This window comes from Microchirus variegatus (assembly GCF_963457635.1).
Source record: "Microchirus variegatus genome assembly, chromosome: 3".
Taxonomy (NCBI): domain Eukaryota; kingdom Metazoa; phylum Chordata; class Actinopteri; order Pleuronectiformes; family Soleidae; genus Microchirus; species Microchirus variegatus.
This window is the reverse complement of record NC_139804.1, coordinates 37,627,944-37,700,032: the sequence shown is the minus strand read 5'-3', so window position 1 is coordinate 37,700,032 and position 72,089 is coordinate 37,627,944. Positions and strand designations below refer to the sequence as shown.

Genomic DNA, 72,089 nt, shown 5'->3' with positions numbered 1-72,089 from the left:
ACAAAAAAAGTCATAGGTTAGTATGTCGTCCAAAATTTGACAAAAAAAATTTTTTTTTAAATCCAAAATTTGACAAAAAAAAGTCATAGGTTAGTATGTCGTCCAAAATTTGACAAAAAGGTTAAAAAAAAAAAATGTGTCCAAAATTTGATTTAAAAGTTTTTTTTAAAGTCCAACATTTGAGAAAAAAGGGTCATATGTTAGTATCTCATCGAAAATTTGACAAAAAAAGTAAAAAAATGAAAATTGGTCGAAAATTTGACAAAAAGTCATAGGTTAGTATGTCGTCCAAAATTTGACAAAAAGGTGTTTTTTTTAAATCCAAAATTTGACAAAAAAAGTCGGAGGTTATGATGTCGTCCAAAATTTGACAAAAAAAGTAAAAAAAATAAACATTGATCCAAAATTTGACAAAAAGTCATAGGTTAGTATGTCGTCCAAAATTTGACAGAAAGGTAAAAAAAAATATTTGTCGAAAATTTGATTTAAAAGTTTTTTTTTTAAATCCAAAATTTGACAAAGAAAAAGTCATAGGTTAGTATGTCGTCCAAAATTTGACAGAAAGGTAAAAAAAAATATTTGTCGAAAATTTGATTTAAAAGTTTTTTTTTTAAATCCAAAATTTGACAAAGAAAAAGTCATAGGTTAGTATGTCGTCCAAAATTTTTGCCAAAAATTTGTCGAAAATTTGACAAAAAGTCATAGGTTAGTATGTTGTCCAAAATTTGACAAAAAGGTTTTTTTTTTTAAATCCAAAATTTGACAAAAAAAGTCATAGGTTAGTATGTCGTCCAAAATTTTTGCCAAAAATTGGTCGAAAATTTGACAAAAAGTCATAGGTTAGTATGTTGTCCAAAATTTGACAGAAAGGTAAAAAAAAATATTTCTCGAAAATTTGATTTAAAAGTTCTTTTTTTAATCCAAAATTTGACAAAAAAAAAGGCATAGGTTAGTATGTCTTCCAAAATTTGACAAAAAGGTTTTTTTTTATCCAAAATTTGACAAAAAAAGTCATAGGTTAGTATGTCGTCCAAAATTAAACAGAAAGGTAAAAAAACATATTTGTCGAAAATTTGATTTAAAAGTTTTTTTTTTTATCCAAAATTTGACAAAAAAAAGGCATAGGTTAGTATGTCGTCCAAAATTTGACAAAAAAAAAAAAAATTTTATCCAAAATTTGACAAAAATAAGTCATAGGTTAGTATGTCGTCCAAAATTAGACAGAAAGGTAAAAAAAAATATTTGTCGAAAATTTGATTTAAAAGTATTTTTTTTAAATCCAAAATTTGACAAAAAAAAAGGCATAGGTTAGTATGTCGTCCAAAATTTTTGCCAAACATTGGTCGAAATTTTGACAAAAAGTCATAGGTTAGTATGTCGTCCAAAATTTGACAAAAAGGTTTTTTTTTTAAATCCAAAATTTGACAAAAAAAAAGCATAGGTTAGTATGTCGTCCAAAATTTTTGCCAAAAATTGGTCGAAAATTTGACAAAAAGTCATAGGTTAGTATGTCGTCCAAAATTTGACAAAAAGGTTTTTTTTTTTATAATCCAAAATTTGACAAAAAAAGTCATAGGTTAGTATGTCGTCCAAAATTTTTGCAAAAAATTGGTCGAAAATTTGACAAAAAGTCATAGGTTAGTATGTCGTCCAAAATTTGACAAAAAGGTTTTTTTTTTAAATCCAAAATTTGACAAAAAAAGTCATAGGTTAGTATGTCGTCCAAAATTAGACAGAAAGGTAAAAAAAATATTTGTCGAAAATTTGATTCAGAAGTTTTTTTTTTAAATCCAAAATTTGACAAAAAAAAAAGGCATAGGTTAGTATGTCGTCCAAAATTTTTGCCAAACATAGGTCGAAAATTTGACAAAAAGTAATAGGTTAGTATGTCGTCCAAAATTTGACAAAAAGGTTGTTTTTTTTAAATCCAAAATTTGACAAAAAAATTCATAGGTTAGTATGTCGTCCAAAATTAGACAGAAAGGTAAAAAAAAATATTTGTCAAAAATTTGATTCAAAAGTTTTTTTTTTAAATCCAAAATTTGACAAAAAAAAAGGCATAGGTTAGTATGTCGTCCAAAATTTGACAAAAAGGTTGTTTTTTTTAATCCAAAATTTGACAAAAAAAGTCATAGGTTAGTATGTCGTCCAAAATTAGACAGAAAGGTAAAAAAAAATATTTGTCAAAAATTTGATTTAAAAGTTTTTTTTTTAAATCCAAAGTTTGACAAAAAAAAGTCATAGGTTAGTATGTCGTCCAACATTTGACAGAAATGTTTTTTTTTTTAATCCAAAATTTGACAAAAAAAAGTCATAGGTTAGTATGTCGTCCAAAATTTTTGCCAAAAATTGGTCGAAAATTTGACAAAAAGTCATAGGTTAGTATGTCGTCCAAAATTTGACAAAAAGCTTTTTTTTTTTAAATCCAAAATTTGACAAAAAAAGTCATAGGTTAGTATGTCGTCCAAAATCAGACAGAAAGGTAAAAAAAAATATTTTGTCGAAAATTTGATTTAAAAGTTGTTTTTTTAAATCCAAAGTTTGACAAAAAAAAAGGCATAGGTTCGTATGTCGTCCAAAATTTGACAGAAAGGTTTTTTTTTAATCCAAAATTTGACAAAAAGGTTTTTTTTTTTAAATCCAAAATTTGACAAAAAAAAGTGATAGGTTAGTATGTCGTCCAAAATTAGACAGGAAGGTAAAAAAAAATATTTGTCGAAAATTTGATTTAAAAGTTTGTTTTTTTTATCCAAAATTTGACAAAAAAAAAGCATAGGTTAGTATGTCGTCCAAAATTTTTGCCAAAAATTGGTCGAAAATTTGACAAAAAGTCATAGGTTAGTATGTCGTCCAAAATTTGACAAAAAGGTTTTTTTTTTATAATCCAAAATTTGACAAAAAAAGTCATAGGTTAGTATGTCGTCCAAAATTTTTGCAAAAAATTGGTCGAAAATTTGACAAAAAGTCATAGGTTAGTATGTCGTCCAAAATTTGACAAAAAGGTTTTTTTTTTAAATCCAAAATTTGACAAAAAAAGTCATAGGTTAGTATGTCGTCCAAAATTAGACAGAAAGGTAAAAAAAATATTTGTCGAAAATTTGATTCAGAAGTTTTTTTTTTAAATCCAAAATTTGACAAAAAAAAAGGCATAGGTTAGTATGTCGTCCAAAATTTTTGCCAAACATAGGTCGAAAATTTGACAAAAAGTAATAGGTTAGTATGTCGTCCAAAATTTGACAAAAAGGTTGTTTTTTTTAAATCCAAAATTTGACAAAAAAAGTCATAGGTTAGTATGTCGTCCAAAATTAGACAGAAAGGTAAAAAAAAATATTTGTCGAAAATTTGATTTAAAAGTTTGTTTTTTTTTATCCAAAATTTGACAAAAAAAAAGGCATAGGTTAGTATGTTGTCCAAAATTTTTGCCAAAAATTGGTCAGAAATTTGACAAAAAGTCATAGGTTAGTATGTCGTCCAAAATTTGACAAAAAGGTTTTTTTTTTAAATTCCAAAATTTGACAAAAAAAGTCATAGGTTAGTATGTCGTCCAAAATTAGACAGAAAGGTAAAAAAAAATATTTGTCGAAAATTTGATTCAAAAGTTTTTTTTTTTAATCCAAAATTTGACAAAAAAAAAGGCATAGGTTAGTATGTCGTCCAAAATTTGACAGAAAGGTTTTTTTTTGTATCCAAAATTTGACAAAAAAAAGTCATAGGTTATTATGTCGTCCAAAATTTTTGCCAAAAATTGGTCGAATATTTGACAAAAAGTCATAGGTTAGTATGTCGTCCAAAATTTGACAAAAAGGTTTTTTTTTTAAATCCAAAATTTGACAAAAAAAGTCATAGGTTAGTATGTCGTCCAAAATTAGACAGAAAGGTAAAAAAAAATATTTGTCGAAAATTTGATTCAAAAGTTTTTTTTTTAAATCCAAAATTTGACAAAAAAAAAGGCATAGGTTAGTATGTCGTCCAAAATTTGACAGAAAGGTTTTTTTTTTAATCCAAAATTTGACAAAAAAAAGTCATAGGTTAGTATGTCGTCCAAAATTTTTGCCAAAAATTGGTCGAAAATTTGACAAAAAGTCATAGGTTAGTATGTCGTCCAAAATTTGACAAAAAGGTTTTTTTTTCTAATCCAAAATTTGACAAAAAAAGTCATAGGTTAGTATGTCGTCCAAAATTTTTGCCAAAAATTGGTCGAAAATTTGACAAAAAGTCATAGGTTAGTATGTCGTCCAAAATTTGACAGAAAGGTTTTTTTTTTAATCCAAAATTTGACAAAAAAAAGTCATAGGTTAGTATGTTGTCCAAAATGTTTGCCAAAAATTGGTCGAAAATTTGACAAAAAGTCATAGGTTAGTATGTCGTCCAAAATTTGACAAAAAGGTTTTTTTTTTTAATCCAAAATTTGACAAAAAAAGTCATAGGTTAGTATGTCGTCCAAAATTTGACAAAAAGGTTTTTTTTTTAATCCAAAATTTGACAAAAAAAAGTCATAGGTTAGTATGTCGTCCAAAATTTTTGCCAAACATTGGTCGAAAATTTGACAAAAAGTAATAGGTTAGTATGTCGTCCAAAATTTGACAAAAAGGTTTTTTTTTTTAATCCAAAATTTGACAAAAAAAGTCATAGGTTAGTATGTCGTCCAAAATTAGACAGAAAGGTAAAAAAAAAAAATTTGTCAAAAATTTGATTTAAAAGTTTGGTTTTTTTATCCAAAATTTGACAAAAAAAAAGCATAGGTTAGTATGTCGTCCAAAATTTTTGCCAAAAATTGGTCGAAAATTTGACAAAAAGTCATAGGTTAGTGTGTCGTCCAAAATTTGACAAAAAGGTTTTTTTTTTATAATCCAAAATTTGACAAAAAAAGTCATAGGTTAGTATGTCGTCCAAAATTTTTGCAAAAAATTGGTCGAAAATTTGACAAAAAGTCATAGGTTAGTATGTCGTCCAAAATTTGACAAAACGGTTTTTTTTTTAAATCCAAAATTTGACAAAAAAAGTCATAGGTTAGTATGTCGTCCAAAATTAGACAGAAAGGTAAAAAAAATATTTGTCGAAAATTTGATTCAGAAGTTTTTTTTTTAAATCCAAAATTTGACAAAAAAAAAAGGCATAGGTTAGTATGTCGTCCAAAATTTTTGCCAAACATAGGTCGAAAATTTGACAAAAAGTAATAGGTTAGTATGTCGTCCAAAATTTGACAAAAAGGTTGTTTTTTTTAAATCCAAAATTTGACAAAAAAAGTCATAGGTTAGTATGTCGTCCAAAATTAGACAGAAAGGTAAAAAAAAATATTTGTCGAAAATTTGATTTAAAAGTTTGTTTTTTTTTATCCAAAATTTGACAAAAAAAAAGGCATAGGTTAGTATGTTGTCCAAAATTTTTGCCAAAAATTGGTCAGAAATTTGACAAAAAGTCATAGGTTAGTATGTCGTCCAAAATTTGACAAAAAGGTTTTTTTTTTAAATTCCAAAATTTGACAAAAAAAGTCATAGGTTAGTATGTCGTCCAAAATTAGACAGAAAGGTAAAAAAAAATATTTGTCGAAAATTTGATTCAAAAGTTTTTTTTTTTAATCCAAAATTTGACAAAAAAAAAGGCATAGGTTAGTATGTCGTCCAAAATTTGACAGAAAGGTTTTTTTTTGTATCCAAAATTTGACAAAAAAAAGTCATAGGTTATTATGTCGTCCAAAATTTTTGCCAAAAATTGGTCGAAAATTTGACAAAAAGTCATAGGTTAGTATGTCGTCCAAAATTTGACAAAAAGGTTTTTTTTTTAAATCCAAAATTTGACAAAAAAAGTCATAGGTTAGTATGTCGTCCAAAATTAGACAGAAAGGTAAAAAAAAATATTTGTCGAAAATTTGATTCAAAAGTTTTTTTTTTAAATCCAAAATTTGACAAAAAAAAAGGCATAGGTTAGTATGTCGTCCAAAATTTGACAGAAAGGTTTTTTTTTTAATCCAAAATTTGACAAAAAAAAGTCATAGGTTAGTATGTCGTCCAAAATTTTGCCAAAAATTGGTCGAAAATTTGACAAAAAGTCATAGGTTAGTATGTCGTCCAAAATTTGACAAAAAGGTTTTTTTTTTAATCCAAAATTTGACAAAAAAAAGTCATAGGTTAGTATGTCGTCCAAAATTTTTGCCAAAAATTGGTCGAAAATTTGACAAAAAGTCATAGGTTAGTATGTCGTCCAAAATTTGACAGAAAGGTTTTTTTTTTAATCCAAAATTTGACAAAAAAAAGTCATAGGTTAGTATGTTGTCCAAAATGTTTGCCAAAAATTGGTCGAAAATTTGACAAAAAGTCATAGGTTAGTATGTCGTCCAAAATTTGACAAAAAGGTTTTTTTTTTTAATCCAAAATTTGACAAAAAAAGTCATAGGTTAGTATGTCGTCCAAAATTAGACAGAAAGGTAAAAAAAAATATTTGTCAAAAATTTGATTTAAAAGTTTTTTTTTTAAATCCAAAGTTTGACAAAAAAAAGTCATAGGTTAGTATGTCGTCCAACATTTGACAAAAATGTTTTTTTTTTAATCCAAAGTTTGACAAAAAAAAGTCATAGGTTTGTATGTCGTCCAAAATTTGCCAAAAATTGGTCGAAAATTTGACAAAAAGTCATAGGTTAGTATGTCGTCCAAAATTTGACAAAAAGCTTTTTTTTTTTAAATCCAAAATTTGACAAAAAAAAGTCATAGGTTAGTATGTTGTCCAAAATGTTTGCCAAAAATTGGTCGAAAATTTGACAAAAAGTCATAGGTTAGTATGTCGTCCAAAATTTGACAAAAAGGTTGTTTTTTTTAATCCAAAATTTGACAAAAAAAGTCATAGGTTAGTATGTCGTCCAAAATTAGACAGAAAGGTAAAAAAAAATATTTGTCAAAAATTTGATTTAAAAGTTTTTTTTTTAAATCCAAAGTTTGACAAAAAAAAGTCATAGGTTAGTATGTCGTCCAACATTTGACAAAAATGTTTTTTTTTAAATCCAAAATTTGTCAAAAAAAAGTCATAGGTTTGTATGTCGTCCAAAATTTGACAAAAATTGGTCGAAAATTTGACAAAAAGTCATAGGTTAGTATGTCGTCCAAAATTAGACAGAAAGGTTTTTTTTTTAATCCAACATTTGACAAAAAAAAGTCATAGGTTAGTATGTCGTCCAAAATTAGACAGAAAGGTAAAAAAAAAATATTTGTCAAAAATTTGATTTAAAAGTTTTTTTTTTAAATCCAAAGTTTGACAAAAAAAAGTCATAGGTTAGTATGTCATCCAACATTTGACAAAAATGTTTTTTTTTTAATCCAAAATTTGACAAAAAAAGGTCATAGGTTAGTATGTCGTCCAAAATTTTTGCCAAAAATTGGTCGAAAATTTGACAAAAAGTCATAGGTTAGTATGTCGTCCAAAATTTGACAAAAAGCTTTTTTTTTTTAAATCCAAAATTTGACAAAAAAAGTCATAGGTTAGTATGTCGTCCAAAATTAGACAGAAAGGTAAAAAAAAATATTTTGTCGAAAATTTGATTCAAGTTTTTTTTTTAAATCCAAAATTTGACAAAAAAAAAGACATAGGTTCGTATGTCGTCCAAAATTTGACAGAAAGGTTTTTTTTTTAATCCAAAATTTGACAAAAAAAAGTCATAGGTTAGTATGTCGTCCAAAATTAGACAGAAAGGTAAAAAAAAATATTTGTCAAAAATTTGATTTAAAAGGTTTTTTTTTAAATCCAAAGTTTGACAAAAAAAAGTCATAGGTTAGTATGTCATCCAACATTTGACAAAAATGTTTTTTTTTAAATCCAAAATTTGTCAAAAAAAAGTCATAGGTTTGTATGTCGTCCAAAATTTGACAAAAATTGGTCGAAAATTTGACAAAAAGTCATAGGTTAGTATGTCGTCCAAAATTTGACAAAAAGGCTTTTTTTTTTTAAATCCAAAATTTGCCAAAAAAAGTCATAGGTTAGTATGTCGTCCAAAATTAGACAGAAAGGTTGTTTTTTTTAATCCAAAATTTGACAAAAAAAGTCATAGGTTAGTATGTCGTCCAAAATTAGACAGAAAGGTAAAAAAAAAATATTTGTCAAAAATTTGATTTAAAAGTTTTTTTTTTTAATCCAAAGTTTGACAAAAAAAAGTCATAGGTTAGTATGTCGTCCAACATTTGACAAAAATGTTTTTTTTTTAATCCAAAATTTGACAAAAAAAAGTCATAGGTTAGTATGTCGTCCAAAATTTTTGCCAAAAATTGGTCGAAAATTTGACAAAAAGTCATAGGTTAGTATGTCGTCCAAAATTTGACAAAAAGGTTTTTTTTTTTAATCCAAAATTTGACAAAAAAAGTCATAGGTTAGTATGTCGTCCAAAATTAGACAGAAAGGTAAAAAAAAATATTTGTCAAAAATTTGATTTAAAAGTTTTTTTTTTAAATCCAAAGCTTGACAAAAAAAAGTCATAGGTTAGTATGTCGTCCAACATTTGACAGAAATGTTTTTTTTTAAATCCAAAATTTGTCAAAAAAAAGTCATAGTATGTCGTCCAAAATTTGACAAAAATTTGTCGAAAATTTGACAAAAAGTCATAGGTTAGTATGTCGTCCAAAATTAGACAGAAAGGTTTTTTTTTTAAATCCAAAATTTGACAAAAAAAGTCATAGGTTAGTATGTCGTCCAAAATTAGACAGAAAGGTAAAAAAAAAATATTTGTCAAAAATTTGATTTAAAAGTTGTTTTTTTAAATCCAAAGTTTGACAAAAAAAAGTCATAGGTTAGTATGTCGTCCAACATTTGACAAAAATGTTTTTTTTTTAAATCCAAAATTTGACAAAAAAAAGTCATAGGTTTGTATGTCGTCCAAAATTTGACAAAAAGGTTTTTTTTTAAATCTGAAATTTGACAAAAAGTTTTTTTTTTAAATACAAAATTTGACAAAAAACGTCATAGGTTATGATGTCTTCTAAAATTTGACAAAAAAAAGTAAAAATAATAAAGTAAAATAATAATAATATAATAAATAAATAAATAAATAAATATATTTATATACGTATATATCTGTATGCATACATACACACAGATATATACGTATATAAATATACACGTATATATCTGTATGTATACATACATACAGATATATACATATATATATATATATGTACCGTACGTATACTGATAAGACTTTGTCTAAATGAATGGAAGTCAATGCAGAGTCCTGAGAAGAATAGCTGCACAAACCTGTGTGTGTGTGTGTGTCACATGAACCTCCACCACTGCAGAGAGGAATGACCGAGAGTTACCTCCCAACCCCCCCTCACACACACACACACAAACACACACACACACACAGCCCTTGAAAGAGGAGATTTACTTTGGGAACACACATGGAGGAGGAGGAGGTTCTGTCTCGCCCTGTTTCCCATGGTAACAGGCATGGGGTGATTCTGCCGACCCAGGAGATTGGACATCGTTCAGATGCCACAGAACGAGCACAGAGAATTTGGCAATGACCTAAATCACATTGTAAAGCTGCAGAGGGAAAAAAAAAACTCCTCCTCCTCTCAGTGTGGAATGTGGAGAAACACGCTGAGCGAGCGAGTCAAAGACCATTCACACGAATCTCATTCCAATAATGAAGCGACCGAATCAATCAACACCTGATACTCACTAACCAGACACCAGCTCATTAGTATGTGACACTGATCCAGTGGTAATTATTCAGGAATGCTGAGTCATCTGTTGTTTTCTCATGTTAAATATTTTTTAGTAGCTATCACCTTCTACATTATGAAAATATTTAACCTATTTATTCAATGTCCCCATTGAAAATGAGTGGAACCTTCATCTGAACCGTGAGCACAAATGCTGACTCACTGTTTCCCGACTATGGTTTTTATATTTCCGCAGTTATTCGATTAATTTTATCTATTGAAGAAGAAATCTGCCTTTGATCTGAACTTCTGTTTCCACGATTTCAACAATTCTGCTACCGTTCAAAGTTATTTTTCTGATATTCATACATTAGGAAATATTTCACTATTTTCTACAATTTCTCCTGTAGAAAAACTCTCGCCTGATCAAAGGCAGAAGAGAGTTCACATTGGCGCTGCGTTCAGGGAGCATGGTAAAAAAAAACAATTCAGTAGTGATGTTAACGTGCAACGACGTTTGTGTGGAAAGCCAATGGGGTCACAATTCAAATTTCAATTGCTGCATCAAGCATAATTAGCATAATTCCGACCAACGAAAGCGATCGATCATCTGTTATTGTTTTTCTGTTTCTGTGGTTACTTGGTGGCCGTTTTCCACATTTTTCATCAGAACAGTTAACGACTGACAAACTTCCCGCAGTGAAAATGAGTGGAACTCTCGTCTTGACTTTGATCAGAAATGCTGAGTCACCAAATCCCAGCGACTGCTTTCACCTCCTGCTACGATTTTCAGCCGATTTGAACAATTTCCATCAAAATGTTGTTCTGAGGTGAAGAGACAACTGGTTTTCACAGAGCCCAGATTCATTTCTGACCTTTGTGCTTCTACCTGTGACTTATTCTTACAAAGTGTGGGTGTAGAAAACAAAGCAGCAGCTCTGCTTGTGTTTCCTCGTCTTTTCTTATTAATCAGCCCAGTGTTTTTGTCACATGTCTGGTCTTTACTCTGAGGTCCGGCCTCCTCAAGGCACTGAAATCGGATTGTAAGAAGGCGGAGAGAAATGATGTCAAATCACCAGAGGCAACATTCGACTGGTGGAAGTGGAGAAAACTGTTAATCCTGCTGTTCTTCAGGAAACTGTGAAGCAGAAGGTGACTCTTCATGTGACGTGTACATTATCGACAACTCTTTTATTTTATTTGTTGTCATCCACAGACAGGAACCTCTGTTTTTTGTTTTTTTAAAGGCTCTGTTTTTCGTAAAAACGGACCTGAAAAAATCTCTCATAAAAAGAAGACCCCAAAAAAATTGTTGTAAAAACAGATCAAAAAATAGACCCCAACATAATTTTTCCCCCCAAAAAAATCTTGTAGAACTTCAAAAAGTAGAGCAATGTTTTTTTTCTGAAAATCAGACCTGAGAAAAAATCTTCGAAAAAAAAATTTTTTCTGAAAATTTAAACACTTTTTTACTTAAAAACTTCGAAAAATAGACATGTTCTTTTTTTCAGAATTTATTTTTTTTTATTTTTTTTTCCAAAAATAGACCCCAATTTTTTTTTTTTCAGAAAATCAGATCTAAAAGATTTTTTTGGGGGAAATTTTCCTTAAAAACAGACCCGAAAAAAATCTTCTAAAAATAGACCAAATTTTTTTTCCAGAAAATCAGACCCAAAAAAATATTGTAAAAATAGACCAAAGAATGTTTTCTTTAGAAAATCAGACCCGAAAAAAAATCGAATAATACATCCCAACATTTATTTTCAGAAAATCACACCTGATTTTTCTTTTCTTTTCTTTTTTTTTTTTTAAATAGACCCCCAACACTTTTTTTCTTAAAAACTTTGAAAAAATAGAAATGTTATTTTTTTCAGAAAATCAGTCCCAAAATTTTTTTTTTTTCGAAAAATAGACTAAAAAAATTAGGGGGAAAATAGACCCCAACACCTTTTCCTTAAAACAGACCCAAACAAATCTTCGAAAAATAGACCAAAAAATGTTTTCTTCAGAAAAAAAAAATCTTAGAAAAATAAACCCCAACTTTTTTTTTTCAAAAACACCCCATCATGACCTCTGACAAAAATTGTTTTCTACTGGTTACATAATCATAATCGTCTACAAAATATATAACAATATAAAACATGACAGCGGTTCTGTACACACATGAATTCTGTGAATTTCTCTGTGACTGTGAATTTCTCTGTGACTGTGAATTTCTCTGTGAGATGAATAAAGTATCTATCTATCTATCTATCTATCTATCTATCTATGAAATTCAAGTCTTAACATTTTCGACAAACAAAATCTCTAAAAGACTTTTATTTTGTAGCAGCTGCTCAGCACCAAACCACAGATTCAATGGGTAAAAATAGATTTAAAAAGAAAAAAGACCTCAGTCTTTATTTGTATTTGTTATTTGGTGGAAAGTAAGTCTGTATAATGTTCAAATCATAGTTTGTTTGCACTGCCCCCTTGTGGCCTCCATACTCCATCACCACCACCAACAGTGTCAACCATGACATGTTAAAATTGGTCAAGATTAAAGCAACGTTTTCTTTCCAGATAAATCAATACTTTATGACAAAATAAGATCTTGAATTAATCAGCAGCGCAGTAATTCATTCAAGTTTTTTATGTCTTTTCATTATTTACAAAACATAAACCCAAAAATGTTCACTCACAAAATTCTGAGGGACAGAATAATAACCAAAAACTTAAAAAACATAATATATTCTGACCAAACACAGGTCAACAGTGTTTGGAATTATCTTTAATATCTGACTTTTGACATGACTTTCTGTAGATTTCAACATGGATTAAGCGGTGATTCTCTGCTCTATCCGTCTGTTTTCATTGCGTTCTGCACGGTTGGTGTAGTGGTTAGCACTCTTGCCTTTGCAGCAAGAAGACCCTGGTTCCTGGGTTCGAGCCCCGTTTGGAACAACTTCTGAACAAGGGCCTTTCTGCAAGGAATTTGCATGTTCTCCCCGTGTGTGCGTGGGTTTTCTCTGGGTTCTCCGGCTTCCTCCCACAGTCCAAAAACATGTGGGATGTGGATGGATGGATGGATGGAATAAATACAATACAGAAACATAAGCAAAAATAAGATGATAAAATATCTCTAGAAAATATAAAAACAGGTAAATTCAGTGTCTCATTCTGGGTCAAAGGCCAAAGAGTAAAAGTGGGTTTTAAGATATGGTTTTGAACAATTAAATATTGACATTTCTTTTATTTCTTTAAATAGTTTTGAACAAAATCTGTGCCAAAGTTTTGAAGGTGAATGAGAAAAGAGTTCATGACCTTTGGTAACTGTGGTCAGTGAATACATTTTGGATGAAAAGTGATTTCACTTCACCAGTGCTTGTTTGCAGGTGGGAATTAGGACCTGAACCATGAATGGAACGTGGTGAGAAGTCGTCCGTAACCATGGCCTCAACTCAACAGGAAGTTGGCCATTTTGAATTTTTGAGATTTGTACCCATACGTAAATAATACATGAAAAATACGATTGATCGAATAAAAGTCTGACAGTTGGCAGAGATCGTGAGGTCAGAGAACTGCTGCACTCCCAGACTGGTGGACACTTACATGGGGACGTGAGGGCCCCATCATGACCTTATCATGACCTTATCATGACCCTATCATGACCCTATCGTGACCTTATCATGACCTTATCATGACCCTATCGTGACCCTATCGTGACCCTATCGTGACCCTATCATGACCCTATCGTGACCCTATCATGACCTTATCATGACCTTATCATGACCCTATCATGACCCTATCATGACCTTATCATGACCTTATCATGACCCTATCATGACCTTATCATGACCTTATCATGACCCTATCATGACCTTATCATGACCCTATCATGACCCTATCGTGACCCTATCGTGACCTTATCATGACCCTATCATGACCCTATCATGACCTTATCATGACCCTATCATGACCCTATCGTGACCTTATCATGACCCTATCATGACCCTATCATGACACTATCATGACACTATCATGACCCTATCATGACCTTATCATGACCCTATCGTGACCCTATCATGACCTTATCATAACCCTATCATGACCCTATCATGACCCTATCATGACCCTATCATGACCTTATCATAACCCTATCATGACCTTATCATGACCCTATCATGACCTTATCATGACCCTATCATGACCCTATCATGACCCTATCATGACCCTATCATGACAGTCCGAGTTAACAGTAGAATTGAAAAGCATCTGCTGTCAGTTCACTGGGTTCAGAGTCTCTAAAGTGTGAGAAAGTGGAGTTGGTTTTGGCAGAAATCATGAACACAGGCGTGAGCTCAGTTTGACTCTGTTGTAAAAAGACTGGGATGGAATTTCACTTTCCAGTTTGTTTAAAAACGCACGTCGTGTTTTCAGTCTGAGAGCTGGAGACGTACAGTGAGATATCACAGTTTTTATATTTCATTCGTGTCATCTGAGACGGTCAGAGACAGCGAGCGTCCTCTGGTTTTTATAAACACCTGAGGACAAAGAAGACATTTTCACAGGGTCAATTTAACACGAGTGGAACTGTTCAGATGTTTAAAATGTGGGGAAAAGTATGTTAAACTTTTATCTTCTTTAAGTTCTTCTCATTATTATCTGCCATCGATCCATGTCAAAGCATTCACCTCCTGAAATTATATTTATGTACAAAACACACTGTCATATCATGTAAGTCGTCAAATTCTTTTATATATAATTTTTCATATTGATGAATGAGGATGTCACTAAAAAATGAACACATTTTCAAGAAATTCCTGTTTTATAATGAGCAAAACTGTAGATTATGGATTACCCTCTAAAAAAATGTGTAAAAACAGCCCCCGAAAAAAAATCTTATAAGAACAGACCAGGGAAAAAATCTCGTAAGAACAGGCCTAGGAAAAGAAATTCGTAAAAACAGACCAGAAAAAAAAATATTGTAAAAACACCTCCGAAATTTTTTTTTCTTAAAAACAGCCCCCGAAAAATATCTCGTAAGGACAGACCTGAAAAAAAATCCCATAAAAACAGACCCGGAATAATAATCTTGTAAGAACAGACCAGAAAGAAAATCTTGTAAAAACAGCCTCCGAAAAAAATATTTCGTAAAAAAACAGCCCCCGAAAAAATATCTCGTAAGAACAGACCAGAAAAAAAATATTGTAAAAACAGAACCAACATTTTTTTTCGTAAAAACAGCCCCCGAAAAAATATCTCCTAAGGACAGACCCGAAAAAAAAAAAAAATAGAACTGAACAAAATCCTGGAAAACAAGAACCAAATTTTTTTTTCGTAAAGACAGACCCCGAAAAAAAAAAATCACCAAGAAGATTTTGTGTTTTTTGGTGTGGTTTTACGTAAACCCACACCAAAAAATGTCCCATAAATCTACATCTCTGAAACTCTGAAATCTGTAGTCTGTAGATACATATTACGTATTTGGTGGCAGTTGAACCAGTTCAGACGTGTATAGACAACATGTTGAAGCTTTGGTGAAAGTGTTTTTGTTTTTGTGTATTTAACAACTTGGTTACCTTGTTCTTAACCATGTGACAGAGTGGGAGTGAAGTATTGTTTTTGGTGGCTCTGTGTGTCTGTTTATTTTTAGCTTGCACTTGCCAATATGACCAGCAGAGGCCGCCAGAGGCTTGTTTGCGTGAATGGGGTGAAGTCTGCGATCTTTAGTTGGCCTTGTTCTGAACTTTTTGGCCTAAAGTGTGTCTAATCTGGCATAATGTAATCTAAAACTTTTTCTCCATGTGCGACGTTTGTTGACTGTTGGTCAGCAGATGATTTCTCCTGCTCGGACTGACCAGCAGAGGCCGCCAGAGGCTTGTCGCGTGAATGAGGTGAAGTCTGCGATCTTTGATTGCCTTGTTCTTAACTGTTTGGCTTAAAGTTTGTCTGATCTGGCATAAACTTCTTCTCCATGTGTTGACTGTTGATTGATGATTTCTCCTGCTCAGACTGACCAGCAGAGATTATAAATTCAGTTTTACTAACAGCTTCTTTTCCACCCACCATTCTTCTCCCTGCTGGAACCTGATATGTGCCTCCCTCTCTCTCTTACTCTCATTCTCGTTCACCCGTCAAACAGAGCAGTGTGGTGTAATCAGATGGACGTGTTGGTGGTTCCTGCAGACAGACATAAAGGATGGTACCTTTCTCTCATGGCGCCAAACACAAAGGGACCAGAGTTTGCTTGGTTGGATCCGTCCAGACTCTACTGTAACTCCCAGGTATCGTCACACTTTCTTGACACTGTTGTCTTTTTGCTCTTCACGCGTGATGAAGTTCATTTTCACCGGCTGCAGAAGTGCACGTGTCGTGAGTTGTGTTGTGTTTTGTTCTTTTTTGCTGCGTTTGTTTCTCTCCAGGCTCTGGCAGACTGCGTCGCTGACCTTCTCGGGCCGTTCTCCAGCGACACCGTTGACCTGGTTGCCGGGATAGATGCGATGGGATTCATCCTCGGTGAGAAAAACAAAAGTGAAATAAATGATGGTTTGAGAGCAGTCACTGTGTCACTGTGTGTGTGTGTGTGTGTGTGTGTGTGTGTGTGTGTGTGTGTGTGTGTGTGTGTGTGTGTGTGTGTGTGTGTCTCATCGACTTTATTTTAGGAGGCAGCTCTGGAAACCTAACCCTCAGTCCTGGACTTAGGCCAGTGGGGGTTGGAGGTGTGTGTCTGTGAGTGTGAGGCACTTAAAGAGACAGAGAGTAAAAACTCTGGTTATTAGTGTTTAAAGAGGAGTTTACTACAACAACTTCTATTATTAACCCTTTACACACTCTTAGAAATAAGGGTTCCAAAAGTGTTCTTCTACAAGGGCTGAGGTTCTACCTGGAACCATTAGAAAAACCCAGAAGAAAGTGTTTTTCAAGGGTTCTTGGTAACACTAATGGTTCCAGTAAGAACCATTTTGATCCAGAGAACCCTTTAAAACCCCGTTCCTTAATAAAGGGTTTTAAAGGGTTCTTGGTAACACTAAGGGTTCCAGGTGGAAACATTATAAAAGGTTCTACCTGGAACCAAAAAGGACAAGCCGTAAATGGGTCTACTTATAGCACTTTTATTTCTAAGAGTGTATGTAAAGTATAATAAATAATTGTGTATCTTTCTGTTCATGCCACATTCAGGAGCAAACACATATTACAGAGTTTTATAAATACCATTTCCAATATTTACATGAGTGGTTTTACATAAGGGTTCTCCTATGAGGACAAGCCGAAGGACCTTATATGAGTGCATCACAGGCAATGGGCATGTTTGAGATATAAGGTGCGGGATCCAGAGTGACCTCTGCTGCCACCTACTGGCTTTATTCCACACTGGAACTTAAAGGTGCCATATGTAAGAATGTGGCCAAAAACAGTTACTACATTCAAATTCAAAATACCGAGGTCTTTTAGGTTTCATTTTCTGACATAACTGGCAACCCGTGGTTGCTCGGCAGCTGAGACTCTATTGACTGCAATGATTGGTAGACGGCAGTAGGTGTCACCACATGTCAAAACATGTTTTCAAAACATAAACATGATTTGCAGTCTGCAAAATATTTTTTTTAATGCAAATATTTTGTCTGTACTGTTGTTGTTGGTGAGTTCAGTTTGTTATATGAACATTATTCCTGAGTCTCTGTGACATATTAGGAGGATTTTATCATTTATTACATAATGCACCTTTAATTCTTATTTTTGCTTACGCGTGACACTTGCGTTGGGCCCCGCAGACGGCATGCACGGAGGCGTTTATGTTCATCATGTTGTTCGTATCAGCATTCGCCTCAACAGCAGAGGGCGTACAACCAAAATATTCAGTAAATAAGCAGGAAGTCAACGTGTGCTCCTGGATAAACGTCATTATCCAACATGGCGACACACTCTGTATCTATCTATACGACTTTAGCAGAGTTTATTACAAAGTTTATTTTACTGTTTTGTTGCGTGATGCTGTTCTATCAATAAGTAAAACAGAACACGTGTTATAAACGCACACAAAATGAACAACAGTAGAGATGGCGTAAGTAAAGTACGCTGCCTAGCAAGTACCGACCTAGTACTACGGCAAAAACCATCTTCTCGTCAACACAGGATATGATGTAATTTTTGCCGCGACAATAAACCTAGCTGTAGTGTCACAGGCGTGCGGCAAAAATGACTATTTCAATATTGTGGTTGCACGCCCCCTGCTGTTGAGGCGAATACTGCAATGAACAACACATTGAGCATAAACCACCCCACAGTGTTACATGCAAACATAAACGAGGTTTACGGCAACCATGAACCTAGCTTTTGGCGATGTCAATGTGTTAAGACTACCATCACAGCATTTGCTGCCAGATCAGTTTTAATGGATTCTTAACAAAGAAACCATTAAAACTGAATCAATTTTTTGTGGTTTGTGGACAAAAACAATCAACATTTTCTAATGTCAAGAACTAATTGAATATTCAAGAAATGCATCGTGAGTTTCAGATCTCAAATGAATATTTCTGGGGTTTTTTCAGGAGCGTCTGTTGCCACGAGTCTGGGAAAAGGTTTCCTGTCGATCCGTAAAGCAGGTCACCTGTGTGTCGCCACTCAAAGCCAAAACTACTCCGACTACACAGGTCGAGAGAAGACCATGGAGATGAGACTGGATGTTCTGAAACCAGGTTAATCCCACAGCAGTTTTTCATCTTCAATAATAATAATAATAATCACTATCACTAACAGACAAATGTTTCCCACATTGGTTGTAAGATGAGATAAAGAGATAGTTCAGCTATTTTAAAGTGTGGTTAAACGTTAGGTTGCCAAACACAGACTTTACCCACTTTACAAAAGACTCGTGTAACAAAATCTACATCAGCATCAGTCTATGATATCTTATGAACATGTTCACGTCGTGTTAGACAGATGAAGTTTGTAAACCACTCACTCACCCACACCAAAGACCACAGAGGAAATCAGTGATTTTAGCATCACAGCATGATTCAATGAATCAGCAAAAACCTCTTCAGTCCAATTTATTCCCTGTTGCACAGTGCCCCCTAGTGGCAGGTTAAGGAGGTTACAGTTAAATCAGTTGAGCCAGTAAGTGCAACAGAACAATTGTAAGTACAGTACTGTATATGTCAGAAAAATCCAGATTAGATATTTTACCCAACTCCTTCAGCACTAAGATGTAGCACATTTCATTGTAATTTTAAATTGTAAATTTTTAATTATATTTTAACCCATTTCGGCTGCTTTTTTCCATTACTGTGTTTAAATGTACAGACTATACAGAGGCTATAAGAATGTGCAATAGTGTCTTATATAATTTTTTCGGCACAACCTAGGCAACCTGATTAAAAGATAAATTATTCTCCATTATTTAATTATTTATCTATCTATTATTTATCCATTTATTTATCTATTATTAAAGGTGCCATATGTAAGAATGTGGCCCTACATTCAAATTCAAAATACCAAGGTCTTTTAGATTTGGTTTTCTGACATAACTGGCAACCCGTGGTTGCTCGGCAGCTGAGACTCTACTGACTGCAATGATTGGTAGACCGCGGTTTTGAAATCATGTTTTGGCGTCATGTGGCGCCACGCCACATGACGCCAAAACATGATTTCAAAACATAAACATGATTTGCAGTCTGCAAAATATTTTTTTTTAATGCAAATATTTTGTCTGTACTGTTGTTGTTGGTGAGTTCAGTTTGTTATATGAACATTATTCCTGAGTCTCTGTGACATATTAGGAGGATTTTATGATTTATTACATAATGCACCTTTAAATGATTTATGTCCTCAAACAATATTGTGGTTATGTTTGCACACATTCTCTCTATGACACAGGAGTGAGAGTGTTGTTAGTGGACCAATGGATCGAGACGGGGGGAACGATGAAGGCAGCGATTAAGCTGGTGGAGCAGCTGGGAGCCACCGTCGTCGGTCAGTTTTACCGTCTGCGTTAACTGCGATTTATTCTCACTCTTGTTGCTGAAAACCTTAAACGTTTTCTCACTCCGTTTCCCGCAGGCGTCGCAGCCGTGGCCATCGAAAACACCGAGGGAGGGAAGTGGATCAAAGACAATTACAGAGTCTCCCACTGCATCCCCGAAGAACTGCAGAGCCAAGTGGACCGAAAACACCTGGAGTCTTTCAAAAGCTTCAACAGCTGAATGAGCAAATCCTGTTTTTTTATATATATAAAAAATAACATAATAATGTACTTGGTTGTTAAAGGTCCAGAGTGTTAGAATTAGTGAGTAGGAGTCCAGTGCTCAACCCCTCCATCTCACATCTCACTTTAGAGGACTACGGTGGCCTTCACAGACCAGAAAGGATGTTGTTCGCCCCTTGTTTTCACAGTAAAACTCCACTTACGGCACAAAATGGTGGGGATTGAAGTCAGAAATCTGAGACAAACCAAGAGTCCCATCACCCTCTCATTCTTATAGAACTTTGGTGATATTTGCCAAGAGTGACACTCCCCCTTGTGGCGGGAGGCTGGCAAGACAAAAAAAACACAAAATGACTTGAACATGACATAACTGTGTTTAGAAAAGAAATGCATATTATTTTCAAAACACTGATTTATTTTTTCCTCTTTTTAGTATATTTATATGACAGTTCAAACAAAAATAGGAAAAACATAAAGTTAAACATTAATACACTTAATTAATACAAAAAGTATTATTGATATTCAGTCACTGGATGTATTATTATTTAATAAAATCAAAAAACTACATCTGCAAACAAACCTCTGTCTTTGTATTGAAACACTTATTCTTTTTTTTTTTAAAGTACAGTAAAAAATAGTAATACTATGCGGAAAAATGCACATGACCGTAAAACAAGCTACAGCAGCAACACTGATTATTCAATTCAAGCTCATATTGTGTCTGACCACAATAAAACAAAACATCACCTGCATTTAAGCAAAGAAAAAAAGCCTAGTTTAAATAATTACAGCAGTAATTCATGTGTTTCAGCCTCGACAACGTTTTCCCTTTTTAACTCTTAAACTGCGGCAGCTTCTTATTTCTTTAAATAAAACGGTGGCAGTGGAAAACAACCATGTGGAGAGTTCACTGTGAAACTCGCTGCGCACCAATCGCTTCCGACGTTCAATAAAGTTATCGTACAGCTCAGAGCTGACTACTTCCTGTTACCACTATCCTGGATGAACTCGAATCGTCATATGACAAATAGCTCAAATGTTTTGTGGAAGAAGCAACTTTTCAGTGGGGGATGAGCGATACGAGCTGAAAATTCTACTATGACGTATATCTGTCAAATAAAGTGTCTGTACTTAGATATTATTATAGTTAACTACATTATAGTTCATGTTGTGTATGTTGGGCCGCATAAAATTGACTGGAGGGCCACAAGTTTGAGACTTTTCCCTTAAAGGTCCCATATTATACCCTATTAACCCTAGTTAAACTAGGTCCTGATGCCCTAATGAACATGTCTGTGTCATGCTTTAGTCAAAATATTATAAGGATGAAGCACAATAACAGTTCAATAACTCTGCCAAAACAGCCTTTTTCAGAACGCTCGGTTTTGTGCCTGATCATTTACATGTGAATGAGACCCAGGTAAACACACATCCACTGCTTCCAGGGGAGTGTTGATCTAACTGTCGCCACTTATCACCTATTGTCATGCAGCGTCGTCACAACCCCCGCTCCATATACCCCATAGTAATGTCCGTTTACCCGTTGTTACTGCGTTTCACCGTAATGCATAGAGTGACCACGATTTTGGCTTCTCGCGATCATAAAAACATTAAAATCGAAGAAAAACGATTAATGCGCCGCGCGGAGCGGCGTGTGTGTAAATTCCCATGCTAGAAAAAGACCCTGAACGCACCAGTGTTACTGCGGCTGAAAGTGACATGTGTGGATCAACAACACGAGGAGAGAACGTGGAAACACGACAGAAAGGAAGCCTTTGGTTGAGAAGAAATGTTGGACAACATCTACATCTTTCTGCAGTGCTTTCAAACGCGTGCTCATCATATCACCGATCCACACACGCCACTCGCTAACCGCAGGCACGTAACTGGTGCGTTCAAGGTGTCCCTCCAGCATAGGAATTTACACACACGATCAACAACAAAGGGCTTGTGAAGGTTGTGAACATTTTTTTCATAAATAAAATATATCCACTGGACACACAAATCTTCTGAGGCTAGAAGTTTGTGTAAAACACTGTGCTCCGCTGTGCAGCCACTCTTCCTCCCTCGCCTGCACTCTCGTATTTCACAGGGACAAGGGGGAGCTACGGTGGAGCTGTGAAGTACTCTGTGAAGTACTCTGTGAAGTACTCTGTGAAGTACTCTGTGAAGTACTCTGTGAAGTACTCTGTGAAGTACTCTGTGAAGTACTCTGCCTGGCGGGGTGCCAACATTCACGGTGAAATGTCCGCACTGTCGTCATTTGGTCAGGAGGTGTAAACATCGCGTGTTTTATCACCTATACTTACACAAAGTGGAACTACTAAAACATGACCGAGTCTTGTTTTTTCACATTTTGGGGACTGGTATGGCCCACTGAGTCCCAAATATTAGTACTAAAAGATCAAAAAGTTGATTTTGCACAATAGGGGACCTTTAAATAAGGGACCTAAACATAAACAGATACGTGATGCGACTTCAGCAGCTTCTGTAAACGTCCGAGAGAAGCTAAAACTACTAAAACCGGGTAAAGATCTCACTGTTAGCATTATTAAAGCTGTAGTGTCAACATGACTGAGGGAGCGTTTGCTTTTATACGGCAGAAGAAGACGAGAAACGCTTGTCCCATCACTTGGCATTAATGCAGCGTTTTCCCAAACTTTCTCCCACTTTTTTTTTTTTTTAAAGATGTAGAAATAACAATAACGCATGAATGCATAAGGTAGCAGCTAAGTTAGCGCCACATCTGTAACACCTAATATCATTTTGAATTAGTAAAAATTAACCACTTCCACTGGATGTTTAGTAAATCTACTGAAACTGAAAAAACAAATAACATAAATCATAATCAAACAGTCTGGAAATTTGCATTTTTTTGGGGGGAAATCCAAAAATAAAATCTCACGCGACCCATATGTGGGTCCCGACCCAGTGTTTGGGAACCACTGTTCAAATGTGAAACATTTACTTCTCATATAAATGTTAACACGGTAATTTAGCTATTATAAAAGTGATTTTTGCACCCAATTGTGTCACCCCCTGGTGGTTATTCAATATATTATTGAGTTCCTGATGGGCCTCAAAAACAAAACTGCAAGACTATGTCAACTTATTATATATAAAGTAGTTTCTTTTGGAGCATGAGATGAAAAGTATGGACATAAAATACTGGGAGCGAAGGTTGGTTCATCAAAATACTACAGTATGTGATTATGTGTGGTTTTTTTTTTAAAGGCAGTTTACAGCATATTAACCATATAGAAAAAACATCATCCACAGTCTTTCTTTGGCATCTCAGGAGTGAGGCGGTCATTTCTGTGTCACTCTGTAATTCCAGACACGACCACAGGAATCCACATCCCACAGAGGAAAACTCGGTCCACGTCCGGGGTAAAAAAAACAACAAAAAACTGAAACTTCCTGACCACAGAAATCCCTTCACTGAGCAGAAGAGCAGCCACGTTATTTTCCCCCTCAGTCACTTTCTCAGTCCGTACCTTTAATCAGCCTCGAGCTCTCGTCTTCACTGGCAGCAGTTCTGCTGCTTCTTCTTCTTGGACGCAGCGTTCAGGTTGTTTGAATTGCTGCTAATTCCTGAAACAGAAGCAGAAACAGAGTTGTTAGAGGGGGCGTCAACAACTCTTGAGAGGGTTTCTGTTTCCGTGGTGACGGGGCGACTCTGCAGATCACTCACTGACGACGTCTCCAATTTGCCTCGAGCCACTTTTCTCCAACTCGGCCAGAACGTTGATCTCAAACGCCAGCGAGGCGACGCGGAAGAAAAACTCTTTCACGTTTTCCCCTGTAGAAATAAAAAGATTTATATCAGTAAGGGACTGTATGAAAATGACTGGAGTGTAGATTGAGAATAAAACATGTCTGACTTTTAAAAATGTATTGAAATAAGTGAAATCTTGGATTTAAATAATAATAATAATAATAATACACCTTTAAATTGAAATAAAAAAAACAGGAAATATTATTATATATTATATTATATATATAAACAATGAGAAACAAATCAACAGATGATGAATAATGATTTTAAAAAATGGATTTCATTCATTTAAGGGTAATTTTAACTAAACTAACAAACAAACAAACAAAATAAACAAACAGAGTTGTGAATTGTGCAAAACTCAACCAGAAGCTTCAAGGTTCAGCTTTTTAAATCCAAACTCTGACCCGTGAGTGACGACACAGCCCAGTACTCTGCGCTGATCTCCTGTGCCATTCTGAGAGCGTCCTGTTCCATCTGAGAATACTGAGCCGGAGACTGAGACAGAGAGACAAACAAAACCAGAGACGGATTTTTACTGGATGACCTGGAGGTCGACTACAGGACGAGAAAGCACATTCCTGAGGTTTGAGTCTGGACACAAATGCTTCACGCTGTGGGCAACAATCCAAACTATTCACATTTAACGCCAGTAAAAAGTGTGTGTTTACAGTAGAAACTGGAAAAGGACAGCATTTCAAATAAAAAGGAATTTTGGAATTAGGCAATGAGGTGATGAAGGAAGTGATAACTGCATACAAATACTCTCTGTTTCAAAATCTACTTCTAGTTCAAATTTAACTTGCAGTTCAAAAATGTACTTATAGTTCAAGTTTTACTTATAGTTACAAAATCTACTTATAGGTCCAAATTCTATTTATAGTACATAAATCTACTTATAGTTCCACAATATACTTATAGTTACAAAATCTACGTATAGTTCCAAATTTTACTTATAGTTTCAAAATCTACTTCTAGTTCAAGTTTTACTTATAGTTCAAAATGTTACTTTTAGTTACAAAATCTACTTATAGTTACACAAAATCTACTTATAGTTCATGTTTTACTTATAGTTACAAAATGTACTTTTAGTTCCACAATATACTTATAGTTCCAAAATCTACTTATAGTTCCAAATTTTACTGATAGTTTCAAAATCTACTTCTAGTTCAAATTCTACTTCTAGTTCAAATTCTACTTATAGTTCAAGTTTTACTTATAGTTCCAAATTTTACGTCTAGTTCCAAAATCTACTTCTAGTTACACATTCTACTTATAGTACATGTTTTACTTATAGTTACAAAATGTACTTATAGTTCCACAATATACTTATAGTTACAAAATATACTCATAGTTCAAATTCTACTTATAGTTCAAGTTTTACTTATAGTTCAAAATTTTACTTCTAGTTCCAAAATCTACTTCTAGTTCATGTTTTACTTATAGTTACAAAATCTATTTATAGTTCAAATTTTACTTATAGTTCAAAATGTTACTTTTAGTTACAAAATCTACTTATAGTTCAAAATTTTACTTATAGTTCAAAATTTTACTTGTAGTTCTAAAATCTCCTAATAGTTCCAAACTGTACTTATAGCTTCAGCACCATGTCTGAATGTGAACTGGAAAATGAATAAAGAGTCAAAAAACATCAAAGTACTCATACACTCAGGTCTTTCTTTGTGCCGACGAGGAACAGCTGAACAGCTGTGGGGTCGTTCTCTTTCAACGCGTCTTCCAGCCACTGCCTGCAGACGGAAACATGAGAAACGTTTTTTAAAATAAACAGATGAATGAATCCTCCAGTGAGAGTTTAAACACAGCGATTTCAAACAGTCAACTCACCTCACATGACTCAAAGAGGCCACGTCATTTACGTCAAACGCTATGATCACAACTGGAGGAAGTAGAAAATGTTTCATCAGTGTTTTTTAAAATTCCTATCATGTTTGTGCCTTTTATTTTTAAATGAAACGATGTGGAAATAAATAAATAAATAAATAGTGTAAATACATGTTTTTTTTATTATTTTACGCAATAAAACATACCTTGTGCTCCTCTGTAATACGTAGATGCGATGCACTTGAACCTCTCTTGACCTGCAGTGTCCCACCTGTGTGTGTGTGGGAAAATAAGCTCAAGTAATCACAAAATAATCAAATAATTTGACCAAAATTATTATTAAGTTTTATTTCACATCTTCATCAAAAGGCACAGCTCAAACTATTTGGGTAAAATGTCTTAGAGCAAGTTTTCAGACAGATATTACGACTGTCGTTCGATTTGCAATTTAGTTACGCTTTAAGATGAAGTTGTTAAAAATATATTTGCTGTGTTATAGTTTTAAAATTAGCAAATGACGCCACTAAATAATACAAATATCAAGTACTACACTTTAACTTTAGGATGAAAACTTAAGATACCATTTTTCTCCCCAAAACGTAATTATTACACTTTTTACAGATTTGCCTTCTAAAATGACTAAAAAGTTACGTTAACACACCTAGAGCACCAAAGTGTGTTCATAAATGAAGTTTGTTTTATGTTTTAAACCAACATCAGTCCATTCATGTTTTGTTTTTTTAAGTTTTCAACCCTTAAATGGCCGTGTTTTTCTCATGATAAATGTGGATTTGAATGGGTTTCAATGAGGACATTTTTGTCCGTAGGTGTGTTAGTGTTAGTATTGTAGTTAACATTGTTTACAATAGAATAAAAAAAATACATACACAAAAAACATCAAAAAAATTAAACTGTTGAATGAAGCAGAGAATAAAATGTGACTCACAGCTGCAGACTGAAGGGAACGCCCAACACCTCGAACCGCTCCATCTCAAAGTCCACGCCAATCGTGGCCTTGTAGTTTTTATCGAAAACATCTTTGCAAAATCTGGAACAAAAACAAATGTCAATCAGTTACTGTGACTATTCGTTAGTAGAAAAAATATTCATCAACGACTGATTTCACTGATAAAAACAAATCTTTATACCCCAATGACTACATAATATATGTCATACAAAATTTACCACAAGGTGGCAGCAGCAAGCAGTTTAGTTTGCATCTATTTTTACAAATTTATTCTATGAAAAATAAAACGCTCATTTTTATTTAACATTTTGTTTGAAATAGGTGTTTCCATATCTTTCATTATAGTTGTTATCCTCGAAAAAATAAAATACACATTTTATTTAATCTTTGCGTTTTATTAGATATTCAAATCTAATTCAAATACACATTTTTAATCCTTTATCATTCATTTAGTATGTTTTCTTATTCAATAAAATAGGGATGTGCAAACACATTACTTCACACACAATAGTCATCAGAAAAAATATTACATAGCACCATTTCCTTTCAACCTGGGTTTTTCAAAATAAGAGCCACTGACTATCAAACTTTTTCCATAACCCGAATCAGTATCTTGTACAATAAAATACACATTTTCATTATATATCTCATTCTACAAAATGTTTGTTATGTTATTTTAAGTGTCATTAGCGCTAACAGGAAGTAGGCACTCACACTTTTACACACATGCAGAACAAATTGCGGCAATAAATACAGTTTTTATAGCATATTTCATCATATTGTTTAATTTCATAAAATAAAATACACCTTTTATGTCATTCCACATATGTCGTAGTACAATAGCGAAGACAAAAACAAAAGAAAATACCAAAAACCGGGACTATAGCTGCCACATTAACCATTTTTTTGATGAAAAGGAAGTCATTTTTCCTTGAAGAATTACCCAGAAGTGCCCTTTAACCTGAACTCTACGCTTCAGTGAATGTGTTTGCGTATTTACCTGTTGATGAGACAGGTTTTCCCGACGGCCAGGTCGCCCACAACGATGACCTTTGAGATTTTAAATCTGCTGACGGGAACAAAACAAGAAGGAACACAGTGAGTATGGAGTGCAAAATAAAACACATTTTAAAAAAGAAAAGAAGAAAATCCAGTATAATCTGTGTCTTTAAATAAAGTCACCCCACGGTGCCGGTGCGCTGCTCCTGACAGGCCGTTCTCACTTTGTTGTTGAAGTCATTTTTAGTGTGGAGGGCAGCTTCTTTCCTGAAACACTGAAGAAGAAGAAGAAGAAGAAGAAGAAGAGGGCGTTTAGATGCATCGGTGTAATCAAGCTGAGACCATAGTCCGACTAAAGCACAATTTATACTTCTGCGTAAAGTGCTCTGCGTAGGATACGCAGAGACTCTGCGTTGACGCAGAACCTGTCGAAGAGCCTCTGCGTCGTCTCCGACTGCACAAAATATTTTTTAAGTGTCCGTCACTCCGTCAAGGGACAACGGAGACGGCAAGAGCTGTGATTGGTCCTCAGGACAGGCCGAGCGAAGCTGCTCTGTGCCGGCTCACAGTGAGCACCGAGCGTCCACAGAGGCGGAGCTGATCCCCGCCGATAACGCCGCTGCCAAACTATAAATACGTCATATCTTAACACACACAGCACATGTTTAGACTCTAAATGGACAATTTATCGCCTCAAATTATCTTAAAACTGCGTTCCGTCACACAGAAAAGTGACAAACGGCCACTGTTTCAACAACAACAGTCTTTCGCTCTCTTTCTCTCTCGGACGCCATTGCTCACTGTAGCCAGAAGCACAACAACCTTGCGCAGCGACCCCTTCTGATCGGGCGGGAAATTGCAGCGCGCATCCGTCACCACGATGCAGAAGTATAAAGGCTCGAGGCGTCTCCGTGGTGACGCAGTCGGATAACGCATACGCAGTCAGAGAAGTATAATGTGGCCTTAAGACAATCGGACAACTGGCCGAGTCGGAGTATGCACGCAGTAGTAATCGGACTATGAATCGCATTATCCAGGTATGTTAGTCCGACTAAGACTAGCTCGATTTTAGTCGGACGAACGTGTTTTCATGACATTAAGAAAACCACGAATGTCTTTGTCCGACTAAAACCGGACTTTCAACAATCATGTAAACGCACTTTGTGTGTGTGTGTGTGAAGCTGTGGACTGGTCTGATCTGAACACACGTGACGTTTACATCATCACGGGTGATATTTACCAGAGGAAGCTGCGCGATGATCCGGTCTCTTCGTACAGGAGGAAGAACACTCATGGATGAAACTCGGACTGACATGAAGCCGACGTTTAAATGTTTAGCAGAGGTCAGAGCTGAAGAAAGAGAGAAAATCCAGTCATTTTCACTCATTTGAACTGTTTCTTCTTTATAATGTGGGGAAAAAAAGCATTCTTAGGTGTGTAAAATATGTAAACATGTACAAAATAGGTTTAATAATGTTTTTCTTTCAGTACTTTCTGACACGTATAAACACACAGTTTAAAGATTTAGTAGTTTACAGACATACAAGTCTCATATGGATAAGAAAACACTGGATTAATGTTAGATTTTAAACAGTAGTAGTTATGGTTAAAGTTAAAGGTGAAGTAAGTAGTTTATAGTGCCATCTAGAGGAGAGGCTGAAATATACAACAAAGAACTGCTCCTCTGCTCACCCCCTCCCTTCCCTCAGCGCTACGGTGTCCTCAGAGGGTCAAATGTCGTCCTCGTCGTCTTTCTCCGTGTCAGCAGATGAGGTTCGTGAGGCGAGGGAGAGGGCGGAGCTACCGCGGCCGTAGAAGACGAAGCGGAGACACCGTAGCGCTCAGGGAAGGGAGGGGGTGAGCAGAGGAGCAGTTCTTTGTTGTAAATTTCAGCCTCTCCTCTAGATGGCACTATAAACTACTTATTTCTACTTTAAAACAGTAGTAGTTATGGTTAAAGTTAAAGGTGAAGTAAGTAGTTTATAGTGCCATCTAGAGGAGAGGCTGAAATTTACAACAAAGAACTGCTCCTCTGCTCACCCCCTCCCTTCCCTGAGCGCGAGAGAGAGGGCGGAGCTACCGCGGCCGTAGCAGACGAAGCGGAGAGAGTGGAGGCGGGACTTCTGCTACAAGTAAAGAGACGCTTGATTTGTTCTCTCGCGTTTGTCCTTACAGGCTCCCGTAGAAACATGGCGTCTCTCTGCTAACAGTGGCTATGCAACCACGGCCATGTTATTTTACATGACTTTTTGAAACACTACGAAAATGAAAAAAAAACTATTATACAGCGACTAGGCAATGCAGGAGCACATAATATGTATAGAAAAGTGGATTTTGGGTTATATAAACCCATAAATACTACACAGTGTCCCTTTAAGTCGACATAATGTTCTCTGAAGTCATGGAAACCAGACTATGTGTGTGTACCTATCTTTGTGAGGACATTTGTCAGGTCCCCACAACTTTAAAGGGCCTTTTCCAGGGTTAAGACCTGGTTTTAGTGTTAAATTTAGAGAGAAGTGAATGCATTATGTCCATGTTTTGTTCTCCTCACTAAACACACGTTTGTTGTGTCTCATGTGGAAACACTGAGGCAGAGACTCAAACAAACAGTGTCATGATGGAAACAACAACTTTTAGCTAAGTTACGTGAGCTAACACACACACACAGTTACTTTAATCCGTTTACATGTGATTTAATCCTATTGTTCATCCGAGTCTTTCTGCTGAAGACGAAAAGACACCATTTTAGACACAATTAACCCCCAGAAATAATACAATGTGTACGGTTTTAAAACTGAAAACAAGTTTTATTCCCGTTTGTTCGTACGTTTTGGTTAATAACGTAAACACACACACACACACACAAACACGTACGTGTACTTTTAAAACGCAGTTAAAACAACGTGTTTTCTGTTTTTCGGGTTTTTTAACGTGAAATAAAGGCACAAACATCGTCTCACCTTCTTCTCTTTCTTCACTTTTCACGGCTCGTGTCACTGTTTCCACGGAGCAGTTCAATAAATCCACGTTTCCACGGTAACCGTAACAGTTGGCCGTGTGTGTGTGTGTGTGTGTGTGTGTGTGTGTGTGTGTGTGTGTGTGTGTGTGTGCGTGTGTGTGTGTGGTTCGTGACCACAGGATGATGAAAAAGACGAATCCTCAGAAGTCCTCGTTGTCGCGTGGAGAATCTCTTGACTGTAAATGACTCTGTTCCATGGGTTTTTTTTCTCTCTCCCTCTTTCAGCCCCTGCTGGAGGAAATGAGGAACAACCGGAAATAGGGGGGAAAACTACAAATGGCAGTATCCCTCAAAAAAAAGTGTCCTCTGGTGGGCTTTAGAGGTACTGCAGGTGAGCCTGACCAGGGATTTTAAATAATAATATCAAATAATAATGATAATAAATAATAATGTAATAATTTTATGAGAATATTATATTCTATATAACATAATATTATTAAATAATAATAAAAACATAGTTATTTATTCATTATTAATACATAATTAATTATTAATACATTTTTATTATTAAAAATAATACAACTGCACGAATTCTGAGAAAAAAATCATATAGTCCGTTTGACCTATGTTAAAGTGGGCTGCTTTTTTAATAAAAGAAGAATAAAAAAAGGGAAAAACCAGTGACTGTAATTCCAATAATTTGACTGCAGGGGGCGCAACCGTCTAAGTATATTCTGAACATAGACGCACTGTAAAAAGTGTATCATTTTAATGGTATAACGAATTAAATGTGTTTTGGGTGTATAATAATTTGACATTATTTTACAAACAACAGCCATTTCTCCTCAGATGATTTACTTCATGTGTACATACATGAGTTTGCAACAAATAAACTGGACATTTAAGTAGAGGTTACACAACCAGTTGAAAAATAAATCAGTCGACAAAACTAACATCTGTTATTATTAGTGAGTTAATATTGGGAAAAACTGCATAAACCCCTGTGTGATTTGAAACACTTTCTTTAATCACACTGAACAATCAAAAACACAAACACAGAACTCTGAAAAACAAAAACAGTTGTCACTTTGACATGTGACACATTACACTGCAGTCATGGTCAATAGATTTGCAAATAAAAAAACAGACAGAAAAATCCCTAAAAATACAAACTTTATCTCCGGAAAGGTTTTTAAAAATGCAATAAAATCTCAAATCTGTCATTTGTCCAATTACTTGAACCATTTAAAGAAAATATTTGTTTGTGTTGTTTGGTCACTGACACACCAAATATTTTGCAAATACAAATAGGTATATATATATATATATATATATATATATATATATACACACACATACATATATATATATATATATATATATATATATATTTACCACAGTAAAGGCACTGTGGTAAAAGACACCCGTGTTGGCTGGAATTTGAATAAAACAAAAATGTGCTGATCGTTAAGGTTTTTTTTATGTTGTTTTTTTAATTTTATTTAAATGACACCGTCAGCACACAGTTTTTGGCGATATTATCCACTGAAACATCCACACACGACATATTTACAACATTCTGTATATGTATTTTTGAGGGGAATAAAAGGAGTCTTAATATTCATGAAAAAAGGGGGATTGTAAATTACTTTGAAAAACACACACACACACACACACACACACGCTGCAAAGATATTGTTGTGAGTCCACGTCTGGTTAAGTGCTGATTGTGATGTTTCTGTTCAACGTTGTCAAACTGTTAATCGGCAGGAAGATCCAGATCCAGCTCCGGCTCCGGCTCCGGTTCCACTCAGTGTTAAAAACACCAACCAGATTTTATTGGTGTCCGTGTTGGTCCCTCGAACCACTTCATGACCCAATTTTATCTCATCAACCATAAAAGGCTTCATCGAGACAAAGAGAGAAAATGTTCATATACTGTGTGTATATATATATATGTGTGTATATATATGTATATATACACACATATACGTATTTATATACACACATATCAAAATGAGACTCTATGGAAGCATATTACATTTAGCTAAAATACATTTTAAAAAGGTTTGTTTTTCTGGGTCTATTTTTACGAGATTTGTTTTTCGGGTTCTATTTTTACGAGGTTTGTTTTTCCAGGTCTATTTTTACGAGATTTTTCTTTCGGGTTCTATTTTTACGAGATTTGTTTTTCGGGTTCTATTTTTACGAGGTTTGTTTTTCCAGGTCTATTTTTACGAGATTTTTTTTTCGGGTTCTATTTTTACGAGATTTGTTTTTCGGGTTCTATTTTTACAAGATTTGTTTTTCGGGTCTATTTTTACGAGATTTGTTTTTCGGGTTCTATTTTTTTACGAGATTTGTTTTTCCAGGTCTATTTTTACGAGATTTGTTTTTCCGGTTCTATTTTTACGAGAATTGTTTTTCGGGTTTTTTTTTTACAAGATTTGTTTTTCGGGTTCTATTTTTACAAGATTTGTTTTTCGGGTTCTATTTTTACGAGAATTGTTTTTCAGGTTCTATTTTTACGAGATTTGTTTTTCTGGGTCTATTTTTACAAGATTTTTTTTTCGGGTCTGTTTTTATGAGATATTTTATATTTTCTAATCTGTTTTTATGAGATATTTTTAGGGTTCTGTTTTTACAAGACTTTTTCTCGTAAAAAAAATATTTGAGGTGAATGCAGTACGCTTCCAAGACTCATCTGCTCCTGCTGCTAAAATGAAAAAGTCCAGTGATGTCATGAGTTGTGAGAACAAACGTAACTTTGACGGTTTAAATATATTTTTTAAAACAAGATGGCGCATAACTGTGTGAGAAACCAACCAAATATTAAATACTGTACTCTGATGCGAAAGACATGACAGCGTATCAGAGGGTCATACTGAAGAAATAAAGAATAAGAAGAATAAAGTCGTAAAGTCACAATATTTCCAGTTTTTCATGCTAACCAATAATTGCGTCTATGCCACGGTTATTTGCATTGTTCCATTCCTGCATCTAAACTCTTAATGTTTCACTTTTTAAAAAAAATTGACATTGAGCATCAAACTAAATCTACAGTTTATTCTTAATGTATCGCATTTTTAAAATCAGTATTCGAACTTTTTCCTCGTAGTATTACAACTTATTTCCTGTAATTCTTTGGGAATATTCTGACTTTTTTCTCCTAACTTTTTTGTTTTTTCTTCAGCACTTAACTTAAAACCGTAGAATTGTTTCTCACGTTGATGTCGCGCATTTCTTAAATTGACATTTTAACGTAAAACTAAATAGACAGCTTATTCTCGTAACATTTGCGACTTCTCCATCGTGCAAAGTTGTTTGTAAACTAAACTGACTAAAATTCGAGAATGAAGTTGTGATATATTATGACATTTTTCTTCATAATATCGCAACTTTATTTTTGCAATATTACAACTTAATCCTTCAGTATGGGTCTAGCACTCCGTCGTACAAAGTCGAGAACTTAAATTGTTGCTAACGTCACTGTATCACATGCCTGAAATTGACATTTAACATAAAACTAAATCTAGAGTAACATTGCAGTTTGGTGAGCTGCTAACTGTGTTGTGTCAAAAAAAAAAAAAAGATCCTTCACCCCATTTTGTTTGGTCAATATTGATGAATTGATTGATAATGATTTGTGTGGGGTTGATGTTTGGACGGTGACACACAACAGGAGAACTTTTCCAAACTTGTAAACTCTCACCCAGAATGTAAACAGTCCCATAAAATTCAATCGCTGAGAAACTTCTTGTTGTCGTGATGAGTCCCGTTCTGCGTCAGGTGACTCTTCCTCTGCGGCGGGAAGATGTCGGCGCGGAGCAGGCGCTGGAAATAAATCAGCATCATGACGTTGATGACGATCATGCAGCAGAGGAAGAATCCACCGTGGTCCAGCCAGGCGTAGTTGCGGACGATGTACCAGGTGAGGTAGAACTGGGTGCCGAGGCGGAACGTGACGTAGGTGAAGAGGTTGGCGAACTTGTTGACGTGGTACATGGAGGAAGAATGCGCGGCGGCCAGTTTCAGCATCAGCCGCAGGTGCAGCGTGACGCTGTTGACCTCCACGAAGAGAGCGACCACCGCTCCGGCCACGTAGACCTCAGTGAAGAGGGTGTACAAGAAACATGAGATCACCTGAGGGACAGAGAGAGACCACATCAGCTGCTGTCTTTTTAACATTTGCCATTTGCCCTGTAATCAGGGTTCGTATGCCTTTTTAAGCAATAGTTTTTCATGACTTTTCAATGACTTCTCCATAACCTTTCATTGACTTTCCAAGACCGAAAAGCGGTGCCATCCCACAGTCTTACATCTTTGTTAAAGCGGAACTAGACCGGAAGTTCCTATTAACGCTGTTTTTAAATGTGTGTATCTGCGTCATTACCTTGTTTATGAAGCCCTGAAGGTTCTAAACAAACAGTTCAGCCACTGCTGAGAACGTTGTGTTTTATTGTAATCTCGGGGCTCAACGAGATCTCGGAAAATCCTGTAATAGTTACGTAAACAGCGGTTCTCTTATCTTTCAGCTCCGGGCACATCCGGTTACGTACATTGAACCGCAGAAGAAGAATAACGTCCGTTGTGGAGGTGTTTCACGAGCCTCTTCTGACTCTGGGTCTGACTCTGGGTCTGACTCCGGGTCAAAGGTCGTCAAAGGGACTGCGGCGGGGAGTCGTGAAGAAGATATTTTTAAACACTGTTAAAACAATGTTTTGATAATGAGGAGCAGTTTATCCACCGTTCCAGAGGGGGGCGCTGTGCTTCTGAGAGCAGATGTGCTGAATAGTACTGGCCAATCACAAGACCCTGTCTTCTGGGGGTGAAAGTTCACTCTGAAACATCGCGGCTGACGAACAGCGTCAGAAAAGAGGATTTATATTGGCTCCTTTACAGCAACTAGGAGGTTTTTGAGCATAAAAACAAGTTAATATATGTAAATAGACCTCCATAACTAACATATATGGGCAACAGGACCACTCTATGTGACCTTTAAAATGAGTGTCTACAGTAGCACTAAACTTTAAAAACAGAGGCACACATACACAGTACACAGGTACGCTGGTTATTTGTAGCACTGCTCTTTTCGTTTAATAAACAGACCGCTCCAGTTCCACTGTAGGAGCGCTAACGGCGCTAAACGAGCTAACGGAGCTAACTGGTAAACGGTGCCTGGACTCCATCGCAGCGGCACGTAAACATGACGTCGCGCGTGTCTGTTTCAGGTCAGTCATCATGGAAAAGCGTCATACTTTACGCTAACGTCGTGAGCCGCAGCTAAACGCGTTAATGTGCCCAGCACTAGAACTTAGTAATAATTAATAATGGAGTAATTACTTAAGCTGTATAGATTACAAAAATAAAGTTGTTTTTTTTCATAAAATTTGACATTTTTCCAGTGCAAAACAAGATTATTTTTCTTTTAAGACAAAAAATAATACACATTTTGCACAAATGAGACTTATTATACTTTCTAGAAAATAAATTTTTGCCTCAGTTTTAATGATTTCTTTGCTATACTGAGTAAAGAAAATATTCACATTTAAGAAGCTGATAAATCACAGAAACTTACAGATTACTTACAGTAATCACTTTTAAACAGTTATCGATTAATAATGGAGTTTAGCCCTGTTTTAGCCCTATAGCTTAAAAAAATATTTTGTTCCGTACAAATTTGACAATTCTCTAGTGCAAAGTTCAATTTTTGCTTCAGTTTTATCGATTTCTTGGTTATATGAGGCAAAGAAACCAGCAAATATTCACATTTAAGTGGCTGAAAAAGTCCTTTGTATGACCGTGTTTGTGCGTAACATTATTTTGATTAGTTTCTCCTTTAAAAAATACAAAGATAAGATGAAAGATGATGTTGTCACACAGCAGAGGAGAAAAACTTTTTCCCACGATGCCAATAAAACAACACGGACACACCTGTTGTGTTTTTCACTCATGACCTCATCACGAGTTACAACCATCATCAGCTCAGCTCAGGCAGCACTAACAGCCCCGTGTCACATTTCCCCCTAATTACTCCCTCGCTGGCTTTGTTTCCTCTATAGAGCCTTAATTACTCATTAAAAACCGTTCATTAAGAAATCAACAGCACGTACGACAAATTCAACAGACTCAACGGCAAAGGATTTGATTCACTACTGAATGAAGCGCGTTGCGTTAACCGCGTTTTCAACTCTGTCTTTGTTTCTGAACCGGAAATTCAACCTTGATGCCGTTAACAGACGGAAAGAAAACACACGTACACGCTGCGAATACGCCGCCATAAATCACATTTACAGAAAAATGTATTTGAATGTTCTTGTTTCAAGGAAAAGAATCAAGAAAACAGGGAAAAACTAAACATGCACAGAAAGTCTGTCATGTAAGAAATGTTGAGGTACAATTTTTATATTAAAGGGATACTTCACCAATTTGAATGTGTCTTTGTATTGCTGGAATAGCAGTAGTATTTTTTTAGAAAATGTGCTTCCCTTCCCTCCCTGACTTGTAAAAAAATCTGTTTTCCCTTCTCCAAATGTGCCCTACTGTGAGTCAAATGACACGTTTTGCATCACAGTAGGGCACATTTTGAAAATGGAAAACATATTTTTTTACAACTCAGTGAAAAACTGTGGGAGGGAAGCACATTTTCTAAAAAATACTACTGCTATTCTAGCAACACAAAGCCACATTCAAATCGGTGAAGTATCCCTTTAAGTACCACCTGAGAAATACGCAAATTTCCTCAGCTCCAATAATCTGAAATTGAGTAAAAATGTTCATATTTTAATAAAAAAGAATCTGCAAATGTTGCTTGGTTAGAATTTTTTAAACTAGCTTGTAAAACCTACAGCCACTTGCTGACGGTAATGTTCCATAAAACCAGGACAAACAAAATAAAATGACATAAAATGTGTCTTTTTTTTACTTACTTAAGTTGACTTTAAGAATCTAAAGCTTAGAATGTCTTATATTTGCACACACGCCCATTTACGGTTTTACACAACCTTTATACACCATGAGAGAACACAGTGTTTGAGCTTGTCACTGGTAATTACAGCTTAAAATCAACTGTAACTAAGGATTGTTTTCATAATCAATTATTTCCTCGATTAATTGAGTAAATGTTCTCAAATGTCTAAAATATCTCAAATATATAAGTTTTAATGATTTCTTTGTTCAATGGAGCAAAGAAACCAGAACATATTCACATTTAAGAAACTGAAAAATGACAGAAACTTAATCGATTATCAAAATAATTGACGATTAATTTAGGAATTGATTAATCAAGTAATTATTTTAGCCCCAAATCTCAGCCCAAGTTAGTTATTTAAATAAACAGAGTGTAAAACTTGTAAAACAAGATTTTTTGTATTTATTTTTTTTAAACTGAATTAGAACAATTTCACAGTAATTAGTCTTATTTGACTTTCATGAAAATCAATTGTTTCTTTAGTTTGAATGATTTCTTGGTTATACACAGAATATATATATATGTTTTATATAAAAATCACAGAAACGTGTTTTAATGATTGAAAAATGACTGATTATCAAAGTAGTTGATGATTATTTTGGTAATTCATTAATAAAGAGGCAATCGTTTTATCCCTATAGCTTATAAAATATATATTTTTTGTCAAATTTGATCTTTTTCTAGTGCAAAACTTGCAAAAACATTTTTATTTTTAGACAAAAATAACAACAATTTCACAAAAATCTATTTTTGCAGTGCACACACACACACACACACACACACACACACACACACACACACACACACACACACACACAGTCGTCTTACCAGTGAGTGATGGAGTAAGAATTCCCATGAACTTTTGGCATGTCCTGTCAGGATGATGTCAGCGGCGTCCTGCAGAAAATATCCTGCAAGGAAAGGAAAAGGGAACTCATTAATCAGCTGAGTGACAATTTGTTAGGATCGTCTGGTTCATGAGGACTGAGAGTTGTCAGGTCTCAGGAGGAACGTACTATAAACACAGTCTAAACAGAAAATGAACCAGGGTCTCTGCAGGTTTCAACAAGTCAAATTTAAGACTTTTTAAGACCTTTTTAAGTCCACAATGAATACAATTTAAGACCCATTTCAAATCCATACTGGCATCGTATGACTTGCAATTCTTCTTAGCTGTGGGCTTTCATGAAGTTTTCTCTGCTGCTATGCTAAGCTGTAACACACCGCGGCGCGCCCACAGCACACTAGCTAGCGGTGCTCGATAAATGCTCTCACCATGCAGCACAGGTGACCTACTTTAGTTCCGTGTTGTAGTTATTGTTGTTATCGCATCCTCAAAAACAGAAACATTTCAAAGCGAGACTGAAGTTTATGCACGTTTTAAATAGGGCTGTCAAAATAAATGATTAATTTGTGGAATTAACGCGTTCATTTTTTTTAACGCACTTCCATTGCGATACGGGTAGACGTGTAGTTTATGAACAGGCAAGGCGGCGGGTAACTGCTTGGAGCCCTGAGTCGATAGGGGGGGCTCCTGACACTCAGAGCCTAAATGCATCAGTGAGCAGCTGCATCACCGTCTCCTATAAACAACAATAACATCTCAGTAGTAAACCTCCCTAAAGAGGCCCCACGTCTCCTCACGTTAACCTGTGTGAAGATGAAGGAAAATGAAGAGGAATTATCAATCAGAAAGTTAGAAGAGGAAGAAAAAAGAAAGAAAGACACACAGTTGTAAGTGGAGCTACTGGTGCAGATAATGATATAATCATAACATTAACAGTCACTGTCTAACTAACGGGGACACAGACAGCAGCTAACATTAGCATCAGAATGCTAGCTGACGCTAACGCTAACTAGTTGAAGCAGTGCTTCAAAGTGCTGATGAGGAATTTCCTGCTGTGAGTTTAGTAAGAAAACTATTTAACTTCTATACTTTATATTTTGTTTATAATGTGAGTTATTAACAGTGCAATGTGTAGTTTTTACTAAGTTTGTATAGGTTTTTACAAGTTATTTACAGTATTTTATTGTTCTTTACATTTATATTTTCACATGCTTTATTTATCTCTCCGTTCCTACAACAATATAAAGAGAAAATTAGAATTTTTCTGGCATATTTACGAATGGTAATCAATCGTGATTAATCGTGATTAATCCACAGCTACCCTGTGATTAATCTGATTAAAAATTGTAATCATTTGACAGCCCTATTTTTAAATAAAAGTAAAGTTATTATTTTTAAGACCTTTCAAAACTGTATTTAAGACCTTTTATGAGATTTAAGGAGAATTTAAGACATTTTAAGGCCTTATATTCAAACTTTTTAAGACCCCGCAGATACCCTGTTAACATAATTTAAAACTTCTAATCAGACAAAAGCAGACGTCTTAGTGCAGAACATCCACAAACGCTGCTCAGTTTCCTAAAAACGTCGCTCTGGAATAAACCTAACAAACAGGAACTAGCCCTTTAAACTGTATCATCGGGTACGTTTGCTTAATAATGACATTAATGTTTGTTTTAACTAATGAAACTGATTTCAATGTCTCGTTCCATTGAAACTGTCGTGTCTCATCTTAGGTCGCTGGACAAAATCAGAGGTCAGTCTGTCCCGTGACGGACTGTCGACCTCCAGCGTTGTTGTGATTGTTGTCCACGATGTTGTTGCTGTGGTGAAGGTGAAGGTGGTGGTTGAACCTCGGTGGAGCGCCAAGCTGTTTGCGGTTGTTAGGGTTAGATCTCCACAGGCTTTTGTATCTCCATGGTAACACAATGATGCAAAGGTGAGATCACCGGTGTGATGTGAGATTGAGAAGGAACACATTTATTTTACCTATGATCGTTTTTCTTGGTAGATTGGGTTTAGATTTTGGATTAATCACCTAGCCATCGGCAAAATTTGGTTTTAAAACAACAAAACAAGAGCGTACCAACGTGTTGTCATGACGCATACACTGACCTGTTGAGCAGCAGACGAGCAGGTAACACACAGGTGTGTTGTACGAGTGCAGGTTGTGCAGCGTCTCCGGCCAAACGATCACACTGGAGAGAGACAAAGGTGTATTTTTATTCATTCAGACAAACATACAGGGTTCACTCCTGAGAGAAAAGCCAGACTAAGACATTAACAACATTCTAAGCCTTAAATATGTCACAGAGACGCATTTTTGTGTTTTTAGCTTTTCATTTCTTGAATGTTTTATCCTTTTTTCATGCATACTGTTAAACATGTATGCCAGGTTGTGCATTTTTGAGTGTTTTTCATGTTTTTTTTCTATTGTAAATGCTAAATAAAAACGTTAACTAGAATACTCACACTAACACACCTTACGGACAAAAATGTCCTCATTGAAACGTATTCAAATCACTATTTTTGACCCATTTTTGTGTTTTTGGCTTCTAATTTCTTGAATGTTTTATGGTGTTTTCATGCATATTGTTAACATGTATGCCAGGTTGTGCATTAATGAGTGTTTTTTCATGAATTTTTTCTATTGTAAATGCTAATTAAAAAACGTTAACTAGAATACTCACACTAACACACCTTACCGACAAAAATGTCCTCATTGAAACGTATTCAAATCACTATTTTTGATGACAAGGTTTTCATTTTATTAAAATGAATTAATGTTTGATATGTATGGTGAGGAGTGACGTTGGTGTACAATTTTTAAAGCTTAATTTTTGTATGAGCACATTTTGGTGCTTTAGGTGTGTTTATGTTTTATGACATTTCCCCCCCAAAAAAAGCATATGAACAAATGTCGCTGCAAATCTTTCACATATGCCAGGCTGTAATAAACAAACCAAAAATAATCCAATTTGTATTACGTATATTGAAAAAAAATAAAATAATCATTTATTGTCTTTTTTTAGACCATAAAATGAAGGTGCATCGTGACAAAAACTTGACAATTTAAGGGTTGACCATGTTTATAAATTATTTAATATTTGATATATGTGTGGAAAGGAGTGTTGTTGGTTTAAAATGAATTAAATTTTAATTACATTTTAATTATAAAATTTAACGTAAAAAAATTTTTTTACATAAAGCTGTACATTTTTCTGAACACATGTTGGTGCTCTAGATGTGTTGACGTGACTTTTTTGAAAGGTGGTTAATATATTTAACTGAATTAATATATTTTCCACTGTTTTCCTTTAAAGTGACTCACTGACTTGTTTTTGTTCTGACCTCTTTTATTGCTGGAGGAGACACTCCTTGAAAAGTAGACTTTTCTGCATGTCTCCTCCTTGTACAAACACATAATGACAGAGCCTTTATCCACTTTTCTTCCACAGTAAACGTCGATTTAAATAGACAATATTTATATATGTATATATATACATATATATCATATATGTTTAGGTGTAATGTTGTGAATTTCCATTATTGGCACAATCGTGAATGGAGAAAATTGTTGATATTTTATGACTTATGACTTAAAAATGCTGTCCAAGTCGCCGACATACAGTCCTAGTGATTTATTTGGAAGTTCCACAAGATGGAGCATGCATCTTTCCAGTCATTCCAGGACTTTCGTAACATCAATTTTGGCCTAATCCTGCTCAAAATCACTAGATTTGATATTGGAAGAAGAAAAAGGTCTAATCCAGATCTATCCTCACAGCTTAAATCTCACATACATGCTTCACGAAGCACAGACTGTAGATATTTCTGCCTTTTATGTCTCTTTTACAGTTGAAACATTACATTTATTACACTGTCAGGTTTTTGCAGATCTCGCTGACCTCTTGAATGTCGGAGCAGCGAAACATCTAAAACTTGAACTCCGTGGCTTTGAAGTGCACAGTGAACTCTTAAAGCTCGGAACTGACGCTGGTGACATTCAATTTTTCAGAGGCTTTTCCTGCCAAAATGGCGGCGTAAACAAACCGGAGCTCCATCAGACAAGAGAAATTGGTATCAACTCGATTTAAAGGTCACATAGAGTGGTCCTGTTGCACATATATGTTAGTTATGGAGGTCTACTTACATACATTAACTTGTTTTTATGGTCAAAAACCTCCTAGTTGCTGTAAACTAGCCGATAGAAATCCTCTTTTCTGACGCTGTTTTTCTGCTGCGAGATTTCAGAGTGAACTTTCACCCCCAGAAGACAGAGTCTTGTGATTGGCCAGTACTATCCAGCACATCCGTTCTCAGAAGCGCAGCGCCCCCCTCTGGAACGGTGGATGCACTGCTCCTCATTATCAAAACATTGTTTTAACAGTGTTTAAAAATAGCTTCTTCACGACTCCCCGCCTCAGTCCCTTTGACGACCTTTGACCCGGAGTCAGACCCAGAGTCAGAAGACACTGTCGCTCGTGAAACACCTCCACAACGGACGTTATTCTTCTTCTGCGGTTCAATGTACGCAACCGGATGTGCCCGGACTAGTGCCCGGAGCAGGACGATCGGTTGTTCAGGAGAACCGCTGTTTACGTAACTATTACGGGATTTTCAGAGATCTCGTTGAGCCCCGAGATTACAATAAAACACAGCGTTCTCAGCAGTGGCTGAACTGTTTGTTTAGAACCTTCAGGGCTTCATAAACAAGGTAATGACGCAGATACACACTAAACAAACAGCGTTAATAGGAACTTCCGGTCTAGTTCCGCTTTAAACTCCAGTTTAAAACACCGAGCGTATCTTTGCATTACCATAGTTACACACAACGGTTTGTGCTATCGGAAACATTCCAACGGTTTCGGAAAGCTGAGAATTTGTACATCAAATTATTTGAAGCCGGCAAATCAAGAGAGAGTTAGAAAAACGCCTGAGCATAAGCTTCCATTTTTTGGCCTACAGTGTATTTTCTAAATAAAACTGTAAATAGGGCAGAAGACATTGAAAGTTATTCTGGAAAAATGGGCAAAAGCACCTAGTCACAGATAATTGTCATTTTTATGGTTAAAATAAGCAAAGAAAAAAAAGGCCAAACGGACATTTTGAGGCTTCTGTGTTAAAGGGTTAAATATTCAAAATAATATTAGGTCAGAAATGTATAATAATGATAATATCTCATAATAATAAAGTAGTAGAGTAAGAAAAACTTTATTAAAGACAAGTTTGACCAGGATTTACACTGTGACACCAGCTCACATCAGTCACCAATGGGCCCCAGATAAAATATGTGGAAACGTTGTTCTAAGAAACGCACGACACGTTTGTTTCTGACATGAAAACATGAGTCACGCTCCGTCTCCACCCCGAGAAATAGTTTCTCTCACTATCCTTGAACAAGAATCCTCCAGACAACAGGTTTTTCCAGTTCAAACGTCCACAGGACGACGCTTGAATAACGAAAGACGTCTGAAAGAGGTGAAAATGCAGTCTGTTCTAACCCTAAACCCTCAAACCCTCACAGTGTAAACAAACAAGCAGGCACTTCATAAATAAATACATAAACAAACAAACAGCAAAAAAACAATGTTAAATTCAGTGGCATTTCCCGCCTCGTTCAGAAATATGTCATTGTCTGGACATGTCGTCTTCTGCTGACTGCCACAGACTGTTACTGACACACACACACACACACACACACACACACACATGAATAGACAATGGTGACCCACTGTGTGCCTGGTTTGGGCAGATAGTAACTCTGTGTATCAGCAAAAATCTAGGGATTCGATACATTGCGATATATTGGCATACGTTGAGATTTATTTCCCTCTAAAAAGTGTCTAATTTAAGAAAAACTATCATAATGAAGAAAAAAAAAGTATAATCATTAACACTGTTTAGTTTTCTTTGAGTCAATTAGTGGACGGAGGCTGAAATACAGCACAAAACCACAGTCAGAAAGGGCATTAAATTACATGAACAGTATTTCTTATTGAATTATCCACTATCTCACATTTTAGTAATAAAATAATTAATCATTTTAAAGTTGTACTTTCTGAATCAAGCTTTTATTTTCTTTATTTATCGAGTTTTTCCTAATCAGTATAGCTTCATATCATAAATGAACTGCCGTTTCATTTACTTTCTCTTTTACACCGACTGTGTTCTACTTTTTGTTTTGATCATTAATTGAATCACTGTAGAGAAATTCTGATCTTTCAATACAGCACTTGAAATACAGTCACATTTATATTTAAATGTGACATTTCTGCACCTTCAGGTTATGTATGTATGTTAAACTGACTCAAATTTTAAAGAAAATTACTGTAGTTTTACTGTATTGATATTTTCCACACACCTAGATTAATTTTTTTTTTTAAATCTCCACCAGAATTGTGATATTTTTAAGTTGGTTAATGCTACCGCTGAATGGTTTTGAATAAATATCTAATCACATATTAACATTTTAAAAATAGCTTAATGTGTGATGTGTGTGCAGATCTTCAGTCTGTAGAACATGATGTCAGTCGGTCAGACATATAATCTAAAACGCCTTTTTGACCCACATTTTGGCTTTTTTCGATGAACTGTTCAGCGCTAGTTAGTTAGCACGTAGCTGCCCTACGCAACGTTACGTTACATAACACAAATATCTAGTTTTGTGTCCGTGGAAACCGGGAAGTCTTACTTTACTCTAATGGGAATTACTGTCATCAGATCGTTGACATTTTTGCACATGTAACCGAAGAGTGCGCCACCAAGTGGACAAGAAAGTGTGCGCACTAAATTAAAGGTGTATATGGGTTTGTTACCCACGAGCAGTAAACATGGACCAAAGACAAAAATGAACAGGCGTTGATACTGGTGCACTTCCTCGCAAACTAAGCTACGTTTCCATGGTTACCGTCAAGCGTGTGCCACCAACTGCACCGCAAACTAACATGCTATACATACAGAATCATACTAAAGGCGTGTAGGGTTTTGTCCACGTACAGTGTTTGCAGACCTGTATAAACCGGCCTGTAGAGCACTGATTTGTGAGTTTTTTTTGTAATTCTTTTGACTTAAACAAGTGCACATAGAATCATATTACGCTAAGCTAACCCAAGTGGAATTTAGGTCTCGCAGACACTAGCAAACATGTATAACCCAGCCCTTTAAGCACTGATTTGTACATATACATACAGTATGTGGGTACTGGTGGATTTCCACACAAATTCGGCAAGTTTTCACAATTAGTCTTTTGGCGTGAACAAGAGCGCGTGATGCTACTGGCAATAGCGGTGCACATGCAATCAAATTGAAGGTGTATGGGGATTCGTCCGTGTACAGTATTTTCGAACCAGCCAAATGATGAAACATATGACCTACGGCCTTTAGAGCACCGATTTGTATATAAAGTATGTGGACTTCCTGACAAATGATGCAAGTTTCCATGGTTACTGTCTTTTTTTGCTGGACTGGAAAGGGTTCAAACCAGGGTGGAAGTAGCCGGACGATGACATTTACGTCACGTATACACAGACAGTATGTGGACACCGATGGACTTCAATTTGCCTTTTGACGTAAAACAAGATTGCGCCACCATCTGGACTGGAAAGTGTTGCCGACACTTGCCTTGAATACGGATTCAAATCAAAGGTGCGTAAGGAATTTGTTCTCAAACCAAAGTGATGAAGTTGACGCTAGCAGACATGAAGTGTGTGTATATATAACCCTCCCCTTTGAACACCGATTTATACATACAGTATGTGGGTACTGGCAGAGGCGCAGTTTGTGAACAGGCAGGACAGGCAACTGCTTGGGGCCCCGAGCTGATAGGGCCCCCCTCCCCCCCCCCCCGATACTCGGAGCCTGAGAGCTGTTTTTACTGAAATGTGCAGTGAGCAGCCGCCTCCCCGTCCCCCTTAAACAACAATGGAGGCGATTTGCAATGACATCTCAGTAGTAAACCCCCCCTAAAGGGGCCCCACCTCACGTTAACCTGTGTGAAGTTATCGCTCTGCAAGTTTGAAAATGAAGAGGATTATTAACAGTGTAATGCATATCTTTTTTACTCAGTTTATATATGTTTTTTTTTCAGTTATTTACAGTATTTTATTGTTCTATATATTCATATTGTTTCATAATGTGGGTTCTTTACAGTGTGATGTATTTTTTTCACTACGTTTATAAAGTTTTCACAGTATTTTTTTGTTTTTTACATTTATAGTTTCACATACTTTTTAATTACAAGGTTTTTCCATGTTATTTCATTCATTTCGAGAAAAAATATATATATATTTTGAATTCATACAGATTATTTATAGCATCATGGTGATGAACACTTGTTGGAAGGAAGGCCCCCCTGGGAATTTTTGCTTAGGCCCCCCACAGACTCTAGAATCGCCTCTGGGTACTCGTGGACTTCCACACAAATTAAGCAAGTTTTCACATATACTGTCTTTTTCGTAATGTGTTTTGATGTTACCGGGTGCATGGAACCAAATTGAAGGTGTACATGGCGGCATTTGTTCCAAAAAACTGTCACACAGACAATAGCTGTGTACAATGACAATACTATCAATCCAAAAACACTGGTAGATTTTCAATAAAAATCAAAGTATCAGTCATACAACCGAAATATATCGTCCCAAACCCCAGGACTTACCAGGTCATGGCCCATGTGGCGGACAGCAGGGAGTGAACCATGGACACCGAGAGGTTCCACCACTTCCAGGAGCGCAGCTCGTCGTGCCTGACCACGTTGGGCATGGGCAGCCTCTGCAGGAGTCTGTGGATCACTCTGAAGATCACGGAGCTCAGCAGCACCGACAGGCCCGGGTGACTGTTGAGCACACGGAGCAGGGCCTCCATCCTCGGCTCTGTGTCTCTGAGGGAGCGCGCTTACCCCCCAAAACCCCCCACCCGCCGCCCCCCTTTTACGCCCCTGTCACACGCGCCGATTGACGGATATGCGCGGTATGGAGTGAAGTTAAGGGAGTGTTTCCCCCAGGAGAAGAACCACCGGACTGAGACAGAAGAAGACGAAGGAGAAGAAGAAGAAGAAGAAGAAGCTGCTGGACTTGTTGTAAAAGCTGAGCTCCTTTTACGCACAGCTGATGCAGAAGCTCTGGTCCGTTTTCCGGTGCGTCCTCACGTCTTCAGCGTGGAGTGAGAGGTTTGGAGGAGATTCCTGTGACAGTTCATTCCAAGAGTCGACGCTGTTTGTTTTTCCACACGCAGAAAATTCCCGCTGAAGCCGAAGCTGGAGACGCCTCTGCAGACTGAAGGCAGGAGACGAGAGGAGGAGAGAAGGGCGGGTGCTGCTGCTGCTGCTGCTGCTGCTGCTGCTGCTGCTGCTGCTGCTGCTGCTGCTGCTGCTGCTGCTGCTGCTGCTGCTGCTCATGACCACACCAAAAAACCAAGGAGGGGCAAAGATTGCGATCACATTACGCAAAGAGGGAAATGACAGAGAAGAACTGGCGCTGCTGCGGAAACCAGTTTCTTCAAAATCCAAACCAAAACCAGATGTGAAAGTTTGAAATCCTTGCAACTTTTTCTGATTGTTACCAGAAGTGGAAAGTAACGAAATACATTTACTCAAGTTACTGTATTGAATAACTTTTTTGTGTGTATTTTGTATTTTTTAAGTACAATTTAAAATCAGGATTTTGTATTTTACTTGAGTACATATTGACTCTAGTATTGTACTTAGTTACTTTATAAATCCTATCTGTTACTGAGTAAAAATAAAAATTCAGCACAATGAAGACCTACAGGGGGAAAAATACAACAGAACCATACGAATGATGATGTGATTAACACCAGCACTGGTGCGTGAACATAGAGGTCGCGAGCCAAAAGTGACGTAATATCCTGTGTCGCGCCTGGCGCGTGAGCTCCAAAATACTTTTTTGGATTTCTGACCCTTTGTCATATTTCTACAACCCTCACACCTCACGCAAAGTAACTAAGTAACTTTTACATTTCAAATGAAGTACTTTTTACTTCTCCTTGAGTACATTTTCAGATGACTACTTTTACTTCTACTTGTGTAATATTTCATCAAAGTATTGGTACTTTTACTTGAGTACAATATTTTAGATCCACGATTCTGTATCGATTCATTAACTCGTTCAAAAATCGATTTTTTTTATTTTGAAAAACCTCACTAAACACCAGTTTGTGTAATTTGTGCACAGTTTATTTGTGTAACTTCTGGGAGAAAAGGGCAGCTCTAAGCTTTTATTTATGCAAGCTGTACAAACTGTATTGTTTTGATGCCTTAACACATTATGCATTCTATCAGTTTTTGAATCGAGAATCGTTTGAATTGAATCGTGAGCCAAAGATTCACATCCCCACTTCATGTCGTCACTTTGAAACCAATTCAATCGATTAGACACTTAAAAAATACCTTAAATTTAAGTTATTTCCTACAGATTAAGATTTTGTAAATTGTATTCAACTTTTTTATTGTTATTTTTAGCTTTCGATGTCATCACTGATACTGAATTTTGCCTTTTATGTGAACATTTCTTGTTTGGTGTTCTTTTAAATATATATATATTTAAAACTAAGCATTAACTTAATAATATTGCTAGTATTTACAAATTTACAAAAACACTTCATGTCTTCACTCTGAAAATTAAACCAAATTAGACACATCCTCAATTTGAGAGTCAAAACAAAAAACATTAAACAAGACGTATAATATACAGTATTTAACTATTTTTCACTTATAAAGGGTCACAGGATAATGTGTTGGGCTCCACAAACAAGTTTGCAGAACTTTCCCCAACCTGTAAATTCAGATTTAAACCTCCTAACGACCCATTCACACCTTGTTTCAGGTGAAACCAACAAATCTGGATTGTTCAGAAAGTCCAGGCGTGATGATGAGTTGATTCCAGCAGGGGGCAGCATAGATAGGTAGGGAGGCAGGATGGATGGATTTGGAAAAACAGAGATAGATTATGTACTAATGATATAAAATCAACAAGTAGCTTACAGTTTCAGTTAAATACGGTGGCCCTGAGGTGCAAAACACAAACGCAAATCAAAAAACACAAAAACATTAACTCAAAACGGAAACGCAAAAGTGTTTTGAGTTAATGTTTATGTGTTTTGTGCTTTTGGGTTCGCGTTGTGTGATTTGCGTTTCCGTTTTGAGTTGATGTTTTTGTGTTTTGTGATTTGCGTTTGTGTTTTTTGATTTGCATTTGTGTTTTGCACCTCAGGGCCACCGTAGTAAAAAGTACAAATGACAAACTCCCAAAAGTAAGTCGATGACATTATCAAAATAATTACCCATATAAATACAAAAATGAAGTATTCTTTTAATGGAATTCATTGTTGTCAGTAAAAGGTTTTCTCAGTAAGGCTTACCTGGAATACATGGGCAGTGTACAATTACTCTGATTACATCTACACAATTATTCTATGCAAAAAAAAAGTTGCCTGAGCGCAGTATTTTTTATCAGTGCAGAATAACATGAGGTTCTATGATCAGAGTAAATCTTATCATTTTTTAAAAAGTGTGTCCCAATCCAATCCAACTTTATTTATAAAGCACTCTAAAAACAACAACAGCTGAAACAAAGTGTTGTACATCACAGATAAAGAAATAAAACAAATAAAACATTCAAATATGTGACCTCATTGACCTAAGAACAAACAATAAAACAATTTTAAAAAATACTGTAGAAAATATATAAACAACACAAACAAACAGGTCATACAACAAAACTATAAAAAAATATAAAAACCAACATCTCAAACATCAGTCAAACAGCGTGATTAACATGTCGTGGAAGATTGTTCCATATATTCATATATATATATATATACATATATAAGTCTCATTAACTAAATAAAAACTACATATCCCAAGTGAAAAAAGATCTCTGCTGTGAGAGGCACACAGTCTGATTTTTGTTTACAAAATACATTTGTTCTGTCCACTAGAGGGCACCAGAGACTAACATAATATACAGTATTTCCGCATGCAGACATGGTCAAGAGTTCACATTGAGCATCAGAATGAGGACAAATGTGACTTCAGTGACTTTAGTGAACATGTCATAGTTGTTGCTGGAGTATTTCAGAAATTACTAATCTACTGAGATTTTGCTGCGCCACCATTTCAATGGTTTACAGAGAAACATAACACATATCCAGTGAGTGTCAGTTCTGGTTATAAACTGGTTACAAGTAGAGCTGAATCAATTAATCGATCACTGAATTAATCTTTGTCATTATTTTTGATAATCGATTAATCGCTTTGAAGCTTTTTTTCATGATTAAAACGAGATTTCTGATTGTTTTATCTTCTTAAATGTGAATATCTCCATATACAAAGAAATCAGCCCTTTAAGGTTCTACTCAACCATTTGGTCGACCACACTTTAAGTCACTATATCTCATTGAAAAATGCATCAAACTGAACTCACTAACACTAAATGTGACATGTTCTGAATGTTGTACTTTATGAAATATGCAAACAAGGTTTATTATGAACAGACGTCTCAACCGTTTGGTAGAGGCCTGTATCTGAAATACTGTAGGGTCTAATTAAAAAAAATAAAAAAATATTGATTTTCGTTATTGTTATCAAAGTAAATAAAATAAAATAATATAAAATGCAAATAAATCATTTTCTTGGTGTGTACCTCAAAGGGTTAAAAAATGTTTGGTTTTTTTTGTTTGTTTTTTTAGCATTTTCTGACATTTTCTGGACCAAGCGATTAATCGTGAAAATAATCGACAGATGAATCGATTATGAAAATAATGGTTTAGTTGCAGCTCTAGTTACAAGTATATAAATATATATATAGGTATAGAAATGCAATGTCTGCATGCCTTAATGTATGGAGTTTCTGTTCTGTGAGCGCTTGTTTAGGTCTTTATGTTGTTTATATTTAAATGTTTATTGGCAGGCTGTGTTTGTCTGCCCTCTACTGGACAGAACGTTTAATAACAACAACATGAGGGTAGCTCTGGAAACCACAGCGGTGTATTCATGGGACAAGAGCTGAAACGATGAATCGATTATTAATCGATTACCAAATTAATCGGCAACTATATTTATTATTAAAACAAGATTTCTGATTGTTTTAGCTTCATTTCCTTGGTTTCTTTGCTCCACGTAAACAAAGAAACCATTTGGTTTGTGAACAAAACAATGACTTTCGAGAACATCATCATTTCCAGGTTTGACAAACACTGATCAACATTTTCTGACATTTTATGAACCAAACGATTCATCGAGAAAATAATCGACAGATTAATCGATTACGAAAATAATCGTTAGTTGCAGCTCTACATGGGACAAACCCAAAGGCTAATATTTTATTAGTAATCAATTGAAATGTTAAAGGTGCATTATGTCATAAATGATAAAATCCTCCTAATATGTCACAGAGACTCAGGAATAATGTTCATATAACAAACTGAACTCACCAACAACAACAGTACAGACTAAATATTTGCATTAAAAAAAATATTTTGCAGACTGCAAATCATGTTTATGTTTTGAAATCATGTTTTGGCGTCATGTGGCGCCACCTACCGCCGTCTACCAATCATTGCAGTCAGTAGAGTCTCAGCTGCCGAGCAACCACGGGTTGCCAGTTACGTCAGAAAACGAAACCTAAAAGACCTCTGTATTTTCAATTTGAATGTATTAACTGTTCTTGGCCACATTCTTACATATGGCACCTTTAACTGTATTTGACAATTAAAATAATAGACATAGAAATAATAATAATAATAATAATAGAAAATATGGCCGGTAATATTTCAAAGTTCCTGAATCCAGACCTGTATCACCACCAAAATCTAATTGTTACTTCCTGTGGAGTTGTGCTGCTCACAGACACAGACACAGACACAGACACACAGACTGTATAAATGGAGGATGTATCCTGAGGCTCAGCATCAGTTTCACTCTCGTCTACATTTACATTCCTAAACACTGACAGAAGACACAAATATGTGACTGAGCTGGTCTGAGCGTCACCACGTGAACTGTGAGGGTTTTTACGACGCTGAGAAAGTCCTGGAGTAATAATAATCCTCATCCTCTGCCCTGACGCTAATCTTCATCTAAAGAGAAAAGAGAATAAACTGCAGAGAGAAAGGCTTCAATTACACACACAGATGACTGTTTATGGTGATGTATACACACATATCATTATCGCTGATTGGTGATAATGGTGGAGGGTTTGTGCTTCGGTACAACACAGAGCGAGCTTTGTCGCAGCATAAAGGCCTTTATTATCCTGGTAGTGGCAGAAAAGAGGAAACAGCCTCTTTCCTTCCTCTCTATCTCAGATAAGAAGAAGAAGAGGAGGAGGAGGAGGAGGATGAAGGTGATTTATAATCAGCAGGTCGTCGACTGATGTGTCTGAAGTTCAAGCTGGAGACGCCGGAATAATCACATCCTTCTTAAGGCCACATTATACTTCTCCGACTGCGTAATGCGTTATCCGTCTGCGTCACCACGTAGACCACTCAAGCCTTTATACTTCTGCGTCGTGGTGACGGATAGGCGCTGCAATTTCTCGCCCGATCAGTAGGGGTCGCTGCGCAAGGTTGTTGTGCTTTTGGCTACAGTGAGCAATGGCGTCCGAGGGAGAAAGACTGTTGTTGTTGAAACAGTGGCCGTTTGTCACTTTTCTGTGTCACGGAACGCAGTTTTAAGATAATTTGAGGCGAGAAATTGTCCATTTAGAGTCTAAACATGTGCTGTGTGTGTTAAGATATGACGTATTTATAGTTTGGCAGCGACGTTGTCGGCGGGGATCAGCTCCGCGTCTGTGGACGCTCGGTGCTCACTGTGAGCCGGCACAGAGCAGCTTAGCTCGGCCTGTCCTGAGGACCAATCGCAGCTCTTGCCGTCTCCGTTGTCCCTTGACGGAGTGACAGACACTTAAAAAATATTTCGTGCACCCGGAGACGACGCAGAGGCTCTTCGACAGGTTCTGCGTCGACGCAGAGGACTCTGTGTAACCTACGCAGAGCACTTTACGCAGGAGTATAAATTGGGCTTTACTAGTTTTCACTCTGGGTGATTTGTTTTTCTGGGACACAGTTGGCTAAAGTCGAAGAAACAGGACTTTGACTCAAATGCCCACAACTACTCTAAACGCTGTAGTACTTATGTCCGGCCTGTATGTGGCGCTGTAATGCTGCAACACTAACAAAAATAGAGAAGACGTGACCGCGTTACTATGTGCAAACAACAACGAAAAAGATCATATTATTATGACGGTGTTATGAGGTCATCGTTGTGGTTGGTTAGTTTACTGGAACACGTTAGCGTAGCATTTTGAGATGTTGTCACTGTTGTCTAAAAAAAGTGTGGATTAAAGGCCGATACAATAAAATCTTTAGCTGATTCACCTGAATTAGTTTCATGTAGACAGTCCTTAATGTCTGTTTATCACACTCTTAGAAATAAAAGTGCTAAGTAGAATCATATAAGGTTCTTCGGCTTGTCCTCATAGGAGAACCCTTTTTGGCTCCAGGTAGAACCACCAAGAACCCTTTTAAAACCCTTTATTCAGGAAAGGGGTTTTAAAGGGTTCTCTGGATCAAAATGGTTCTTACTGGAACCATTAGTGTTACCAAGAACCCTTGAAAAAAAGCAAATGGTTCCAGGTAGAACCTCAGCCCTTGTAGAAGAACCCTTTTGGAATTTGGAACCCTTATTTCTAAGAGTGTACGAGCAGCCCATGGCCAAGAGGAAAGAAATTGAACTTGTAACCACAAAGGTCAATAAAGTTAATAATGATGTAAACATGAGTGACGTCGTCATTATTCAACCCAAACATCAGTTTTTGGAAACTTTCATAGTTTGGAATTTTTTTTATTTATTTTTTTTTTTTTTTTAAACCTTAGATGTGAAATTGTTGGATAAACAAAATCACAACATAGATATGCATCTTTCTTATTTTCATACATGGAATAAACAGATATCAGAAGGGAAAAAAATAAGTGTTACATTTGTGGGAGGAGCTAAACACACACATAACACTAACATTTGTCTTTAGCCCTAACTCTAACCCTAATGTATTAATATATTGACTTTTAATCTGCCTATTTATTTTTTACTCATATCTAATCATTGTTTTTAACCTTGACTCTAGTGTGTGCAAAATAAAAAAAGTAAAACCCATTTTTAAAAAGACTCAATTAAATGACAACGTAACACATATTACAAGCAAAGTTGTTTATGTTTTGTTTTACAATGATTTGTTTTACTTTAGGCTGGTTTCTGCCGCAGCAACAATTTCCCCTTCGCCTTTGTCCTTCGTCGCTCGCCGTAGCTGGCGTTGTTGCCTGGAGACCACGGAAACGTCTTAACGTGAGTGTGTGTGTGTGTGTGTGTGCAGCAGCAGCAGCGATGGAGAAGTACGAGAAAATCAAAGTTGTTGGTCGAGGAGCTTTCGGGTAAGTTTCCCGCTTTAATTCGTCTTTTCGTGATGATTTGAGAAGTTTAAAACGTGATAATGTCTGACGTTTTTTTGGGGGGAAACAGTTTTTCCGGAAGGCCTCAGTTTTTCTCCCCCTCAAAAAAAAAGGTAACGGTTTGCGTCAAAACTGAAAACAACAAAGCACTAGTTTAGTTTATAAAGACATAAAATAAGTCTGTGTGACTATAGAAAGTAACGCTGGGTTTATACACGACTGTTTTATAACTTCATTTATCAGCTGTCGTTCATAACAACCTCTTGGTGTCGAGTTAGTTCCCTCTTTCCTCAAGTTTAATGCGCATTAAACCGTTTTAAAAGAGAACAAGTGACGTAAAGAGCTAACAGATAAATGACGTCATACTATAAAATAGTGTGGAGGTTTAGTTTAGGATGGAAACGAGTAACAAAGACAGTTAGAGGAAATGTAGTGGAGTAAAAGTTGCTATAAATACTAATAAAGTAAAGTGCAGATACGTGAGCTACAATAACAAAGTATTTGTACTTCGTTTTACTACAACACTGCACAATATATACTTTAAATACAAATAAAACACTTACTTGTAAGGCTGCAACAGTTCAAATGTTTGTGTATTCATCCTGCATAATATATAACTAATTTATAAAGAGCTTTAAAAGTCAGTTTTCACAGTATTCACACGCTGAGACATGGGGTAAAGTGTCTTGCTCAAGGACACGCATAGACTCGCAGGAATTGACCCCACAACCTTCCAGTTGAAAGACAACTCGCCCTAACCACTGAGGCAAAGAGAGACCAGGATCACTTTTGCAAATCAATTAGAGCTGAAACGATTAATCGATGAATCGATTATTAATCGATTACTAAATTAATCGCCAACTATTTTGATAATCAGTTTGAAGCGTTTTTCATGATTAAAACAAGATTTCTGATTGTTTTAGCTTCTTAAATGTGAATATTGTCTTCGCTTCTTTGCTCCACATAACAAAGAAATCATTGAAACTGAATCATTTTTGTTTGTGGACAAAACAAGACGTTCAAGAACATCGTCATTTTCAGCTTTGACGAACACTGATCAACGTTTTTTAACATTTTCCGACATTTTATGGACCAAACGATTCATCGATTAATCGAGAAAATAATAGTCAGATTAATCGATTACGAAAATAATCGTTAGTTGCAGCTCGAAAATCAATAAAAGCGAACGTTCATCGTGGACAAAGACGCCCGTACCAGTTGTCCTCTCGTCTTAATCTGTGTCAGCACATTCTGTCCTTTTACCATATTGTATTTTATTTTTATTCTATTTTTTACTCTATCTCACATTTAACTTATTTTTACTTATATTAGAGCGTATTTTTACCTTATTGTATTTTATTTTATTAGAGTCTTACTTATATTTAGAGTGTGATTTGTTTACCATATTGTATTTTATTTTTTACCCTATTTTTACTCTTATCTTTACGTTGTCTTTCTTCTTACTTATTATGCCGTTGCACATTTCTGCACCTCTTGTCGCCTTAATTGAGCTGTTGTAAATGTGTGTTTCCCCCCCGGGGGAGGAATAAAGTCATTCAGTTCAATTCAATTCAAATTCAATAAATTGGAAGGTTTGTCCTGGAAAGTCCTTGAAAAGTCCTTAAATTTGATGTCAACCAAGGTGTGGGAACCCTGTTTTAAGTCTGATTTGCTTTGTGTCCCAAAAGTTTCAATTTCATTTTTTTAAACTCCTGATTGTCTCCCAGTCTGTGCAGATAAAACGAATATGAAACTTTGCATGTAAAAATCAAACATTATAAAGAAGCCAGATTCACATCTTACAACTCTATTTACATTTGAATTTCCCTCCGTTCTCTCCACCCGCCCAGGATCGTTCACTTGTGCCGCCGGCGCAGCGACGGGGCCTTCGTCATCCTGAAGGAAATCCCGGTGGAGCAGATGTCGCGGGACGAACGTCTGGCAGCTCAGAACGAGTGTCAGGTTCTTAAACTGCTCAACCATCCCAACATCATCGAGTACTATGAGAACTTCCTGGAAGACAAGGCTCTCATGATCGCCATGGAGTACGCGCCAGGTAAACGCACTGACGTCAGATCTCCTTACACAGGAGGCTTTTGTTCATCGTACACCGCGGTCCGTCATTCCCATGGTTTAGTGCCGTCGGGCAAGTGGACTGAATTTCATCCTCATGTCAGGTCTGAGAAGATTTTATCATGACACAAACCACATAATAACACTTGTCGCCATCAGTATCCTACTTTATGTAACTTTATATGTAAGATTTTATTGTGTCATTTTCTGTTTTATTTCCTCCTTTTACACTCATATGTACAGCATGTACTGGTTCTTATCATCTCTTTATAAAGCTAAATTGAGCACTGGGACTAACGATTTAACTGGGACTTGGAATAATGATTAATTCCTGGTCAAATCTTGTCCAAAATACTATTTTATTTACCAATATTTTGGACCGAGGAGAAATCATCCTCTGTTTTCTTTGTGTAGGTGGGACTTTGGCCGATTACATACAGAAGCGCTGTAACTCTCTGCTGGACGAGGACACCATCCTTCACTTCTTTGTCCAGATCTTACTGGCCTTGTATCACGTCCACAACAAGCTCATCCTGCACAGAGACCTGAAGACGCAGAACATCCTCCTGGACAAGCACCAGATGATCGTCAAGATTGGCGACTTTGGCATCTCGAAGATCCTCGTCAGCAAGAGCAAAGCGTACACGGCGAGATGATTTCCGACTCACAGTAGCTCTGTTTCATCGTGCCATGTTTAGCATGAATTAACACATTGTTTTGTTTTTGTTTTTTTTGCTCTGCAGGTGGTCGGGACTCCGTGCTACATTTCCCCAGAGCTGTGTGAAGGAAAGCCGTACAACCAGAAGAGTGACATCTGGGCTCTGGGCTGTGTGCTCTACGAGCTGGCGAGCCTGAAGAGAGCCTTCGAGGCAGCTGTATGGAAGATGTTGTCTCAACGGGGCTAAATGTTCAATATTATGCAAAACTCAATTCAAAACAACATCACTGATGGGGCTCTCAGACGGACATGGTTCTGGTTCTGGTTCTGGCTCTGGTTCCATTCTGGAGTCTGAGAACCTTGGTGCTTGGTGCCCGCGTTCACACCAATTTCAATTCAGTGGGAGGAACCAAAGAGGGAGGATGTTAACACAGTGACACAGAAACGGCAAAATAATGGTAGATCATGGTTCGCAGGGAAGAACCAGGTATTTTTTGGTTCCCATGAGAACCAACTTTTCTGGTTCATAACCTGTTATTTTTTTCGGGCTGAATGCGCAGGCCGGTTCGGGAACCGGAACCAGCACAGAGCCCTGCCGGTGTGAAAGCCCTATCAGAGAGCATAAGACATAAACACGGTCACCTGTGTTTTACACACAAATACTTACACTACCATTCAAAAGTTTGGGGTCCCCTATACAATGTTTTCCGTTAAAAGTCGCACTTTTATTCATCAAAAGAGTTGCAAAATTAATAGAAAATATAGTCAAGACATTGACGAGATTTGAAATAATGATTTTTATTCCAAATAATAACCAACAAAACAGTTTTCAGCTGTGCTAACATTATTGCACAAGGGTTTTCAAGGGTTTTCTAATCATCAATAGTCTTTTAACGCGATTAGCAAACACAATGTACCATTAAAACACTGGAAATGGGCCTCTATACACCTATGTACATATTCTATTAAAAACCAGACGTTTGCAGCTAGAATAGTCGTTTACCACATTAACAATATATAGAGTGTATTTATGATTCATTTAATGTTATATTCATTGAAAAAAAGTGCTTTTCCTTCAAAAATAAGGAGCCCAAACTTTTGAACAGTAGTGTAGCTATTACCATCTTATATAAACATGAAAAAAAATTCATCCTGATCTGTTTAGATGTTCTTAAACGGACTTGTTCTCTTTTATGTTGCTTTCAGAATTTGCCCGCCCTCGTTCTGAAGATCATGAGCGGCACTTTCGCTCCGATCTCAGACCGGTACAGCCCGGAACTGCGACAGCTCATCCTCAACATGCTCAACCTGGATCCGTCCAAACGGCCCCAGCTCAACGAGATCATGGCTCTTCCCATTTGCATCAGGCCTCTGCTCAACCTGTACACGGACATAGGCAACGTCAAAATGCGCAGGTGAGGGTTTCTGTGTTGAAGAGAGTTTGAGGAGGGTTCATTTTGAGCCATTTATCGGATTAAAAGCATAATCATAATCGCTTGATTATAAAAAGTTGATCATTTACTGTGACTATTTGTAATTTTTTTAAATACACTAAACAACCTCTGCTCCAATGTCTACTTTATTTTTGGGTGCTAGCAGCAAGCATTTAGTAAGTCGATTTATTTGATGTGTGAGTGAAAAAGGGATTAAAATGACAAAAGGTTTCTTGAATGCATCGAGAAGCTGCTCCTCTCAGCTCAACACTCAATTACCAGGGTCTTTATTTTGTCACAATAAAGAAATTTACCGGGGTCTTTGAATGCATCTTGTTACTCTCACTAGTTCTCATGCGCTGGAGTTTTGAATATTCATCCGTTTTTTGTCAGAAATGACCATCCCTATATTAGTTGTCACTAATTATTGCACACTGGACCTTTCAGACTGTATTTATTGATGTGTTTTAGGATTGAGAAACCGCTGTCGACTGTGCAGTCGTGTCAAGGCAGAGCAGGAGGCAGAGTTCCCGCTAACAGGTCCAGAGGTGAGGATCATGGCGCCTCTATCTGACAACAGCAGAACTGCAGTAGCTGCTTCAAACGCAAACTGTTCATGTGCTGCTTATTTTTTTTTTGTACTTGTACAGATGCGTTATTCGGTCTGAGCTCGGGTAAAGTGCACACACTCCCACTGTCCGCGGTGTACACGTGGGGGAGTGGAATCTCGGCGCCTTTACGTCTGCCGATGCTAAACACCGAGGTGCTGCAGGTTTCTCTGGGCCGAACTCAGAAGATGGGGGTCACCAGGTCTGGACGTCTGATCACGTGGGAGGTCTGTGCACCAGTTTAGAGATACAGATACAGACAATATCACAGCCTTCAGTGTTTAATGATTAGAAATGCTGTTCTCATTCATTCATTCATCTACTTTATCCTACACATCAGAGTGGTGGGCGGGGGGGGGGGGCGTATCCCAGCTGACACAGGAGTGAGGAAACAAAGATCTAAAGAAACGAGTGAGAGAAGGAAAAGATGAAGTCGAGAAGCGAGGAAGAGAAGGAAGTAAAGTGATGAAGGGAGGGATGGAGGAAACGAAGATCTAAAGAAGCGAGTGAGAGAAGGACGTGAGGAGAAGACTAAGTGAAGAAGAGAAGGAATTGGGGAGAAGTGAGGAAGAGAAGGAAGTAAAGAAGTGAGGAAGTACAAAAGTGAGGAAAAGAATGAAGTAATGAAAGGAAGAAGTAAAGTGAGGAAGGGAGGGAGGGAGGAAACGAAGATCGAAAGAAGCGAGTGAGAGAAGGATGTGAGGAGTAGAAGTAAAGAAGTGAGGGGAAGATGAAGTGAAGAAGTTAGGAAGAGAAGGAAGTGAGGAGAAGATGAAGTAAAGTGAGGAAGGGAGTGAGGAAAAGAAGATATAAAGAAGTGAGGAAAAGAGGAAGTACAAAAGTGAGGAGAAGATGAAGTGAGGAAATGCTATCACGTAGCTCAGAAACATAAAAATGCTAATATAAAAAAAGGTAAATAGTAACAAAATGTTATAGATAATATAACCAGTACATAAAAGTAAAAGTAAAAGCAACAAAGGGAAAGATAAACTAAGACCTGTTTTTATTTGTTTTATTTGCTCACAGTCAAACAGTTTCTTTCTCACTCTCTTGCCAAAAAACACTTTTCTAATTATCCGTCTGCACACGAGTGACTCATAACCTTTAATGATCACAGGCTCCGTCAGTGGGATCAGGTGAAGTCAGTCTTCCTGGTGCTGTGGATCACATGCAGCATCAGTTTGTGTCTCGCTTCCTGGAGGGTCAGTCTGGGGTCACCATCAAGTCTGTGTCCTGTGGAGACCTCTTTACCACCTGCATGACAGGTGATTGTCTCCATCAGCACAATCACAGCCCACGACTCATCTGCTCAGTAGGGGGCGCTCTGTCGGAGGATGTTGTTAATGTAAAAAAAACAAAAGGAATACTATTTTCAATTCTGATTTTTTTTCCCTCATAATTCTGATTTTCTTTTTCTTCTAAGAATACTTTTTGTTTTTCTCAAATTTTAGATTTTTTTCTCCGAATTTAGATTTTCTTTTCTCACAATTCAGATTTTTTTCCCTCAGAATTCAGATTTTTTTTTCATAATTATTTTTTGTTTCATAATTATTTTTTTTCCCCCAGAATCATGAGTTTTTCAATTCTAATTTTTTTTTCTCATAATTCTGATTTCTTTTTCTTCTAAGAATTTTTTGTTCTCAAATTTTAGATTTTTTTCTCAGAATTTAGATTTTTTTTTCATAATTAATTTTTTTTTTCTCAAATTTTTTATTTTTTTTCTCAGAATTTAGATTTTTTTTTTCATTATTAAATTTTTTTTTCTCTCAAATTTTTGATTTTTTTTTTAGAATTTAGATTTTTTTTTCATAATAAATTTTTTTTTCATAATACATTTTTTTCTTCTCAGAATTAAGACTTTTTTCCCAGAATCATGACTTTTTCAATTCTGACTTTTTTCCCCACTCATAATTATTTAGATTTCACCCAATAACATCTTTGACTGCTTAAATCTATGGTGTCTTCAGTAAATGTTTGTTGCTTCTTTTTCTTTGTTATACAGTGTTTTTTGTTTTTTTTATTGCAAAAGGAAGTTTGTAAATCGCTCAGTGACACAAACTCACCACAGGAGGCAGCAGTAGACCAGCAGCTCCTGTAATCCTGTGAGCTAAAGTCGCTGATTCTCTGTATGGAATTTGGTGCTGGAGAGGGAGAAGTTTACAAAGTTCAGAAAAGGCTGTATCAAACATAGACCTATATAGGTTTAGATTATATATGAAAAGTCTGTTGTTTAGTAGCTAAGTTGTAGAATCATTGTGTTGGTCAACAAAAGAATAAACCTGTGCTGTAACTTGAATCACCTCTCTTTCATTTTCCATTTGCAGACAGAGGAATCATCATGACGTTTGGAAGTGGGAGCAACGGCTGTTTAGGACACGGAAACTTCAACGACGTTACACAGGTACAAGAAAACATCTGTCCATCATTCACACACAGTGTATCAGCTACACCGGAAATAAAAGTAATATAATCTTTAGCTTAATCAGAAACCAGAGACAGAAACATAACTTCCATTAAAAGTAGTTTGGAATATTATATTTGTAAACTTCATAAGCGGTTTTAATGTCTAATAGCCGATGAGTGCACATGATGTAACCAGATCTGCAGCATTAGTAGCTACTTACAGTGCTTTATGTTTTGACGTTTGTTATTCTATCTCCTCCTGCATTAGGTTTCCATGCAATTTAAAACATCAGCGTCTTTGGTAATCTAATACCATGTGCATTAAAGCAGCCATTTGTCTTTTAGAGGACGTTTTGCTTTGGTGAATGCATCAATATGTGTTTCCTGTCAAAGTGCGCGAGATAAGCTTTAAATGACGGTGAATTTGCATTAAAAACAACACAACTTTAGATGTGACAGACTGAAACATCCATGCTTCACATGCGTTCATTACATTTCAGAGGTTTATTGGCTTCAGGGGTGTTTTGGTTCACAGGAGAGACAGGAGGAAGAACTGATTTTAGACAGTTAACGAAAACTCACCTAACTAAATATGGGGCTAAAATCTATTTGTGATATCTCCAGATACATTCAAGTTTTGCTCACTCTCCGACACCAATGTCCATAGAGAAAATCTGTGTTTTAAGACACTGGTAACACATTTAAACGTACTGATGGAGGCAGCAGTGGATGAGCAACGCTGTGTGAGTGCTGTGATGTTAAATCATGTATATTTATAGATAGATAGATAGATAGATAGATAGATAGATAGATAGATAGATAGATAGATAGATAGATAGATAGATAGATAGATAGATAGATAGATAGATAGATAGATAATTAAATATATATATATATTTATAGATAGATAGATAGATAGATAGATAGATAGATAGATAGATAGATAGATAGATAGATAGATAGATAGATAGATAGCAATGTCTTCTCTTCGCTAGCAATGTCTTCTTTTAGCTAACTAAACTAACAGATAGATAGATAGATAGATAGATAGATAGATAGATAGATAGATAGATAGATAGATAGATAGATAGATAGATAGATAGATAGATAGATAGATAGATAGATAGCAATGTCTTCTCTTCGCTAGCAATGTCTTCTTTTAGCTAACTAAACTAACAGATAGATAGATAGATAGGTAGATAGATAGATAGATAGACAGACAGACAGACAGACAGACAGACAGACAGACAGACAGATAGATAGATAGATAGATAGATAGATAGATAGATAGATAGATAGATAGATAGATAGATAGATAGATAGATAGATAGATAGATAGATAGATAGATAGATAGATAATTAAATATATATATATTTTTATATAGATAGATAGATAGATAGATAGATAGATAGATAATTAAATATATATATATTTTTATATAGATAGATAGATAGATAGATAGATAGATAGATAGATAGATAGAATGAAGCCATTTTATGTCAAGAATTTCAATGACATAACATTCATGTTCTCTCTGTGTCTCTGTCTTCAGCCTAAGATAGTAGAAGCTCTCCTCGGCTATGAGCTGGTTCAGGTGTCGTGCGGCGCTTCCCACGTCCTCGCCGTGACCAATGAAAGAGAAGTATTTGCCTGGGGAAGAGGAGACAATGGTAGCGTAAATTAACCGGTTGTTGAGAGAATTCACTCCATCCATCTTGGTTTTCACCCCTTGGTTTTTGTATTTTGACCTGATTTATGACGGCAGTTTCTGTTGATGTGTCTCTCTCCGTGTGTGAAGGTCGCCTCGGGCTGGGCACGCAAGACACTCACAATTCTCCACAGCAAGTGTGTTTACCGGCGGAGTTCGAGGCCCAGAGGGTGTTGTGCGGCGTCGACTGCTCCATTATTATCAGCACCCAACACAGGATTGTGGCATGTGGAAGCAACAGGTGAGTGTTTTAAATATTCAACCTAAAACAGTGGCTATTGGTCACAGTAAACACTGACTGACAGGAGCTAATGACGGGCAGTGAAACAGGACTCTTCCACCTATTACCTCCGGTCTGTATGCACATGTGGGTGGTGATAGATTAGCGGTACAGAGATGGAGATTGAGATGTTTCTGGTTTGCCAACCTGCGAGGCAACATTCTCCTAACGTGACAAACACTTTGTTTTCTCTTTCTCTTGTCGTTAATCCCTTCAAGTGTCACAGAGGTTCAGGTCATGACTGTAAACCTATCTGTGTGCTTCAAGTAGCTGATGAGGAAACAGGAGTGATTTAAAAGAAAGCAGAGTTCAGGCGAAACTGGACACTTGTGACAGAAGGAAAATTTGATTTTAGCCTCTTAAGGTTTAGGCTAATCTAAAAATATCTATATCATCTTAAATCTATGACATTGTAAGAATATATTGGCCTTATTTTACTTTTAGGCAACCTTTTCCACATGGACATTTAAGTGTATAAACTACTGACTGGTCCACTGCTCCTCCTTTGGTTTGTGTCATTACAGTGAATCTGAGCAAAGTACTTCAAACCCCCAAAATGACACAATTAAAGATTTGAACTCAGAAAAGGAGGAGGCAGTGATTTAATAACTCCCATGTTCCGTGGTGTAAAATCGCACATTTTCTCTATGGACTTGGGTTAACAAACTTATGTTTTTGGCCAAAAAAGCCTGTCTTACAATAGAAGGAAGCGATAGATAAACATTGACATTGGCAGTCATTGATGTCATTGGGTGAAAAGTCCGTTTTTTTCTTCTGTCCCTTCTTGCAGCCAGCTCCCAAATCTGGTAAATGGATATGTGACAATAAAACACCTGAATCCCTTTTAAGGGATATCTTTTTTTCTACATTTAGCTCTTTCGAACATCAACTTTAAATGCTCACATTTCGTTGCTCTCAGGTTCAACAAGCTGGGCTTGGATGCGGTCGCAGCTGGAGAGGAGACGCTTCCCTCAAACCAGGTGGAAGAAGTTCACTCTTACACTCCTGTTCAATCAGCACCACTCAACAGTGAGAAGATCATTTACATTGACATCGGGACGGCCCACTCCGTTGCTGTCACTGGTAAAGAAATTAATTTTTTTGACTTTTATTGTTAGTTTTTAAAGCACATATTTGAAGCAGAATCATTGGTAGCAGTAGATTGTTTGTGTGATTTATCTCCACAATGGTGCTAGCAAGTTAGGTTTCGGCGCTCAGACTTAAACCTTGTTCAAATGTGGTATTAAGATTAGTACCGGTGTGACCTCAGGATGGTTCAGAGACTCCGCCTCCTCATCTGTTGACCTCTGACCTGCTACAGTTACACGATTTCTTTGTCTTCTGCTCAAAATCTTATTCCATGTCTTCTGTAGCGCGAGTAGAGCTTTGATTCATTCATGTCTCTTCAGACTTAAAAAACGTCATTTTTGTCCCTGTGACATAATGCATGTCATTAGCCAATAACATAAACATGTGTATTTTATTTTCTAAGATCTACTAAAAGGAAAGATAACCTGAAAATGTGTAGTTTGTTTTTCATAAAAGTAGTACTAAAAAAGTCCAAAAATCAGCTCCACATCCACGACGCGAGGTGTGAACAGTTGTAGTTCACAGTACCCAAATGTTACGTGAAATTCATCACTGTCATACACTGTCTCTGCAGACGGGGGGCAGTGTCTTACCTTTGGCAGTAACCAGCACGGTCAGATGGGATGCAGTTCCCGTCGTAGCAGCCGTATTCCTTACCTGGTCCCCGGCCTGCAGGGAATCACCATGGCCGCCTGTGGCGACGCCTTCACCTTAGCTATCGGACCTGGTGAGTGAAAGAGACTTGGAACCGATTATATGACTTTATTTATTTATTTTAAGGGATGTTTGCTGCGTAATTTACAACAACTGACATGATGTTCTGTTGAAGAAGAGCTGAAACTAGTCACTATTATAAATCAAGTGAGATGTAGAAGTTCAGTCTCCTGTAGTCTTCCATTCAAGCCCCCTGGTGGCTAACTGCTGCTTCCATCCTACTTATGAGGCTTCATTTTTCAAACCGGAAGACTATGACCATTTTTAGATAAACAGCCTGTGACACCCACACAGGTGAACTCTGCTCGGGTTTATGAACAGGTGTGTGCTTCCTGTGTGGCATCATGCCATAACAGGTGCAACAATGTAGACAGAGGAGTGACTCAGATGTCTTTAAACACCCACACACTGTGCTTCTTAAAGTCAACGATCCTTCAAAGTCTGATGTCGGCTGAATCTGAACCCCTGGTTTCAAGCTTCAAGATTCCCAGTTTGAAGCCTCAAAAGCTTCAATATTCCCAGTTTGAAGCTTCAAGATTCCCAGTTTGAAGCTTCAAGATTCCCAGTTTGAAGCCTCAAAAGCTTCAAGATTTCCAGTTTGAAGCTTCAAGATTCCCAGTTTGAAACCTCAAAGACTTTAAGATTCCCAGTTTGAAGCCTCAAAAGCTTCAAGATTTCCAGTTTGAAGTCTCAAGATTCCCAGTTTGAAACCTCAAAAACTTTAAGATTCCCAATTTGAAGACTCAAAAGCTTCAATATTCCCAGTTTGAAGCTTCAAGATTCCCAGTTTGAAGCTGCAAGATTCGCAGTTTGAAGCCTCAAAAGCTTCAAGATTCCCAGTTTGAAGCCTCAAAGACTTTAAGATTCCCAATTTGAAGTCTCAAAAGCTTCAAGATTCCCAGTTTGAAACCTCAAAAACTTTAAGATTCCCAATTTGAAGACTCAAAAGCTTCAATATTCCCAGTTTGAAGCTTCAAGATTCCCAGTTTGAAGCTGCAAGATTCGCAGTTTGAAGCCTCAAAAGCTTCAAGATGTCCAGTTTGAAACCTCAAAAGCTTCAAGATTCCCAGTTTGAAGCCTCAAAGACTTTAAGATTCCCAATTTGAAGTCTCAAAAGCTTCAAGATTCCCAGTTTGAAGCCTCAAGATTCCCAGTTTTGGCAATACACATTTGTTGGATTTGATTTACAGTTGCTTTTGTGCAGTAGATTTTAGATGCTAGTTTTTTTTAAAAAGAAGAAAAAAAACACATCAAAAAACACTTAAAATTAAAGGTCTCAGTCAGATATATTTGTTTTCAGCTGAGTTTTTAGTAGGAAATGCAAAAGTGAACACATCAGGGTTTGTCTCTGCTCAGCAGAGAGACAACATTTCTCAAATATCTGTGGTTTGGCCGCTTTGCAACAGAAACGGAGCATTTTAATCTCTGTGAAACACAACTGAAAGTAACATTAACTCAGAAACAAAAGCTGATTAAATGTGACGGGTTTAGCTCCGTGTGTAAATAACAAACAACGGCTTTAAAAGAAATGATAATCATTAAACCCATATTTATGCCATGTAGCATGAATTTACATTTTAAAAGTAAAAATGCTGTAAGTCTGGCATTTGCAGTGTCCCATCATATCATAGGATGTCAGAGTCACAGAATTTACTGGGAAATTGTTCTTATTTTTACCTAAAAAGAAACAAATAAAGGCTATAAATTAGTATTTCGTGACCACAAATTAGTATTTTTTACCATGCCATATCATGCCATATGTACACTAATGCTGCTGTTATTTCTGTTGTTGAAATGTTCTATGTAAATAAACCTGCCTTCAACGTCACTTTAACGTCAAACAGATTTTTCAGAAGTTTTCAAAACTAAAAATGCAGCCGCAGAGATGTTCCTGTAGAACAGAGAGAAAGAAGTCAGTCATGCCAGTGTTTCAGCTAAATGGGCTAAACATACAAAAAAAACCTTGGAATGGTCCTTTAAACAAACTGTGTGTGTGTGTGTGTGTGTGTGTGTGTGTGTGTGTGTGTGTGTGTGTGTGTGTGTGTGTGTGTGTGTGTGTGTGTGTGTGTGTGCACTCATGTGTCTTTAAATGTGTGTTTTGTTCTGCAGAGCTGAGGTCAGCGTGGTTAAGATGACGTATTGTGCGAGGGTTCGGTTCCCCGCGGAGAGAAGCAGCAGCGGCTTCTTTTTCTTGTGTCGCTTTGAAAACTGATGTTTGTTCAGTCGTTCAGACTCAGAGTCAGCACTTACACGTTTGTGTGGATTCATGTTATTAAAACGACAGCAACAACAACAACAACGGTCCTGTTTTTGTTTTTGTTTTTGTTTTGTGGCAGAAGGGGAGGTGTACACCTGGGGAAAGGGCGCCAGAGGACGCCTCGGCAGGAAGGAGGAGGACTCGGGGATCCCGAGGCCTGTGCAGCTCGACGAGAGCCACCCGTTTGCGGTGACATCGGTGGCCTGTTGTCATGGCAACACTCTGCTGGCAGTGAAACGTGAGATATCTTTGCCTTAACTGCTCTTTGTTGACGACAACAACAACAACAACAACAACAACCGCTGGGAGATGCTGGGATGCGGTGAAAACTCAACCAGAGAGAGCTCCAGATTTCAGACACATTTTGATTGAGATTTTTCACAAATAAACAGAAAGATAATCCACACTCACACACACACACACACACACACACACACACATTCTTGTACTTGCTGCATACTGAGGACTGGGTTGCTGACAATGTGAGGACCAGCATTTATGAATCAGCACAATTACAAATATCTACTTCATGAATGACATCTACAAAGAACTACTGGTTGCAGTTCCATAACATGTCTGCAGTTGGAGCCCCAGAGCAAAAAGGGCGGGAAAGCTTTTTCAATTTTTTTTTGTTGGGTAAAAAAATAAAAAATCGAAAAAAATAATAATTTGACCCAAAAATTTGACAAAAAAATGACCCAAAATTTGACAAAAAAATGACCCAAAATTTGACAAAAAAAAATTTACCCAAAAATTGACAAAAACAATGTACCCAAAAAATGACCAGAAAAAATGACAAAAAAAATTTTACCCAAAAAAATTACCCACAATTTGACAAAAACGTCATGTCATCCACAATTTGAAAAAAAGAATTTGACAAAAAAATTTGACCCAAAAATTGACAAAAAAAAATTCACCCAAAAATTGACAAAAACATCATGTCATCCAAAATTTGACAAAAAAAATTGACAAAAAAAATTGACTTTGTTGGTTAAAAACCCTCGCTGGTCCTCAGGATGCCGCAAGTACAAGAACACACACACACACACACAGTGATGATGATGTATCAATCACACAAAAAGAATGTGAAACAGATGACAAAACAAAAGTTAACAATCATGGTTGCAGGCATCCATTTTCAAAATATATATATAGTACTGTCTTTATGCATCAAAACGAGCAAACGCATTGAAGGTGGGATTAAATAATCTCTCCCTCTACTGTCCGAATTGGAAAAAAGCTGCAGATTAAGGGAAGATTAAACTGCATCATGATCTAATAAGTAACAGAGATGATGGTAATCCCTGCTGCTGCTGCTGCTTAAAGGGAAACTTGAGTCAAAGTAAAAAGTATGTTACAAATCACGTCAGTGGCAGCTAGCTGTGGCGTTTCCTGTAGCATCTTAGCGCTGTCACTCTGACTTCAAAATCAGGCTTGGGGGCGGAGTTAGTCTTTTAAGTAAAAGTCTTAAAGTACATGACATTTACTGTACTTCAAAAGTCATTGTACGATATAAAATGTACTTGAGTTTTAGATGTAAAAGTATGATAAAAAAAGTGAGGAGTTAGAATGGAGCCATGGTGACTCACTGGTAGGGCGAGTTGGGAAGGTTGTGGGTTCAATTCCTATATGTATTGTACAATTGTACATTGCTGTGAATGTGAATGAGTGAGTGAGCGTGTAAGTGAGTGAATGAGTGAGTTGTCTTTCAACTGGAAGGTTGCGGGTTCAATTCCTAGTCTATATGTGTCCTTCAGCAAAGCCACTTAAACCTACATTGCTGTGAATGTGAGTGAGTGAGTGAGCGTGTAATTGAGTGAATGAGTGTGAGTGAGTGAGTGAATGAGTGAGTGAGTGAGTGAGTTGTCTTTCAACTGGAAGGTTGTGGGTTCAATTCCTAGTCTATATGTGTCCTTGAGCAAAGCCACTTAACCCTACATTGCTGTGAATGTGAATGAGTGAGTGAGCGTGTAAGTGAGTGAGCGTGTAAGTGAGTGAGCGTGTAAGTGCGTGAGTGAGTGAGTGAGTGTGAGTGAATGAGTGAGTTGTCTTTCAACTGGAAGGTTGTGGGTTCAATTCCTAGTCTATATGTGTCCTTGAGCAAAGCCACTTAACCCTACATTGCTGTGAATGTGAGTGAGTGAGTGAGCGTGTAAGTGCGTGAGTGAGTGAGTGAGTGAGTTGTCTTTCAACTGGAAGGTTGTGGGTTCAGTTTCTGGCTCTGCTAGTTTATATGTGTCCTTGAGGTTAAATGAAAACTGTTCATCAAGACTAGAAAAGCTCAGTATAAATACAGACCATAATACCAACACTTCTTCTTCTTCTATTTGGTAGAAACGAGTAACAGAGCTAGGAAATGTAGAAATATAAATAACAAAGTAAAGTACAGACACGTACATTTTGTCAGTATTTCAAGTTTTTGTACTTTTCTTGTTTTCAGCACTACTCGAGGAAACTGTCCCGAGATGATTCCGTCTTGTGGAAAAAACACAGGCCACGCCCCCTCTTTCCACGAGCTCGCCACGCAGCGACAACTTCCTCTGAAGGAAAAAAAGGAGGCGCAGCTGAAAGCGTCGCAGCTGAAAGACGTCCCTGTTCCTCCTGCAGCTGTGGCCTCACACGCTTTCTTATCTGTTTCTTTTCTGTGCAGGAATGAATGTTTTTCTTCATCACAGAGACACACACAGCCAAAGGTCAATCCCAGCAGGTGTGTGTGTGTGTGTGTCAGTGTCACAACAGGTCGGACAAAGCCATGTTGTAAGACTGTTGTCGTTTGTGAAGCCCGTCAGGGAGGGAGGGGGGGAGGGGGGAGGGACACAGGAAGTGCTCGGTCTGCTTTCATGTGGCGACACTTTTTGTCCCGACTGGTCTGACAACAGCTTTTTAAGCAGAGTCACGATTGAGCGCACAGGAAGAGGAGGACACTTCAGAGTTCATCGCTCAATCTGGTCGTCAGCCGTCACTTTAGTGGATTATTCAGGCTCTTGTAAGTGTAGACGTTTCAACAGAGCAGATAACGACGCGGCGAAACAAACTCTTCCAACTGTGCTTTTGTCTCGATTCACTCCCTCATCCCTTCATTAACCAACCATCCATCCTTCTACCACTTTATCCTCCACATGGGGGGATGAACTGACACACCCTGGACACTTAAGCCCAATTTATACTTCTGCGTAAAGTGCTCTGCGTAGGCTACGCAGAGTCCTCTCCGTCGACGCAGAACCTGTTGTAGAGCCTCTACGTCGTCTCCGACTGCATGGAATATTTTTTAAGTGTCCGTCACTCTGTCAAGGAACAACGGAGACGGCAAGAGCTGCGATTGGTCCTCAGGACAGGCCGAGCTAAGCTGCTCTGTGCCGGCTCACAGTGAGCACCGAGCGTCCACAGACGCGGAGCTGATCACCGCCGTCTTCGTCGCTGCCGAACTATAAATACGTCATATCTTAACACACACAGCACATGTTTAGACTCTAAATGGACAATTTCTCGCCTCAAATTATCTTAAAACTGCGTTCCGTCACACAGAAAAGTGAGAAACGGCCACTGTTTCAACAACAACAGTCTTTCTTTCTCGGACGCCATTGCTCACTGTAGCCAAAAGCACAACAACCTTGCGCAGTGACCCCTACTGATCGGGCGGGAAATTGCAGAGGCTGTCCGTCACCACGACGCAGAAGTATAAAGGCTCGAGTGGTCTACGTGGTGACGCAGACGGATAACGCATTACGCAGTCGGAGAAGTATAATGTGGCCTTTAGTAAAACTGTTAATTAACATGTTGTCGTTGTAAAGTGTGACAAAAACATGTGTTGAGCAGTGGTGGACGAAGTACCCGCAGTACAGAGCTGTAGTGAAAGTACTACAGGTAAACTACAGAGTAATTTAACCCCAAATAATATGCAATCATTTCATATTTACTTGTATTTTTGTGACTAATCTGGGTAACATTTTTACACTACAGTACATTTTATCACAGAAAACCCTACTATACGATACTATTACTATATACAATACTAATAAATCTGTCTTCATGTCACACACACGCACACATTTTCAATTGTTAGGATTAGGATTATTATATATATGTTATATTGATAGTATTGTTTTAATATTATTAATATATTTTCCTTCTACAAAATGATGTTGTTGCTGTGACACTGCAATCTGGATTTTCAAAGTAAAAGTGTCATATAAATAATACAGTTATGTA

The 72,089-nt window shown here is 36.6% G+C and overlaps 4 protein-coding genes across 7 annotated transcripts; 2 read left to right on the top strand and 2 right to left on the bottom strand.

Annotated features, from left to right (window-relative positions):
- Window positions 1-15,762: 15,762 nt before the first annotated feature.
- LOC310924749 (adenine phosphoribosyltransferase) lies at window positions 15,763-20,387 on the top strand. 4 transcript variants are annotated; one of them, XM_083886571.1, is made up of 6 exons: window positions 15,763-15,910; window positions 16,049-16,142; window positions 16,289-16,345; window positions 18,176-18,322; window positions 19,503-19,598; window positions 19,686-20,387. In XM_083886571.1, the coding sequence occupies exons 1-6, from the start codon at window positions 15,788-15,790 to the stop codon at window positions 19,826-19,828; spliced, it is 660 nt and encodes a 219-aa protein (XP_083742697.1). In that variant the 5' UTR covers window positions 15,763-15,787; the 3' UTR covers window positions 19,829-20,387. The 4 variants fall into 4 exon arrangements, with proteins under 4 accessions (XP_083742697.1, XP_083742698.1, XP_083742695.1 ...); XM_083886572.1 differs by lacking the exon at window positions 16,289-16,345; XM_083886569.1 differs by having other exon boundaries at window positions 15,763-16,142.
- Window positions 20,388-23,353: 2,966 nt separating this feature from the next.
- On the bottom strand, window positions 23,354-28,731 carry LOC310924467 (ras-related protein Rab-34-like; the record flags this gene model as incomplete). Its single annotated transcript, XM_083886209.1, has 10 exons — window positions 23,354-23,424; window positions 23,525-23,632; window positions 24,016-24,106; window positions 25,275-25,356; window positions 25,454-25,505; window positions 25,657-25,721; window positions 26,397-26,498; window positions 27,418-27,483; window positions 27,600-27,691; window positions 28,657-28,731. 10 exons carry the CDS (start codon window positions 28,729-28,731, stop codon window positions 23,354-23,356), a joined length of 804 nt encoding a protein of 267 aa, XP_083742335.1.
- Window positions 28,732-34,116: 5,385 nt separating this feature from the next.
- On the bottom strand, window positions 34,117-47,057 carry tlcd1 (TLC domain containing 1; the record flags this gene model as incomplete). Its single annotated transcript, XM_083886723.1, has 4 exons — window positions 34,117-34,521; window positions 38,177-38,259; window positions 40,311-40,393; window positions 46,852-47,057. The coding sequence occupies 4 exons, from the start codon at window positions 47,055-47,057 to the stop codon at window positions 34,117-34,119; spliced, it is 777 nt and encodes a 258-aa protein (XP_083742849.1).
- Window positions 47,058-54,588: 7,531 nt separating this feature from the next.
- On the top strand, window positions 54,589-70,349 carry nek8 (NIMA-related kinase 8; the record flags this gene model as incomplete). The annotated part of the gene is made up of 15 exons (XM_083886805.1): window positions 54,589-54,638; window positions 56,507-56,712; window positions 57,144-57,376; window positions 57,473-57,604; window positions 58,594-58,802; window positions 59,292-59,368; window positions 59,471-59,655; window positions 60,546-60,693; window positions 61,753-61,829; window positions 63,385-63,502; window positions 63,631-63,781; window positions 64,740-64,903; window positions 65,484-65,636; window positions 67,960-68,118; window positions 70,321-70,349. The coding sequence occupies exons 1-15, from the start codon at window positions 54,592-54,594 to the stop codon at window positions 70,347-70,349; spliced, it is 2,088 nt and encodes a 695-aa protein (XP_083742931.1). The 5' UTR covers window positions 54,589-54,591.
- Between the last annotated feature and the right edge of the window lie 1,740 nt (window positions 70,350-72,089).

Coding starts and splice junctions, on each gene's coding strand:
- LOC310924749 (XM_083886569.1), top strand. CDS start 15,788: ATGGACGTGTTGGTGGTTCCTGCAGACAGACATAAAGGATGGTACCTT. Junction 18,323..19,502: donor ACTGGATGTTCTGAAACCAG/GTTAATCCCACA, acceptor TCTATGACACAG/GAGTGAGAGTGTTGTTAGTG. Junction 19,599..19,685: donor GCTGGGAGCCACCGTCGTCG/GTCAGTTTTACC, acceptor CGTTTCCCGCAG/GCGTCGCAGCCGTGGCCATC.